Source organism: Pituophis catenifer, unplaced genomic scaffold (assembly GCF_029215685.1).
Source record: "Pituophis catenifer annectens isolate HBS135680 unplaced genomic scaffold, rPitCat1.0.hap2 SCAF_9, whole genome shotgun sequence".
NCBI lineage: Eukaryota > Metazoa > Chordata > Lepidosauria > Squamata > Colubridae > Pituophis > Pituophis catenifer.
The window spans coordinates 7,183,980-7,255,395 of NW_027256889.1; the positions used below are offsets into that span (position 1 = coordinate 7,183,980).

At 43.4% G+C, this 71,416-nt stretch overlaps 4 protein-coding genes across 5 annotated transcripts; 2 read left to right on the top strand and 2 right to left on the bottom strand.

Moving 5' to 3' along the window:
- Positions 1-2,091: 2,091 nt before the first annotated feature.
- On the top strand, positions 2,092-3,156 carry LOC139321162 (chemerin-like receptor 1). The gene has a single exon (XM_070949799.1). The coding sequence runs from the start codon at positions 2,092-2,094 to the stop codon at positions 3,154-3,156; it is 1,065 nt and encodes a 354-aa protein (XP_070805900.1).
- A 20,940-nt stretch (positions 3,157-24,096) lies between these two features.
- Positions 24,097-30,109, top strand: LOC139321056 (chemerin-like receptor 1). Of its 2 annotated transcripts, none has more exons than XM_070949668.1 (2): positions 24,097-24,156; positions 28,853-30,109. In XM_070949668.1, the coding sequence occupies exon 2, from the start codon at positions 28,893-28,895 to the stop codon at positions 29,928-29,930; it is 1,038 nt and encodes a 345-aa protein (XP_070805769.1). In that variant the 5' UTR covers positions 24,097-24,156; positions 28,853-28,892; the 3' UTR covers positions 29,931-30,109. The 2 variants fall into 2 exon arrangements, with proteins under 2 accessions (XP_070805769.1, XP_070805768.1); XM_070949667.1 differs by lacking the exon at positions 24,097-24,156 and adding an exon at positions 25,962-26,002.
- A 4,080-nt stretch (positions 30,110-34,189) lies between these two features.
- On the bottom strand, positions 34,190-35,254 carry LOC139321382 (chemerin-like receptor 1). The gene has a single exon (XM_070950064.1). It carries the CDS (start codon positions 35,252-35,254, stop codon positions 34,190-34,192), a length of 1,065 nt encoding a protein of 354 aa, XP_070806165.1.
- A 14,808-nt stretch (positions 35,255-50,062) lies between these two features.
- LOC139321269 (chemerin-like receptor 1) lies at positions 50,063-56,035 on the bottom strand. Its single transcript, XM_070949936.1, has 2 exons — positions 56,024-56,035; positions 50,063-51,031 (listed from the first exon to the last, which is right to left on the bottom strand). Exons 1-2 carry the CDS (start codon positions 56,033-56,035, stop codon positions 50,063-50,065), a joined length of 981 nt encoding a protein of 326 aa, XP_070806037.1.
- Between the last annotated feature and the right edge of the window lie 15,381 nt (positions 56,036-71,416).

Below are 71,416 nucleotides of genomic sequence, written 5' to 3' on the forward strand. Positions count from 1 at the left end.
TATGAACTCAGTATCATTTATTTAATTGGTCTGGGAAAGGAGTAAGAGGAAGCGTTTTCAGTTCATATGAGATAATAAGCTTCTAGGCGTGAAAGCAGTCCTGCCATTGAGATTTTATTTTATTTTATTTATTTTTATTAAATTTATATGCTGCCCTTCTCCCGTAGGACTCGGGGCGGCGGAGAGAATAAAAACATATAAAAATAACAATCCTAAAAACAGCCAATATAAAACCCCAAACAGAATAAAATCTCATAGCAGATCAGGGAAATTGCTGAAACAGCCACGTCTTCAAGTCGGTGCGGAAAGTACGGAGGTCAGGGACCGTCCGAGATTATTCCAAGAGCAGTCAATCTCTTGGAGATTTAACAATATAAAATGGTTTTTAATTAAATTTTGGGTTGAAAGCCCAAAAAGAAATAACCGTAGTTAATTCCTGGAGTCCTCTTGTTCTGAAAGTGCAACTGGTTGCAAAGCAGAACACCACGTTCAGCGTCAACCGAAGGGCCAAATAGATGCTCCGCAGATGATGAATTATTTCAAGTTTGGAAAAGTTAAAATGCATCACACACACTCCAGCATTACTACTCGATTAAAAAAGATGTTGATCTGCTGCCATCTTGTGGCTGATTATTGCACTGCAAGACTTGTATTACTGTGTTTAAGCATTCATCCACGAAATCTCTATCAAAGAAGACATTTTGGAACGTGGGAAGACTCTCGGGTTTTGATGCAGAAATTTAAGGAATGTTCCACTTTAGAACAAAACATTCCAAGTTCCCTAACAACCCTGGGGGGTGTGGTGGGCTGGGCTGAGAGCAATGGTGGGTTGCTCCTGGTTCGGTCTGGTTCTATAGAACTGGTAGTAAAACTGGCGGGAGATTCCGCCCACCCGCCCCGACATCATCATGGGTGATCTGCGCATGCGCAGAAGCACATGTGTGCGCACATACACGTGAACAAAGCGAATGTGCATGCATGCTCCTGTTGCGAACCAGTAGTAAGGGTAAGTCGAACCCACTCCTGGCTGAGAGAGACTGATTGACCCAGCCATGTCTAAGGTGGGACTAGAACTCACAGTCACCCAGCTTTCTTTCATGCCTCAGGCAGGACTAGAACTCACCATCTCCTGGTGATTGGCTCAAAATCACCCATCTGGCTTTCATGCCTAAAGTGGAACTAGAACTCACAGTCTCCTAGTGATTGGCCTGAAGTCACCCAGCCTTCTTTCATGCCTCAGGCAGGACTAGAATTCACCATCTCCTGGTGATTGGCTCAAAATCACCCATCTGGCTTTCATGCCTAAAGTGGGACTAGAACTCCCAGTCTCCTAGTGATTGGCCTGAAGTCACCCAGCCTTCTTTCATGCCTCAGGCAGGACTAGAACTCACCATCTCCTGGTGATTGGCTCAAAATCACCCATCTGGCTCTCATGCCTAAAGTGGGACTAGAACTCCCAGTTTCCTGGTGATTGGCCCGAAGTCACCCAGTTGGCTTTCATGCCTAAGGTGGGACTAGAACTCAGAGTTTGTTGGTTTCTAGCCTAACAAAATATACAATCTTATTTTATAGCAGGATCCTGGGGTAGTTTCATAGCTTAAAATGTTGGTCAAAGAGCTATAGGTTCATTTTGCCTCATGGTGTGAAGTGATATTTCCATCTTCTACCTTACAGGTGCATGCATTTCTTTCATCAGACATAGAATAGAATAACAGAGTTGGAAGGGACCTTGGAGGTCTTCTAGTCCAACCCTCTGCTAAGCCAGGAAATCCTATACCACTTCAGACAAATGGTTATCCAACATCTTCTTAAAAACTTCCAGTGTTGGAGCATTCACAACCTCTAGAGGCAAGTTGTTCCACTGTTTAATTGTTCTAACTGTCAGAAAATTTCTCCTTAGTTCTAGGTTGCTTCTCTCCTTGATTAGTTTCCACCCATTGCTTCTTGTCCTGCCTTCAGGTGCTTTGGAGAATAGCTTGACTCCCTCTTCTTTGGGGCAGCCCCTGAAATATTGGAACACTGCTGTCATGTCCCGTCCCTAGTCCTTCTTTTCATTTCCTATTTCCTTCCAACAGATTCTTTTCTACCAAAATGGCTGCCAACACCACCTCTCCGGAAAGCCTGTATGAAGATTATGAGGACTATCCTGATTTGCAGGAGAACGCAAGCCTCCGCAACTCGATGCACGTACTCTCCATGGTGATCTACAGCATTGCCTTCTTGTTAGGGGTGGCTGGAAACAGCCTGGTCATTTTTATCACTGGCTTCCATATGAAGAGGACCGTGAACGCTGTCTGGTTCCTCAACTTGGCCATCGCCGATCTGGTTTTTACTTCCTTCCTCCCGTTGAACGTGGCCTACATAGCTCTGGGCTTCCATTGGCCCTTTGGGAAGCTGCTGTGTAAACTCATCAGCACGGTGGCCTTCCTCAATATGTTTTCCAGTGTCTTCCTCCTCACCATCATCAGCATGGACCGCTGCGTCTCTGTAATGTGTCCCGTCTGGGCCCAGAACCATCGGACACCACGACTGGCTTCTCTGGTGGCTCTGGGCATTTGGATAGCCGCTTTGGCCCTCAGTTCTCCCTATTTTGTCTTCCGGGATCTGAAAGATTCTTCTGTGGAAGAGAACGTCACTCATTGTTACAACAATTTTGCCTTATCTGAAAGTTTCCAGTCAGAGGAGATGGTTAAGCTGGGAGAACTCCGGGCTCAAGCCTTGGTGTTGACTCGTTTTGTGGCCGGGTTCTTGGTGCCGTTCATCATCATTCTTTTTTGCTATGGCATTATCACGATCAGGCTGAAGGGGACTCGGCTCACCCGCTCGAATAGGCCCTTCAAGATCATGGTGGCCGTGGTCGTGGCCTTCTTTATCTGCTGGTTCCCTTATCATGTCTTTTCCTTCTTGGAAATGTCGGCTGTCAGGGTGACGCCTGGACTACAGACTTTTCTGGTGGTGGGAATACCCTTGGCTTCAAGCCTGGCTTATCTCAACAGCTGCCTGAACCCTTTCCTGTATGTCTTTGTGGGGCAGGACTTCCGGGAGAAGCTACGGACGTCCATTTTGGCTGCTCTTGAGAGCGCTTTCAGTGAGACCACAGGGCAGGCCTTAACCAAGAGCAAATCCAGTGCGGAGGTAGATTGTCACACCCTTTAAAAAAGAATTGGGGTGTGGGGAGGGGCGCAGTTACAAGCTTGTGGGATCTCTCTGTCTCCCTTGTTGATCTTTGGGATTGTTCTGACCTAGACTTCGTTCAAAAGCATGAAGCAGAGTCTTGGTCCCGGCAAACCCCTTTTATTTACACGACTGTGAATTCCTTTCATTCACAGTCGGCAAGGTTTGGCAAACAGTCTTTCAGAGGAATATTGATCAACACAGACCTTATCTCGCTTGGAAAGCTGCCAGATAACTAGTTGCCAAATGCAGGGCAAGGCAAAACTTGGCACAGAGTCTCTTAGAGTCACGAACAGAACTTTCCACTCTTGAAACGACCGAACGAACAAATTGTTTCCTGAAAAAGCCCCCTCCCCAGTCGCTCCTCTTTTGTTTCCTATGAGAGGGGCCAATCACCTCCAAGGTGTGGCTTTACTCCCAAGTCAACCCTGCTTTCTTAGTTGTTCTTGTCTTCTGGCAGCTCTGCACATGCGCACACTGGGAATAGGCTCCAGCTGCTCCTCTGCCTCCCTGCTGTCTAGCTCCCTCTCTGCCTCTGACACAGAGCCCTCGTCCGAGCTTTCCCCAAATCCCAGGACTGGCCAAACTTCCTCCCCAACCTCCTCACTGTCTGACTCTGCTGCCAGCTCCGCTGGCGGGTCACAACAGAGATCCACTAATCAAAGATAACCAGAGGATAATGGTTTTGGATTGTGGTGCATTTGCAAAATGAAGGAGTTGTGAATATCTTTGTTCTGAATCTTGGAAAGCAGTTATTTTTGATAGTAGTGCCAGTTCTAGATATGTACACATACAGGGTGTATACACGCAACACACAACATTGTATACATGCAACACACAACATTTATGCTTATATCTGCCTATACAGATAGTCCTTGACTTACAACAGTTCATTTAGTGACTCTTTAAAGTTATAACATCACTGAAAAGTATGACCCGTTTTGCACACTTACGACCATCGTAGCATTCCCATAGTCACATGATTTACATTCAGATGCTGGACAAATGACTCACATTTTATGACGGTTGCAGTGTCCCAGAGGCATGTGATCGAACATTTGCAACCTTCTGACAAGCAAGGGGGAAGTCAGATTCACTCAACAACCGTGTTACTAATTTAAAAACTGCAGTGATTCACTTAACAAAAAAGGCAAGAAAAGTTGTAAAATGAGGCAACACTCAGATAACAAATTTCTCACTTAGCAACATAAATTTGGGGCTCCGTTGTGGCTGTAAGTTGGGGACTACCTGTACAAATAACCAACCTTGCTTAAGTGTCCATTTTAAAAGATAGATTTGTACTGTCAAACACCGATGGAATACGAGCCATCAAGTTGGTGTCAACTCCTGGCAACCACATAGATAGATCTTCTTTGTGATGTTCTGTCTCCCATCCTGGACCTTCAGGTCTTCCAACAGTGCACCCACCACCACGGACTCCATCTTCCTCGCTTTTGGACATCTTCTCCTCTTGCCTTCCACGTTGCTCAACATCATGGACTTCTCAAAGGAGTTAGCTCTTCCCATGATGGTTGTAAAACACAATATGTGCATAGATTTCTCATGGGTACAATTAAACATTCTGGAATCCGTTTTCCCAAGGACATTCTGTCCTAGTCAACACAATCAAGGTCCTTTCCTCTCTCTCTCTCTCTCCCTCCCTCCCTCCCTCCCTCCCTCCCTCCCTCCCTCCCCTCCCTCCCCCCCCCCCCCCTCTCTCTCTCTCTCTCTCTCTCTCTCTCTCTCTCTCTCTCTCTCTCTCTCTATATATATATATATATATATATATATATATATATATATATATATATATATATATATAAAACACATACTTGATTGTCTTTAGGCTTTCTCAGTTATTCAGCATGCACCAGCAGTAATGTCTCTGCCTTTTCAAAAATGAGCTTGAACATCTGGTCTCTTCCATTCCATGTAGAGCTTTAATCTACATTAGATGAGCTCGAGCATTATTGTACTAGCGTGTGAAATGAAGGACATTGAAATAATTTGCAGTCCCATCTTTGGTATTGGAATGTAGATGGATGTTTTCCAGTTTGTTGGTCACTGAGTCACGATGACCCCAAATTATTGCATAGTTTTATTATAATGATGATGATTATTTTACTGATTTTCCATATACGTCTTGCATCTTTATCTTCTTTGAATCAGTTACTGTAAGCTCATTGGTATCCTCTGACGTACCAATTTGAGGTCGAAATGTCCTTCTGAGTTGGAAACATTTGGAAGACTTCCCTTGGTTTTCAATGTCGGTTTCTATTTTTGATGCCTTTAATCCTGCTGCTAATTTTTTTTTTTTAAATTTGATTTATATGCCGCCCTTCTCTGGAGACTCAGGGCGGCTTACAAGGCGTTAAGCAATAGCCTTCATATTTTTGTATATTTTATACAAAGTCAGTTTATTGCCCCCACAAACTGGGTCCTCATTTAACCTACCTTAGAAAGGATGGAAGGCTGAGTCAACCTTGAGCCTGGTAAGATTCGAACCTGCAGTAATTGCAGGCAGCTGTGTTAATAACAGGGTGCCTTAGACCACTGTACTACCAAGGCTAATTTAACAGCTATTCCACGTTTAGTCTGGTTTCTTCTGTTTCTTGGTCTTTTGATAACTTGTTTTCACATCTGTCCGGTAGTAGGTTGCCCCTGGTTCGCACCGGTTCTATAGAACCGGTAGTAAAACTGGCAGGAGGCTCCGCCCACCAACCCCAACGTCATCAGAACGCTTCTGCGCATGTGCGCGCAGCCCCGTTGCGAACTGGTAGTAAAGGTAAGTAGAACCCACCCCTGCATTCGTCCTTAATAATTTGAAACAGCTGGTTTCATTCTAAAATTCCTCTAATTCCCTGTCAGTGGCTTCAGGATTTCAAAGTGATTTCTGATGTCCTTCTTGAAAATGTATAATATATATTAGCAATAGCACTTAGACTTACATTTTAGACTTTTGCAGCACTCTCTGAACGGTTTTACAGAATCAGCACATTGCCTTTAACAATCTGGGTCCTCAGTTTACCGACCTCGGAAGGTTGAGTCAACCTTGAGCTGTTTCAAGATCGAACTCCAGGCTGTGGGCAGAGTTAGCCTGCAACGCTGCATTCTCAACACTGCGCCACCAGGCAGGGCTCTCGTTCAAAACGATTTTTGATAGGGTCAAAAATCATATCGTAGAAAAGGTTCTGCTTCAGTTTGACTTGGAATTTGCAGATAAACAATTTTTCATCTAGTCTACAGTTAGCCCCCGATCATATCCCGGCTGTTATAATTGTGTTTCATCTCCTTGTAGCAGTAATAAAATGAGGACTTCTGTGGGTCTGAAGAAGTCCATGTAGATTGGTGACTTTTGGGTTGTGTAAAATATGCTGGTTTATGACTGTAATAAAGATTTGATTTGATTTGATTTTGTTGTGTGAAAAATGTGTTAACAGTGGAAGAATACAGCATCCAGTTTTGGTCACCACATTACAAAAAAGATGTCGAGATTTTGGAAAAAAGTGCAGAGAAGAGCAACTAAGATGATTAAAGGCCTGGAGACCGAAACGTATGAAAAACGGTTGCAAGAATTGGGTGTGGCCAGTCTAGAGAAAAGAAGGACTGGTGGGTGGGGATGGGACGGGACATGATAGCAGTGTTTCAGTATTTGAGGGGCTGCCACAAAGAAGAGGTGGGGTCAACTTATTCTCCAAAGCCACCAGAGGGCAGGACAAGAAAACAATGGATGGAAACTAATCAAGGGAGAGGAAAGCAACCTGGAACTAAGGGAGAAACTTCCTAACAGTGAGGACAATTAACCAGTGGAACAGCTTGACTTCAGAAGTTGTGGGTGCTTCCATCACCCTCCATCACTGGTGGGTTTTTAAAAAGAGACTGGACAGTCACTTGTCTGGAATGGCATAGGCTCTCCTGCTTGAGCAAGGGATTGGACTAGAAGACATTCAAGCAGAGGTGAAATCCAGCAGGTTCTGACAGGTTCTGGGAGAACCGGTAGTGGAAATTTTGAGTAGCTTCGGAGAACTGGCAAATATCACCTCTGGCTGGCCCCCAGAGTGGGGTGGGGAATGGAGATTTTGCAATATTCCTTCCCCCAGAGGAGTGGGGAGGGAATGGGGATTTTGCAATATCCTTCCCCCTGGAGTGGGGGGTGGGAAATGGAGATTTTGCAGTATCCTTCCCCTGCCATGCCCACCAAGCCACGCCCACAGAACCGGTAGTAAAAAAAAAAATTGGATTTCACCACTGCCTTCAAGGTTTCTTTCAGCTCCATTCCGATTGAAATCATTGGAATGGCACAAACAGAAGTCATTCTACTTCATTTCTGTTTCTGAGGACATATAATCCAACTAAGTTTTCTTCCTTACTTTTACCAAAATTGGCACTCCAATTTCTAATGTCAAGCAGCATATCTTGCTTGAAAGTTTACTCAGCATCAGAGTGAACTTAAACGTAAAACTCATGGACAAATTTAAAAAGAAAGATAAAAGCCGACACGTATTAATACAGTGGCACTTCAGTACTCATTGCCTTATTTTTTTTATTTTTTATTTTATTTTTTATAAAAAATATCAAATCAGTTCATGAACAGTGTGGCATCTGGGTGTCATACATTCTGATATAAATCAGAATGTATGATTTATGTAATCAAGTTAATCATAATCCTTACATTCAGTCTGCCTTTATATTTCTAATAATATAATAACATAATTTAATTATATTAAATTTATAGTCTATAATTGTTCAACTATTCCACATTTTCTCTTGTTATTACTTTCATTTTATGATATAAAAATGTATACACTAATATTCCCTCTTTTCCATTTTCTATCACTTGTTCTAGCTTTTAATCATATCACCCCTTTATTGAGAGACTTTTTCTTTCCTTCTTATCTAACTTCTAATCGTGTCACCTACTTAAAAAAAGAAAAAGGAGAAGTGAGAGAGAGAGAGAGAGGAGAGAGAGAGAGAGAGAGAGAGAGAGAAGGGAAAAACAACTCAGAACAACAATAGAAAAAGAAAAATCATTCATCTTTCATCTCTTGTCCACTTCAATACTTTAATTGCTATGCTTTAAAGGAAAGATAGGGAAAAATTTAATTTAATTTAATTTAATTTAATTTAATTTAATTTAATTTAATTTGTATACCGCCCTTCTCCCAAGGGGACTCAAAAAGAAGAGTAAATCAAAACAACAATATAAAAAGAAAAAAGAAATCATCTCTCCATCCTCCATTCAGTACTCATTGTTAATTGGTTCTGAGAGGCATGATGAATATCAAACACATTTCCCCCATGAGGGGGTAATGTAATGAGTCCATATGGCAGCTGACTGACAAGTTCTAGCTTGTGGGTTGGAGTACCAAACAAATGATGAGTATTGGGACAAAATCTTCATGTCAAAATGTCTCGAGTATCAAATTTGATGAGTTTCAAAGCAGTTGAGTACCAAGTACTTTTACTGTATAAAGTAAAAGAAGAAAAGAAAAAGAAATCAGAAAGAAAGCCAGAAATAATTCTTTTCCCAAGATAGGGGGAAAAAGTAGAAGAAAAAATAGAAAATATATTGATATTGAAATTACTGTACCAGAGAGAGAGAGAGAGAGGAGAGAGAGAGAGAGAGAGAGAGAGAGAGAGAGAGAGAGAGAGAGAGAGAGAGAGAGAGAGAGAGAGAGAGAGAGAGAGAGAGAGAGAGAGAGGTACTGTATTAATGGATAAGGTGGCTATATAAAAAGCATTACATCAATATTATTCTAACGTGTATAAAGGAAGTGCCATCGTTCTGGAGAAAATAGATATCTATCTAAAGAAATAAAATTTACTGAGGATCGCAACGGAAGAGAAACATATTGCGAATGGATCTATAACAACAAGGGAAGTTTCTGAAGCCATAAAAAAGATTAATTCATGAAAGATGCCTGGACCAGATGGATTATCGGGTTCTTCTTGTAAGTGTTTTGAGGGTGAACTGTTACAACCTTTGCAAAACGAAACGGATTCTATTTTAGAGGGAGGAAAAAATGCCAGGGAATTAGAAAGAAGCCGATATAGCACTGATACGAAAAGGGGGACAAGATTTGACTTTAATGAGAAACTGTAGGGCAATATCATTACTGAATAAGGACTACAGATTATTGTGTTGGAAGAAATGTCCATCTGGGTTCAGTTCCAAGTGGGGAAGAAAGACACTGGAAACATGGAGACTGCTTGAAAAGATGGTTTAATGGTGGACAGGACCACATGGTTTTGAAGCCCTGGACAAAAAAAGGGAAGAGATGCTGAGAGTGCCTGGGTTTTGTGCCCCTCTCTGGGCTTTGGAATTTGAGCTTGTATTCTGATTGGTTGTTAGATTCCCATGGGGCCATGCAGGGGCAACTCTGTAGGCTGTCGTGAGCTTGGTTGACTCTTGCTGGGTGATGATGTAATGAAAGGGCTTTGGGCAATTCCTACTATGGCTCTGTCTGAAGGAAGTAGAACTTTGTTATATAGAATAGACTGGCCCAGGCCTTAATGGCCCATTGACAAAGGTCCCCACCGTCAATGGGGGGGCTGAGTTTCTGTCTCCCTTTTAGGGGAAATATTCTGCCCTTTTAATATTTCCTAAAATATCTCATTTTCTTAGGAGAGGGGTGGGTGCTAACTTCCTACAGTTGATTATGATTCCAGCAAAGAAACCGAAAAGAATTTGGCAAGAATGTATTCACGAAAGTCAATGCAAAATCAAACAATGTAGAATTCAGGAGAAATTTCTTGTCAGTGAGGACAACTAACCAGCGGAAAGCCTTGCCTTCAGAAGTTGTGGATGCTCCATCACTGGAGGTTTTCAAGGAGAGATTGGACGGCCATTTGTCCATAACGATATAGGGTCTCCTGCTTGGAGAGAAGGTTGGACTAGAAGACCTCTAAGGTCCCTTCCAACTCTATTATTCTGTAATTCTGTAAAAACTGTTGATTGTATTTGACAATCAGATCCAAATGATCATGCTTTCCTCTTACAAATAGTACTTCTGCTTTTCAAATTTCATAAATATCCTAACTTCCTTCTTTGCCTCAGGAAGTGATCTCTATTGAGACTTAATATACAGTTGTGTTGAAAAACAATGGCTTCTTCCAAATACCAGGCTCATATTATCATATGTGGTGGCCGTGTCCCAAAGCAAAAAAAAATACAGGAAGAAAATACGCATGTGGCTGGAAATTATGACAAAACAACACATAGGTTTAAAACCTGAGACATTCTTGTTGGGCATGCTTCCAGGAAACTATAATAAGGGTAACACATATTTAATCTTATATACTCTAACAGCAGCCCAAGATTGTATATGCGCAATACTAGAGAAATCCAGAAACCCTACAGATCAGTGGTGGGTTGCCCCTGGTTCGGACCGGTTCACAAGAACCGGTAGTAAAACCAGTGGGAGGCCCCGCCCACCACCCCGAATGTCATCATCAGCAATCTGCGCATGCACAGAAGGCGAGGCGCGCACGCGAGCAAAGCGAGCACATGTGTGCGATCCCGTTGCGAACCGGTAGTAAAGGTAAGTAGAACCCATACCTGCTACAGAGGGATATTATAATCAAAAAATTCTGGAATGTGCAGAAATGGATAGGTTAACCCTAAAAATCAAAGGAAAAGAAGGCTCGGAATATTTTATAATGTGGGAACTATTCTATAAATGGTTGTGACAGATACTGAGGTTAGAGGAGTGGATTTATGTGAAATATGGACTACATGAGAAAGAAAAACTGATGAGTAAATATTTTGATGGTTATATAATAGATACTATAATGGAAGATAGTATACTTTTCAATAACAATTGATATTATCGCATATATGTTTATGACTATATATGATTATAATGATGATGATGATGATGATGATGATTATATGTTAACACTTTGGACACCTAGAAAACACTCTGTTCAACATAGAAATGGAAAATTTCCCCTAGCGGTTCTGTGGGCGTGGCTTCTTGGGGGGGAGGTCATGTGTCTGGATGGGCGTGGCCAACTCGACATCACTCACATTGAGAGACTCCTCACTGGCCCCTCCCCTCCCAGCCACTCCTTGTCGCGAATGGTAGGAAAATGGGGAGGGGAATATTCCTGCCTATCATCCTTCCCTCAGTCTGTGCTGAGATTGAGGAATGGATGACAGGCAGGAAAATCCCCTTCCCCATTTTCCTGCCTTTCACAAAAAGGGCTCCATTCCAACTGCTCCCCTCTGTCCCCCTCCCTCCTGAGGACTATCTTAAAGGGACAGGCTGCAGGAGCTCCATTGTGAATGGAGGGAAAAAAGTTAGAATTCTCTCTGTTGCATTTAACATTGAATTCTGTGGAATATCGAGTGACTGGAAGAGGAGAGCAGTGACCGGCTGGGCATGGGTGGGGCCAAGGAGGGGTAATTACTACCAGTTCGGCAAATTGATGCCCATAATCCCTAGCAGTTCACCCGAACTGCTCCGAACCGGTAGGATTTCATCCCTGGAATATGTGATATAAAGCAATAAAAAATATTTCACAAAAAATAACAACAACAATGGCTTCTTCCATTAAAAGGCAAATAAATAGCAAATGAATTAACACATTCCCCCAAACTAGTCTTCCTTCCTCAAGATCGCACCTTCCATTCGGTTGGTTGCGCCCCAAAATCTACGGCCAGCAACAAAGAAAACAGCTTTGATTAGTGTTAGTAACTGGAAAGAAAGGGTCTACTTTGAAGTAGTAGGTGTCACCTAATCTATGGGGAATTGAAATATTTAGCCACAGGAAATATTGGGCTGCCAGAAAATTGCCTTCATTTCATTGTAGGGCCAACTCCAAGGTTTATGTGTTGTCTCTTCTTTCTGCTTTGATTGCAGACCCAGAATGAAAGATGTTGTTGGTGAGAAGAGGAATGTAAGAAGAGTTGAATAAAAAAGCTAAACTGACTGCCTTATTTCACCTGTTGGCCCACCGGATTGTTCTAAGAAGCTCACGAGTAAAACTCAAAGACCGCAACTTGTTCCCTGCCGCTGAGACAAAACCTCTGTCCCTTTTTTTTTTTTTATTGCAAAAGTTTTACAATTACATTTTCAACCCTTTTTTTTCACCCCCCCACCTCCCTCCCCAAACTTCCCGTCCTCCCTAACCCTCCCTAATCCTCCCCCCCCCAGACTTCCCTATTATGTACTCATAACTAATAACACTGATATATAAACCTGAACCCATCCTTCCCCCTATATAATTTTTCCTCTTTTTCTCTTTACATTAAGATATTTCTAGTACATTATTTTCAAATAAAAGCTATTTGATACTTTCTAGTTTGGTATTTGTTCTGAACATATTCTATCCACCTTTTCCATTCCCATTCATAAGTCTCTTGTGAACAATCCTTTAAGTATGCTGAAATCTTCGCCATCTCTGCAAAACTAGCCATCTTCAAAGTCCATTCCTCGATAGTAGGCAAAGCGTCATTCTTCCAATATTTACCTATCAACAATCTTGCTGCAGTTATCATATACAATATTAGTTTTGTTTCACCCCGTGTAAAACCCTTAACTATACCCAATAAAAACAATTGTGGAGAGAATTGAATTTTTTTCTTCAAAACATTCTGCATAACCCACCATATTTTTATCCAAAAAGCCTTAACTTTCCTACAGGTCCACCAAACATGATAATACGTAGCATCCAAACATTCGCATCTCCAACATTTTGGCTGAACATTAGGGTACATACATGACAACTTTTTAGGATCTAAATGCCATCTATAAAACATTTTATAAAAGTTTTCCCTCAGGTTCTGCGACTGTGTAAATTTAACATTCTGAACCCAAATTTTTTCCCATGTTTCCAGCATCACTGGTTCTTCAAAATTCTGTGCCCACTTAATCATACAGTCTTTAACTAATTCAGTTTCTGAATCTCTTTCTAGCAAAACATTATAAAGCCTTTTGATATGCATTGGACCTTTCTCTCTTATATGTCTAACCAATTCTTCCTCATGCAACATAATACCAGTTTTTTGGTCCTCTTTCCATCTCAATTGTAATTGATTATATTGTAACCAAGTTAAATTAATCCCTTCATCCAACAGTGTCTGCAATGTCTTCAGCTGCCATCTGCCCGCATCTGTAAAAAGAACCTCTTTATATAAAAACCCCCCGAGTGACATTATATTTGTATTCCACATAGTATGACCAAGATCCAGCCATAACGGTATTTTATAATCCCATTTGAGTCGGTGCTTCTTCCAAACTCTCATCAAAGAATCTCTAAGTATATGACTTTTGAATACTTTATCTACTTTGTTGTCGTAAAATAAATAAGCATGCCATCCAAATTCAAGATCAAAACTTTCTGCATTCAATATTCCAGTCTTTTTACTTCCAAACCAATCACTTGTTAAAGTTAAAGCTGTTGCATCATAATATAGCTGTAGGTTTGGAAGTTTAAGACCTCCTCTTTCTGGAACATCTTGCATAATTTTCAATTTCACTCTCGGCTTCTTCTCGTTCCAGACAAACTTATTCACACCAGACTGCCAAACTTTCAGTTGTTTGTCACTTTTAAGCACCGGAATCATTTGAAACAAAAACAGAAATCTTGGCAAAATGTTCATCTTAACTGCTGCTATTCTTCCAAGTAAAGACAGTTGCAGCTTTTTCCAAGTCTCCATGTCTTTCTGGACCTCTCGCCACAACACCTCATAATTATTTTGGAACAATTTCATGTTTGATTCTGCAACCTGAACTCCAAGATATTTTACCTTAGGTACAATTTCAAAACCTGCCCTCCTTTCAAGCTCATGTTTACGATCTTGTGTCATATTTTTAAGTATCATTTTGGTCTTTTTTGAATTCAGTCTAAAACCTGAAACTCTACCATAGTCTTGTATAATGTCATTCATCAAGATTATTGATTCCATTGGTTGTGATAGGGTAACCACCAGATCATCTGCAAATGCCTTTATTCTATAATCCTCTTGCCTTATCATTATACCTTTCAAAATTTTAGAGTCCCGTATAGTATTTAGCAAGACTTCCAATGTTAAAATAAATAAAAGTGGGGACAACGGACATCCCTGTCTTGTTCCTTTTTCAATTTTAAACTCTGTCGTCAAACTTCCATTAATAATAATCTGTGCTTTTTGCTCTTGATAAATTGCTGAGATCGCCTGTATAAATTGGTCCCCAAAGCCCATCTTTTTTAAAGTCTTTAGTAGAAAATTCCAATCCACTCTATCAAAGGCCTTCTCTGCATCCAGAAAAACCAGCACTGCAGGGATCTGTTTATTCTTATCAAGATATTCCAATAAGTCTATTACTTGCCTTACATTGTCCTTCATATATCTGCCCTCAATAAATCCCGCTTGGTCCTCATGAATCACCTTTTGAATTACTGGCATCAACCTGTTGGCTAATACCTTCGCATAAATTTTATAGTCTGTGTTCAAAAGAGATATTGGTCTGTAATTCTCTGGTTTTTTAGGACCAACTTGTTCTTTTGGTATCAAAGATATATAAGCAGTTGTCCAAGATGGGGGTATTTTACCCCCTTGTTGAATATTGCAAAATAAATCTCTAAGTTGTCCCACCATTTCAGCTTGTAAAGTTTTATAATACACTGCAGTCAAACCATCCGTGCCAGGAGCTTTGGCTGTTTTTAACTGTTTAATTGCTGCTGTTATCTCCTCCTCTGTTATAGGATAATTCATTCTTTCCTTTTGTTGATCAGTAATTTTTGTAACTCTCTTATCATTTAAATATTTTTCTATAAGTCCATTCTGCACCTCTTCTTTGGCATATAGTTTAGTATAATAGTCCACAAAAGCTTCTTTTATTAAATTTTGTTGAAAAATTTCTTTCCCTCCAATATCAATACTATCAATAATCCGTGTACTTTGTTTTTTCCTCAATGTATAAGCCAACCATCTGCCCGGTTTGTTAGCGTTACAAAATGTATTATGCTTCACGTATTGTAAGCTTGTTGCAACTTGTTCCGCCATAAGCATTTGAAATTGGTCTTTCAAAAGTTTTATAGCACTTCGTATTCTTTCATCTGTTGGATTTTTAATAAGTAACTGTTCTTTATTCTTTATTTCCATTTCCAACTCAAATCTCTTCTTTTGTCGGAACAGTCTATGTTTAGAATTCATGTAGATAAGTACCCCTCTCATATAAGCTTTACTTGCGTCCCAAACAATTTCAATTGGGGTACCTTTATTCAAATTTATTTCAAAAAATTCTTTCAAATGCTTTTTAAGTTCTATTGTATTTTTTTCATATCTAAACAAGTTCTCATTTAGTCTCCAAGAACGTCTCTCAACCTTGTCCATCTCAATTTCTATCCATACAGGGCTATGGTCAGTCAAAGTTCTTGGAAAAATCTTTGTTCTTTTTGTTTTAACAAATAGATCATTTGACAACAGGATAAAATCAATCCTAGAAAAGGATCTGTGTCTATCAGAAAAGAAAGTGTAATCCAATTCATTTGGATTATGTATTCTCCAAACATCTTTTAGTTCCATATCTTCTTTCATATCAAAAAAAGTCTGTGGTAGTCTAATTCTAGACTTTGCCAGGCTCTTTTTATCTAGTTTAGAATCAATCACTCCATTCCAGTCTCCCATAATTAAAATAGATCTATAGTCCCATTGCAATATTTTAGTATGTAACATCTTATAAAAATAGTCCTGTTGTTGGTTGGGAGCATAAATTCCAATCAAAAGAATTTGACCATTTGCTGTGAGCAATTCAATTGCTACAAACCTACCATCTTGATCTGCTTCTATAACTTTCGCTGTTAATTTTTTATTTACATAAATAACCACACCATTCTTTTTCTGCGAAGTTGAAGATATATAATGTGCTCCTAGTTTTGAGTTTATCAAATATTTTTGATCTTGAGTTGTAATATGCGTTTCTTGTAAACATATTATATCATTATTAAATTGTTTCAAATATGTAAATAATTTCTTCCTTTTCTGTGCTGAATTCAACCCATTGACATTCCAAGATAGACACTTAAAGGTCATCAGCCTCTTTCTGGAGCGCAGAGCAAAATATTTGAAGTTCATCCGAGAGCTTCGATCTCGCTCCTCCCATAGCGCCACTCTCTTGAACGGTACTCTTAACTGCCTTCTTGTCTTGTCTTTCCTGTTGTTGTTGTTGCTTTTGTTTAAGTAGCTTAGATTGAGCTCTAGTTATACGTTGATCTTTAACTTCAGTCAACTGAATCAAATCCAGAATTGGAGAAGAATCCAACAAGGGCTCACTCAGAAAACCTCCTTCTGCACCTTGCACTACTTCTGGTTCCTGCTTGGACTGTTCTTGCAATTGCCTCTCTTCACTCTCTTTGATCTCCAGAACTGTAGATGTACGTGGAGATGGTGTTCTTTCCTTAAGAATAGTACTATAAAAGTGTTGTGCCTTCTCCACGGTATTCAACCGATATCCTTCTCCCTTATATCTAAAAATTATCCCAGCTGGTGCGTCCCACCGGAAGGGTATCTGTAAATTTTTCAATTCCTTAACAAGAAAACCAAATTCTTTTCTAGCTTTCAGCATTTTAGGAGGTAATTCTTTAAAAATTTCAAGTCGTGAACCCCCCACTTGTACAGAAGTGTGAAAAGATTTTTGCAGGATATCATTTCTAATTTCTCTATCAGTAAAGTATATGACCACATCTCTGGGCAGTTGTCTTTGTCTGGCCACCCAAGAGTTAACTCTGTAAATTTTATCTATTTTATGAAATACCAAATCAGGATTAGCTTGTAAAATCTTAGCCAGGGCTTCAGAGCAAACTTGTCTCAAATCCTGTCTCTCCTCCTCTCGAATTCCCCGAAGCCGTATGGCGAATTCCATCGCCCGGAATTGTATCATAACAATCTCATCTTCAATTCTCTGCATTTTATTGTCAACCTCATCAATTTTATAATCATTGTCTTTCATCTTAACATTAACTTCTGATTTAAATTCTTCAACTTTAAAATCAACTGTCCCAATAAATCCTGCCAGGCCAGACGCCACTTCTGAAATTTTTTTGGTCACCTTATTTTGATTCTGTTTCACCATGTCTTTAACTTCATTAATTTCCTGCATAAATTCCTGATGTGATTTTTGAAGTTTATCATCTATCTCCTGTTGGGATTTTTGAAATTTATCATCCAAAGTTTTAGAAATAAATTCTTTTAAATCTCCCACATCAAATTCTTTTTTCTGAGTTTGTAGCTGTTGAGCAGGGGGAAGTTGCGTTTCATGTTTGTGTGTGGGGGATCCCCCCCCTAATGCCTTCCCTTCCTGCTTCTTTGAAGCCATCCTGGCTCGTGATCTAGTTTTTCTAAAGAGGGAAGTTCCTTTTCCTTTCCCTCCTGCACAAAGACTTCTAAAAAAGTCCCCCAGATTTGATCAAATAGGAGTTAAAATAAAGCAAAGTCCAATATTGAAAAGGAAAAAATTTCCCAGTTGTTTCTCTTACAACAAGCAAGGCAACTTTGTAGCAACTTGGAAACTTTGTAACAAAGCAAAGTAACTTCACCAATCCACACTCGCTGGCTCGTTAACTCTGCGGCTAGGCGCCATGTTTTTTCAAAGCACTTTCACTCACTCGCAATTTCTCAGATTGAAAAGTCAACAAAGTGCTAATACTTGCGTTTCCAAATTTCAGGATTCAGTAGTTTCGCTGTTTATTAAAGCTGGTTCTTTCACTTTAAGTTTCCTGCAGCCGGCTTGTTCTGCAAAAAGCAGAATCGTCCCACGTCGCCCGGAGTTTCAGCAGGTTGGGAGGGAGCCACGCCTGTTCTCTCCCCAGAAACTTCCCTGGGGGGTTACAGGGGCTCAACCTGTGCCCTGCGATCTCTCCTTCTTCAATCCTGTGGATTTAGAAGTTTTCGAGCCGCTTCTTCGTCTCGAAGCGGCTCTACAGGCGGCGGGGCTGGCGGAGCTTCAAAGAGCGCCGCCGTCGCCGAAGACAAGGAAACCGGAAGCCTTTTCAAAACCTCTGTCCCTTGATGGTTTCAACTTCTTCCTTGTATTTCTCGAATCTCCTTCTAAACCGGCAAGGCATTGTCTCATTCGGGCCTTTAGGTTGTGTTGAGAAGTTAGTTCATCCTTTGTCCGGTCTCCAACTTTCTTCTGGCTGCTTTATCCAGCTCCTGATATTTCTCATGGTTGCTAAGGGTTTGCTACCAGTGAAATATATTAGAGAGCATCCAAGCTGGATTTACTGAGATTCACATTTCTGGTCCCCCCACCCCTTTTGAATCACCTATGTTTACGGGAGATTTTATAGAAGCAGCTCTAAACAGATATATATGACTAGAAAAGTATTATACATTTGAACTTACGAATTAAAAAGAACAAAATAAAAATAAATATTTGACCTTTACAGGGAGGAGCCATAAAATAAGGGTGTGGCTGGCCGATGAAGTCTCATAAGACAGAAATAGTACTATCCCAGTCTCCCTTAAGTCTCCCTCTCCCTCTGTCCCTCTCTCCCTCTCCCTCTCTCCCTCTCCCTCTCTCTCTCATCCTTAGTACTCTCTTCTGCTTGGTTGTTTTTTGCAAATGTTTCATTACCCAACTAGGTAACACCACTGCACAGGGCACTGATGAGGTTACCTAGATGGGTAATGAAATGTCTATAAGAAAACAGCCAAGCTTGGAGAAGATCAATGACCCCACAGTTCAACCCTGAGATTCAAATTTTCCTTCCTTCCTTCCTTCCATCCGAAATTTCATACCTGGAAGCATTAGGTCAGACTGTCTGACTACTAATTTCCTCCTAAAACAGCCTTTCCAACCAAGAGTTCCAAATTTTGTCTCCCTAACTTCGAGACCAGAGGGCCAAAGATCGCATTGCAACCAAGTGTGTGAGCTGGGTTAGGCAACCCTAAACTAAATGGGTAGATTACAATTCCACTGTTGCCTATTCTTCTATGGATCCAGAGGTGGTATTCAGCCGGTTCGGACAGATTTGGGTGAACCAATAGCTGAGATCGTGGGTGGCCCTGCCCATCCTCCCCAGCACTAGGCCATCCTATTTAGCCACATATTCGAGGCCGGGCGCATACATGGAAGGTGCAAGTGGGGGGGGGGGCGAACTGGTGGTAACAATCTCTGAAACCCACCTCTGTATGGATCCTTAGGGAGAAAAAAAAGGTTGCTGCTAATAGTGCAGGATCACAATCCCAAACGATGCCAGTTAATCAACAATGGTAAATTCCACTTCACTCTTAACTTCTTCTTCTTCTTCTTTTTTTGCATCCGACATGCGAGAGCACCAGAAAAATAAACTGCTGAGGTCACCTCTTCAAAATAGCCTGCTCTTATTTGTAAAAAGCTGAAATCCAGAGTTTCCTCTTGCCGGCAAATCTGCAAGAGTTGTCATAATTTGGTGTGGATGGGAAATTACGATGACACAAGATGATATGACTAACTTCAGGATGGCGTGCCTCCGTTTGAAAAATTGCACACACCTTTCCAGATTGTAAATAGGGATATATGCAACAACAAGCAACACCTTCCAGGGAAACCATCGCTATTCTACTCGCTTACTCAAAAGTAAGCCACGGGGGGAATTGTGGCACCTTAAACCAGGCTAATTTTGTGTTTGTGTGCACGCAAATACCTGCAAACACACACACACAAAAGCAGTTGTAAGAATTGCAATGTCTGACATGAATAACCTCCCAAAGAGTAAAGACATCAGCCTCACAGAACCAAATTCGTTAAGATTAGATACGAATTAGTTACTAAGATTATTACTAATTAAGTTAACTTGCCTTAACTAATTTAACAAGTTAGTAGTTTTTTTTCCAATGGCTACTTTTGGCTGTGAAACTTGGACTCTGAAAAAGACAGAGAGGAGAAGGGTGGGCGCAGGGGTGAAATGCTCCCAGTTCGGACCGGATCGCCCGATCCGGTAGTGATGGCAGCGGGTGGTTTGGAGAACCGGTAGCAAAAATCCCTGTGGATCCCTGTGGTTTGCCATTGCCTGCTTCCTGGGGTGAAAGAAATTGACTGTCTCAAGATCATCCAGCCAGATTTCATACCTAAAATGGGACTTGAACTCACTGTCTCTTGGTGATTGGCCCAAAGTCCAGGAATTGCCAATAGTGGGAATTGTCTAAGGATGATGGCCAGTGGTGGGTTTCAAATTTTTTTAATACCAGTTCTTGGTGGGTGTGGCATAGTTTGGTGGGCATGGTATGGTGGGTGTAGCAGGGGAAGGATACTGTAAAATCTTCATTCCTTCCCCACTCCAGGGGAAGGACACTGTAAAATCTCCATTCCCACCCCACTCCACAGGAAAGTTACTGCAAAATCCCCATTTCCTTCCGAACAGCTGGGACTTGGGAGGCAGAGAATAGATGGGGGCAGGGCCAGTCAGACGTGGTATTTACCAGTTCTCCGAACGACTCAAAATTTCCACTACCGGTTCTCCAGAACTGGTTAGAACCTGCTGAAACCCACCTCTGATGATGGCCTTTTGGCTATAATGTCTATATCTAACCTTTCTTGTATTCATGATGTACTTTTGAAGAGATTAGAATGATGTTAATCAAATGAAGAATAACATTGATTCATTCAGTGAATTCTAGTGTGGGTATTGTCAAACAGAGCAGATTGGAACAGGTCATTTAGGGAATTTCAAACACTTTACAGACAGTTTATGCAGTAATGTAATAATATTTTTGTCAACCCTGAAGTGGGTTCCAGCCTCAGAGTTCTTATTTCGGGGACTATATTACCTGGAACCTTGACAATTTTCTTCAGCTGTTAACCCCAGTGTTTTCCACCATGCCTTCTAAGCGCCCACCAAATTCCATGTTCTGTAGAAATTTTAGGAGGATATGTACCAGAGTTCAAATATATATCATGCATAGCCATTTCTCTGTGTGGCTTCTGTTTTGGGTTTTTTTTTGGTCTCTTTTACTGGAAGAAGGAAGGAAGAAGAAGCAAAAAGGAGAAGGAAGGAGAAGGAAGAAGAAGGAGAAAGAGAAAGAAAGAACAAAGAAAGAGAAGGAAGGAAGGAAGAAAAGAAAAAAAGAAAAGAGAAAGAGAAAGAGAGAGAAAGGAAGGAAGGAAGGAAGGAAGAAAGAAAGAAAGAAAAATAAAGAAAGAAAGAAAGAAAGAAAGAAAGAAAGAAAGAAAGAAAGAAAGAAAGAGAAAATTTTGTTATAGACCAATTGTCAAGCTTCGTTGTTATCTCCAAATAAATGAATTTCCAAACGCCCGATCTTTGAGGAAATTTTTCTCTTTATTGAGCATAACGAACTGACCCTGACTCAATGCACAGATAGCACTGAACTTTGCCCCCCCCCCCCAAAACCTCTCTTTCCGGTTCCCAATTCTCTGCGTCTCATTGGCCATCTTCCAAGTCACTTTTCTCATCCCATCTCCGTCAGTTCACAGGAATGTCCCCCCGCCCCATCCCATCTCTGTGGAGACAGTTCTTCAGGGGAATTAAGTAGGTGAAAGTTCAAGCCTCTCCTCTCCGTCCTTATGGCAGCTTGGAAGCTGACACCAATATCCTTGGAACTTGATATGGTGGTTCCTGAGCATCGGGTTCATTGACAAGACTTTGGAAAAAAGTTCTACACTCAACTCAACATGTCTTGACTGGATCTAGTCTCATAAAGGTCCCCAACACTTCACAGCATTCTAGAAAGGTTTCTTTGCATACCTGAAAGAAGCCACTAAAATACTTGAACATCAACGTGAAAACAGAATTCCTCTTTAATGTATGTCGATTCTGATGTTTCCATCTCCCACCCTTCCCATGGTTTAATGGACTTTTCGCCTTAATGCTTCTCATCCTTGAAGCTCAGTGGCTGTTGATTGTTGGCATAACTGATATCTCTGTCTTAAGAAACACTGGTTGTTTTTTTAAAAAAGCAGAGTCAAGGGAAATTCCATCTAGTATGATGGATGGACCTGTAATTCTGACCTAACAAGAAGCAACTGCTTGTAGAGAGGAGAAATGTGGAATAAGCCTTTACTGTAAAACGGACCTCCCGTAAAGTAAGTGTAGAAATGACTCCAGGAACCCAAAAAGAGATTCAGAACTTTACTGCGACGATTCCACAATCATCGTTGTGAACTGGCAGGATTTTACTGGGGTTCCAAATAACTGCACCTCACTTTTATAAGAGCCGTGGTGGCGCAGTGGTTACAGTGCAGTACTGCAGGCTACTTTTGCTGACTGCCAGCTGACTGCAATTTGGCAGTTCGAATCTCACCAGGCTCAAGGATGGCTCAGCCTTCCATCCTTCCGAGGTCAGTAAAATGAGGACCCAGATTGTTGAGAGCAATAGGCTGACTCTGTAAACTGCTTAGAGAGGGTTGTAAAGCACCGTGAAGCAGTATTTAACCCTGTGTTTCTGAAAATAAGACCTAACCCAAAAATAAGCCCTAGCATGGTTTTTTATGTGTGTGTATGTGCCTAATATAAGCCCTACCCCCCAAATAAGCCCTACTTAAGAGCCAGCGCAGCCGGCTGCCCACCCATTCCATCTGGTTGCTCATGGTGCTGCCGCCATGAGGTGAGGGGGTGGTGGTGAAGCTGCCACACGTGTCCTGCACTGGCTTTCCTCAGGGCCCAGCTGATCGTCTAGAAGGAAAAAAACTGTTTAAACTCTTGCCGCGGGGCTTCAAAGGGCTGCCCTACAGCTGATCAGTGTTAAAAGGCAGTGTGGTGGTAGACCGGGGCCTCCAAAAACGAATGAGTAGACCGGTACAGCTCTGCAAGCAGTTAAAAGCCTGGTAGACCAATACCTCTGCTAAATCCTAAAGAATTATCACATGACCATCAAGCCACACCCACAAAATAAGCCACGCCCACAGAACCAGTAGTAAAAATTTTTAGAACCCACCCCTGGTGTCAAGGCATGGGTGGCCTACTTGTGGAGGCCCTGAGATAAGCCAGTGTGGGGCGCAAGGGGCAGCTCCACCACCCCCTGCCTCATGGCGGTGGCAAACAAAAGTGGGTGTCCTGTAAAAGGGAAAAAAACAAGACACCCCCAAAAATAAGCCCTAGTGCTTATTCTGGCACCCAAACGAAAATAAGACCTGGTCTTATTTTCAGGGAAACATGGGTAGGTCTAAGGGCTACTGCTAAGTGCTATATATATCCCTAGGTCTCCCTGTTGTTTCTTCGCCTTTTGTTTTCTTAAAAAATCTTTTTAAAAACCCATAATTTTTAAGATGGATAAGCTGCACAATACCTTTAATGGGTAATGCTTGGAACCTTTTAGTTCCCAAAACTTTCACTGCACTGCACTGGCTCCCAGTGGTCTTCTGGGTGCGCTTCAAGGTGTTGGTTATCACCTTCAAAGCGCTCCATGGCATCGGGCCTAGCTATCTTCGAGACCGCCTGCTGCTACCGACGACCTCCCATCGTCCCGTGCGCTCCCACAGAGAGGGCCTCCTCAGGGTGCCATCAGCCAATCAATGTAGGCTGGTGACCCCCAGGGGGAGGGCCTTCTCTGTGGGGACACCTACCCTCTGGAACCAGCTGCCCCCAGAGATAAGGAGAATCCAAGACCTCGGTGCCTTCCGCCGTGCTCTTAAAACCCATTTTTTCAAGCAAGCCAGGCTGGCTTAAGAAGAAATTTTTAATTGTTTTAATTGGTAGTGAGTTTTAATTGGGCCAAATTTATATATCTTTTAATTGTTTTTTTTTTAATATTTGTACTGCATGTTTTTTAATTCTGTCTGTACACCGCCCTGAGTCCTCAGGGAGAAGGGCGGTATAGAAATTCAACAAATAAATGAATAAATGAATAAATAAATAAATAAATAAATAAATAAATAAATAAATAAATAAAGACATCAAAATTTTGCCTGTGATGAAGTAATAGGAAAGGGGTGGGGAAAAATGAACAATTACTTTCAGCTCGCATCCATCTAGCATCAGTTCTGTTTTCTGGCTTGCTATCAGAAGGTCATAGCTCCCAGGAGGAAACGAAGCAACAGGGTACTTCTTTACCTTAAGGTGAGAAATATTTCTTTTTATGTGATTTTTATTAAAGTTCTTTTTTTAAAAGGAAAATAAAAAGTAAGAGGAGCAAATATAAAGGAAGCAAAAGGAAGAATTCAAAGGGAAAGTGCGAGAAAGGAGGGAAAGTACAGGAAAGTGGAAAAGAAAGACCGACAACACAAAAAAAGTTGCTCTTGGTCTTCTTTATAGCTGTTATAATGATAAATTTGCCTTTTACTTTATGGTAAATTTACGGTACATGGCTTTTTATGATTTATCCTATAAACATAAAACGTAAGTTCATTTTTCCCCCTATTTTATGCAAAAAGCCAATAAGGGGTTTTCCAGTCTGCTATCTATGTAGAAGTTGTTTCTTCTCTAATCAAAGAAGTTAATGTAGCCATCTCAGCAAGTGCTATCATTTTCACCCAATCTTTCCATCTTTGTATGGACAATAATCTCGAGGCAGTTAACATGCACAACAACAAAATTCCATGATTGAGGTAACAGAATAAAAGAGTCGGAAGGGACTTTGGAGGTCTTCTAATCCAACTTCCTTCTCATGCAGGAAATCCTACACCACTTCAGACAAATGGTTGTTCAATCTCTTCTTAAAAACCTCCAGTGTTGGAGCACCTACAACTTCTGGAGGAAAGTCGTTCCACTGATTAATTGTTTTCAGTGTCAGGAAATTTCTTCTTGGTTCCAGATTTATTTATTTATTTTATTTTATTGAATTTATATACCGCCCTACTCCTGAAGGACTCAGGACGGTGAACAGCCATAGAATAAAAAGCCATTTAAATACAAAATTTAAAATAAAATAAAAAATGAATTAAATAATTTGGCTGAACAAATTTAAAACCCCAATAATTTAAAAACAAATTTAAAATTTCCATTTAAAAAGGGGAAAGGCTTAGGTCAGGCCAGCTTGATGAAGCAAGAAAGTCTTGAGCGCGCGACGGAAGGTACACAGATCTGGGATCCTCCGTATCTCCGGGGGGAGCTCGTTCCAGATAGTAGGTGCCCCCACAGAGAAGGCTCTCCCCCTGGGGGCCGCCAGACGACATTGCTTGGCCGACGGCACCAGGAGGAGCCCCTCTCTATGGGAGCGTACTGGTCGGTGGGAGGCTATTGGTGGTAGCAGGCGGTCTGGTAGATAACCAGGTCCTAAGCCTGGTTAGATTGGTTAGATTGGTTCTTTCCTTTATGAGTTTCCATCCGTTGCTTCTTGTCCTGCCTAGAGGTTCTTGGAGAATAGCTTGATTGCTTCTTCTTTGTGGAAGCCCCTCATATATAGAAACACTGCTATCATGTCACCCTTAGTCCTTCTTTTCACTACACTGGACATACCCAATTCCTGCAAACTTTCTTTATATATTTTAGACTTCAGTCCCTTTCTGGGGTGAAGGACAGTTAAACGTTTTCCTTTAGAAGTGGGGTCTTAGACGATAACTTGGAGTGCCGTAGCACTAGAGGAAAAAAGAGAGGCCATCAACTTAAATGACTAAATGCAAATGGATTTCACACAGCGCTTTTCAGGAAAGTAGAGAAACCACAGCTCAGTTGCGGTTCCCTACTAACAAGAGGACAATTCTGGACTTTTTGCACATAACACTGTGAACTGGTTATATCAGTTGTATCCACAGGCTATTCTACCCAAGCTGGCATCCCTGATCTAAAGGTAAAGGTAAAGGTTCCCCTCGCACATATGTGCTAGTCGTTCCCGACTCTAGGGGGTGGTGCTCAACTCCGTTTCAAAGCTGAAGAGCCAGTGCTGCCCAAAGACGTCTCCATGGTCATGTGGCCGGCATGACTAAATGCCAAAGGCGCATGGAACGCTGTTACCTTCTCACCAAAGGTGATCCCTATTTCTCTACTTGCATTTTTTTACCTGCTTTCGAACTGCTAGGTTGGCAGAAGCTGGGACAAGTAATGGGAGCTCACCCCATTATGTGGCACTAGGGATTTGAACTGCTGAACTGCTGACTTTTCGATCGACAAGCTCAGCTTCTTAGCTATTGAGCCACCGCGTCCCTTATCCCTGATCTAGAAATGCCTTGAAAGCCAACATCCCACGAGCTAGGAAATATAACCAGTGTTCTGATGGGCCAGGATGCATTTATCAGATTTGTATGGACCCTGGTGGGATGAAGAATAGTTTCCAAGTATGACAAGATTTGGAGAGAAAGAATGAGTAATGTTGGTTTGGCTACACTTGTTCTTTCTCGTGCCTTTAATTTTTTTAATTGGATTAGATTGGGTCTTAATTTGATTGGTCTTTTCTTTGGTCTTTCTTATTCCTCTTTTGTGCTCTGCATGACTAAAACATTAAACAAAATTAAATCTCAGATATAGCAATAGCACTTAGATTTAAACTGTATATTGCTCCATATTTACGAGACCGCCTTCTGCCACTGGTAGCCTCCCACCGACCAGTACGCTCCCACAGAGAGAGGCTCCTCAGGGTGCCGTTGGCCAAACAATGCCGGCTGGTGGCCCCCAGGGGAAGAGCCTTCTCTGTGGGGGGACCTACCCACTGGAACGAGCTGCCCCCGGAGATACGGCGGATCCCGGATCTGCGCACTTTCCGCCGTGCCCTAAAGACGTTTCTGTTTCATCAAGTCGGGCTGACCTGACCTAACTTTTTAAAATTGTTTTAATTTTAAATTGTTTAATTATGGGTTTTAATATAGGGGTGTTTTAACTGTGGGCCAAATTAATTTAATTGGATTTTAATATTGTTTTAAATTTTATATTTTTTGTATTTTATCTGCTGGCAGTTCACCGCCCCGAGTCCTTCGGGAGAAGGGCGGTATACAAATATAATAAACAAACAAACAAATATAGTGCTTTGCAGGGTGGTTTACAAGGTCAGTATATTTTCTCCCCAACAATCTGATCCTCGTTTTACCAAACTCTGAATTAACCTTCATATAAGTTCTCCAAGTTCCAAAATGTTTACTACGTTCCCTGGATGTGTCTTCATCACCTTCTCCTTTTTTCTCTTCGCATCTCTTAGAGAAAGAAACTTAGGAAGGATCTATTCCTGATGGGTCAAACAGTTAAAAGTGACCCCTGGAAATTTATACATTCAGACTTGCAACGATTCTGTCGGGTAGCTTTACGATCAAATATAATTTGTTTGTCAGGTTCCATTTCCTGTCCATTTTACCTGGAGGGCTGATAGGGGATGCTTGTATTTGTTCAGCCTCACGTGATTTTTGGCTTTGTGCTTTTTCTTAGCAGGCAGGAGGGTTTCCCCTCTTCCCCATTTTTGTTTGATGCTTTTCAAAGCAAGTGGTGTTGCAACAAGATGACCAAGTGGTTTCTGGCATTGAAAAGATTTCTCAACTTCCTTCCTGTTCAGCTCTTTCCTGTATGAAGGGAAATGTAGGAGGCGGAAAATCATTATTTCCTGTTTTGGCTAAGATCCCCCCACCCACCCATGTATCCTGCCTTGACTTCATCCTACATCATTTCATTCTATGACCTGCTTTACCTTGGCAAGGTTGCCCTGGTTGACTTTGGATTTAAAGACACTGACTGAAGAAGTGATGTCTTGATGTTGAGAAAGAATCTGAGGAAATCTCTTTGACTAATGGCCGTCATGTTTCCACAAGCAGGAAAGGGGAAGGAAGAAGGAAGAAGAAGATGAGGAGGAGGAGGAGGAGGAGGGAGGGAGGGAGGGAGGAAGAGGGGGGGATTGGACTCAAAGGCCTTTGAGGTCTTCTAGTCCTATCCCCTGCTCAAGCAGGAGACCCTACACCATGAAAGGTATAGAAATGTCTCCTGCTTGTAGCACATATCTGGTGAAAACCGACTCTGAAATCTCTCGCAGTTTTCACCTAATTAAAAGTAAATGTTTTTCTACTTTCTCAAAACGGTCAGTCACGTGGTCCAATCATGGTGCAGGCTGGCATCTGGGCAGCATTGCTCTGCCTTCCTCCAACCAAGTGTTAGAATGTCCTTGGTTCCCAAGAGAAAATATTTTGTTTTGGCTACAGATTCCCCTCTATCTCAACTCCCCCCTCCCTATGTGGTACCTCGCTCAATAGTAGCAACTGTGAGAGGGATCTTGGAGTCTTAGTGGACAACCATTTAGATATGAGCCAGCAGTGTGCAGCAGCTGCCAGAAAAGCCAACACAATTCTGGGCTGCATAAATAGAGGTATAGAATCAAGATCATGTGAAGTGTTAATACCACTTTATAAGGCCTTGGTAAGGCCGCACTTGGAATATTGCATTCAGTTTTGGTCACCACGATGTAAAAAAAGATGTTGAGGCTTTAGAAAGAGTGCAGAGAAGAGCAACAAAGATGATTAGGGGACTGGAGGCTAAAACATATGCAGAACGGTTGCAGGAACTGGGTATGTCTAGTTTAATGAAAAGAAGGACTAGGGGTGACATGATAGCAGTCTTCCAATATCTCAGGGGCTGCCACAAAGAAGAGGGAGTCAAGCTATTCTCCAAAGCACCTGAGGGCAGGACAAGAAGCAATGGGTGGAAACTAATCAAGGAGAGAAGCAGCTTAGAACTAAAGAGTAATTTCCTGACAGTGAGAACAATTAATCAGTGGAACAACTTGCCTGCAGAAGTTGTGAATGCTCCAACACTGGAAATTTTCAAGAAGATGTTAGATAACCATTTGCCAGGTCAGCTTCAGGGTTGACACACATCAGCTCACCCATTTCTGTGTTTTTGCTTTTAGGAAAAGGAGCAACGTTCATCGGTCTCTATCAGAAGAAGAAATGAGCAACGCTGCTCTGGAAGATTCAGTCTCCAATAATGCTACTATTATAGCGTATGAGTATTACGATGATGACGATCCAATCTATAAACTGGAAAAAGCCATGCACATCATCTCCATGGTGATCTACAGCCTTGCGTTTGTGCTGGGGGTCCTTGGCAACGGGCTGGTCATCTTCATCACCGGCTTCCGAATGAAGAAGACGGTCAACACGGTCTGGTTTCTCAACTTGGCCATTGCGGACTTCGCCTTCACTTTCTTCCTTCCCCTGAGCATCGCTTATTTAGCCCTGAGATTCCACTGGCCCTTTGGAGGGTTCTTGTGCAAGTTGAACAGCACCGTGGCCTTCCTCAACCTCTATGCCAGCGTTTATCTCCTCATGGTCATCAGCATTGACCGTTTCTTTTCTGTCTGGTATCCAGTCTGGGCTCAGAATCACCGAACACCTCGGTTGGCTTCTTTTGTGGCTTTGGGTGTGTGGATTCTGGCCTTGGTGTTGTGTTCTCCAGTTATGTATTTCAGGCAAACAGCACCACTTGAAGGAAGCGAGGATCATATTAACTGCTACACCAATTATGGTAACCCGGAGATGCGAAAAATCAGACATCATGCAACAATCATCAGCCGGTTCGTCTTTGCCTTCGTCATTCCTTTCACTGTCATTCTTGTCTGCTACGGGGCGATCGTCTTGAAACTGAGACGCAATCAGTTGTCTCAGTCTAACAAACCCTTTCAGGTCATCACCGCAGTGATTGTTGCCTTTTTTGTCTGCTGGTTACCTTATCACATTTTTAGTTTCCTTGAGTTAAAAGGACATTTCGAGGTGGTGAGGATCGGTGTTCCCCTGGTAACAAGCTTGGCTTTCGTCAACAGTTGCCTCAACCCCATTTTGTACGTCTTCATGGGCCAGGATTTCAAAAAGAGACTGAGACAGTCCCTCTTTTCTGTATTTGAGAATGCCTTTACTGAAGAGAACAGCCAGACTGTATCAACTAATAAGACTAAATCTTCAATGGAGACCCTGTCCCACATGCTCTGAGTCCTGCTGAGATCTTGGTTCTCAAAACCCCTCCCCATGCTAGGTTGACAAACAAATCCCTTCTGAATCTGCCTTGCATTGCTCAATTGCCCCATCAGCTGAAGAGGTTCCTTGCTTTGAGGTTTGAAGAACCCATCACAAAACCAACTGGCCGGATGTACCTTTGCAATAGTGACAAATATCTGTAGCTCAGGTGTAGGATGAGGGTGAAAGGTTTGTTTGTTGTTTTTTTAATTTGATTTATATGCCGCCCTTCTCCGGAGACTCAGGGCGGCTTACAATGCGTTAAGCAATAGCCTTCATACATTTGTATATATTTTATACAAAGTCAGCTTATTGCCCCCACAAACTGGGTCCTCATTTCACCTACCTTAGAAAGGATAGAAGGCTGAGTCAACCTTGAGCCTTGGAGAGATTCGAACCAGCAGAAATTGCAGGCAGCTGTGTTAATAACAGGGTGCACTAAACCCCTGTACTATCAAGGCTCTTGATAGTTCATTCTCCAAGCTTGTGGATTGGTTTCTGAACATTTCATTACCAAACTAGTTAACATCTCCAGCGAAGTTTAGGGAATGGTACCTTAGCATGTAGCTAATACAGATGTTCTGTTAATACATTTCTGTAATCCTCATCTGGTTCCCAATGAAAATAGGTACCATATTTTTCAGAGTATAAGACGCACGTTCCCCTCCCCCCTAAAAAAGGGTGAAAATTTGGGTGTGTTTTATACACCGAATGTAGCCAAAAATGTGAGGCACGGAGGAGGCGATGGTCTATGGCAATCCGTGCAGCCTGGAACAGTTGATTGGGGGTATTTCGGGAGACCGATCCACCCACCGATCAGCTACTCATGCTGAATCAGGCTGCAATAATGTGCTGAAGCTGACCTGGCTGTTTGCTATTTGCTGCAAGGACTGTCAGAATTTGCAGCAGCAAGCAAAACACAAGCAGAAGAGAGGAGTTTCAGTTTTAGTTTCAGAGATCAGCACAGCATGCAGCTTTAGAACAATCAACCTAAGCCACACCCAGGCTCCTTGCTGTCTCCTTCCTTGTTGCTCACACAGCAAATACTGTTTCCGTTTCCAAACAGTTTCACACACTGACAGGACGCTAGCCAGATGAATACTGATGGATGCCGGTAGATAGAGGCAGAACATTTTTTTTTCTTATTTTCCTCCCCCAAAACTAAGGTGCATCTTATACTCCAGAGCGTCTTATACTCCAAAAAATACGGTATATGCATTTTCATGAAAACCCACAGATCACAGTGGATTTCAGTTAAAACCCTTTGCAATCTGATCATCAACATAAATACAATTACTATGTTGTAAAATAACTTAGGAAGCATGAAATGAGCGGCTTGCTTGCTCTCCCACATCCACGTATTTCTCATGTTCAAAAATATCCTTTCATCTAATTGTAGAGTTGGAAGCCTTATCAGCATATGTCCCTATCCCTCTTCATACATTCCCAGATTCTGCTTGAGAGACTTCTAGGACTTATTTTCTACCGATAATGACTTTTGCTCGCTTTTGCTATAGATAATTGCTTTCATTGCTGTAACTTTGAACAATTGCTAAACAAATGATTGTATGTTAAGGGCTACTTGTAGTGCTCCTCCGAAGGAGTTTTGGATAAACATGTTCTTTATAGAATAATAATAAAAAAAATAAAGCACTTCTGCCTCAGCTGTTTATCAATAGCACCTCAAATGTGAGGTGGTACCCTCACAATTCTTCAAGATGACGGATCAGTTGAGTACAAAAGTAAGGGGGGCTTCCGATGTGGGAGATGTCCACAGACTCTTAAGTATCATGCTTTCTCCTGATCTTACCCTGTTTTGGCTCAATAGAAGATTTGTTGCATGTGAGGATGGATTTTCAGTGGCAAATTGAGGTGGGCTTGTTGTTTGGGAGGGACTGTACTTGGGTCAGATACTCATCAGATACTCTACTTAGTATTTGAACAGGTAATGGAGGACATGGACACTTGGAAACTGTCCATGTAATAAACACACACGCACACCAGTAGTGAGTTTCAAATCCCGGTGCTACCAGTTTGCTATCAGTAGCGTGCGGACGTGTGGGCTCGCTTTGTGAGTGGCACTTCTGTGCATGCACAGAAGCTTTTGTGCATGCACAGAGCATTTTTGATGATATCTGGGCAGGTGGGCGGAGCCTCCTGCCACCACCACTACCGGTTTGCTCAAACTAGGGTGAACCGGGAGCAACCCAACACTGACACACACACACAAACACACATACTGTACAGTATCAGTGGTAGAATTTAAATTTTTTTACTGCCGGTTCTGTGGGCGTGGCTTGGTGGGCGTGGTGTGGCTTGGTGGGTGTGATAGAGAAAGGATACTGCAAAATCTCCATTCCTACCCCACTCCAGGGGAAGGATATTGTAAAATCTCCATTCCCACTCCACTCTGGGGCCAGCCAGGGGTGGTATTTGCCGGTTCTCTGAACTACTCAAAATTTCCACTGCCGGTTCTCCAGAACCATAGAAAGTAGAACTCCGAGGCAGGTGTATTCTTCAAGGAATACACTCCAATTACTCCAATTTATTGGACACATCATATTAGTACAACTGGTGAAAATTGACTCTGAAAGTTCTCGCAGTTTTAAAAAGTGAACGTTTCCCCTTTCCCCGAATTGCTGGTCACGCTGTCCAATCAAGGTGCTGGCTGTTTGTTTACTTCACTCCTCCTCTGATCAGCCATTTGTGAGAATGTCCTTGGTTCCCACAGGAAAACTTTTTGTTTTGACTACAATCCCCCAACTATCTGGTTCCCCCCCTCCCTGTCCCTTCTTCTTGCTTATGGCGACTCTGAAGCCTCCAAGATGGCCTCCGCCAGGTTCACTTCAGGGTTGACATTGTATGTGTGTATACACCCCCCCCCCCCCACACACACATACAGAGGCCTACATGTATATGGAATTACTTTTTCCGGCATCAGAAAAACTGGCTTTCCCATCTCTATATTTTTCCAACAAATCTTTATTTTCAAGAACATATGCTAGTGATAATATAGAATCAATGATGTCCGTCTTTTCAGATTTCCATTTGGTCCAGGTGTACACCATGTTCATTTTAGTTAGTAATAGCTAAATGTTTTCTGACCCAGCTCTCAAACATGACAAACCCTTATTAAACAAATATTCCCTTTATTAGGAGCGCCAGCAGCCCTGGCAAAAAGTCTCTCTCTCTCTCTCTCTCTCTCTCTCTCTCTCTCTCTCTCTCTCTCTCTCTCTCTCTCTCTCTCTCTCTCTCTCTCTCATCTCTGCCCTCTGCTTTTTATCCCCAGAGCTAGAATGGGGCTTCACTAGCAGTGGTGGCTCTTCTGTCCCAAGGATCGGCCCATAGATTTCCACTGCTCTCCTCTTCTCTGCTTTCTGCGCATCCACGTGTCAGGCACTGGGCCCAGCTGTTCCTCCTCTTCCTCATCAGCCACCTCCAGATCTGGGGGCTGTTGACTCTCCATCTGAGAAGCTCAAGGTTGACTCAGCCTTCCATCCTTCTGAGATTGGAAAAACGAGGACCCAGATTGTTGAGGGGAATAGGCTGACTCTGTAAACTGAAGTGGTATATAAGTCTAAGTGTTATTGCTACTGCTATTAAACGCAAGATGGAAAGGTCCTTTGAAATATGGAAACAAAATTATTTTGCCATCAGAGCACCCTGTCTCTTGAAAGTCCATGAAACCCACAGCTGCACATAACATAAATTTAGCTAATTACAAATTACTTTGATGAAAACAAGCAAACACATAGAATTATATTACATAAAATTTATCAGGGGGGAAAAAGTAACCGACCTTTAAATAGTCTTAAACTTCCTAATAGACTAGAAGTCGGACCAACCCTAAATAAGGAAGCAGGAAAGCAATTATAAAAGGTAATCATTATCCTATTTTTACAATTCTTTTTCATAGCTGGTGAATAAGATTATCAACAGAAATTAGAATACACATGATACGTATTATACAATACATGTTACAAAAATAGCGATATGAATAATAGAAAAACCAACTCTATCCCAATGAATTCATCTCCTAGAATTTAATGCTTTAATCGCCGAAGAGGTTGTAGAAAAAATGGTTTTAAAAGTAAAAAAAAAAAAAATTGCCCACGCCCACCCAGTCACATTACCCCCCCCCCAACAAGCCACGCCCACAGAACCGGTAGTAACAAATTTTAGATTTCACCACTGGACTACAGCTATAGGCCTGTTCTCAGTAGAAGAAGAATAACTCACACTATACTGGATTCCCCTATTCCTGAAGTGGAACCAGAATTCCTATTACTTGAAAAAGAGGACGTGGTCCAGTTTTCACTAAAAGCACTTTTGAAGGCTGAGAGGAAGGAACGCCAGCTAATTTTTCTACAATCTGGACCCACGAAAGCATATAGGAATGGATTGAGGCAGCTGTTGAGGCACACCAGACCATTAGCCAATGGCATCCCAATATCAATGACAACTCTCATTTCAAAGCTCTCATCAACCAAGTTCTCTAGAATGGAGAAGAAGTGGTGAGGGAACCAACAGCAGAAGAATGCTACCACTACCATCACGATGATCTTGAAGGATCTACCAAACTGACCAAAGAGCTTCCTTCTGAGCTTAAAGACAATGATGAAGTAGCAAGCCAAGATGATGTTGAAGGGGATGAAGAACCCAATTACAAACTCAGTCACCACCATAGAAAGATGGGACTTGTGGCTACTGGCTTCTTCCAAGCCAAAACTATAGGAGCACTTTATAGAGTCGTCCGTATCATATTCCATGTCCCGGAAGTAGAAATAGGGCGTACTGAGTCCCAAGGCCATCATCCAGATAAGGACAGCTATTATGGAAGCCAGCCGAAGGGTACGATGGTTCAAGGACCAAATGGGACACCCTACAGAAACACAACGGTCAACACTGATGGCTGTCAAGAAGAAGACGCTGGCAAACATGTTTAGGAAAGACACCATAGTGTCCAGTTTGCAGAGTAGCCGCCCAAGAATCCATTCATCGAGGGCAAAATAGAGCAACTCTGAGAACAGAGAAAGGTCATAGATGAAATCAGCCAGAGCCAAGTTGAGATACCACATGGTGGTTACGGTCTTCTTCATTTGGAAACCAGTGAGGAAGATGACAAGGCCATTGCCGATGGTCCCGAAGAGTAAAGTGGTGCTGTAAATCACCATGGAAACCACATGCATTATGCTTGAGGTTTCAATATCACCATACAAAATCTCAGAATCATTCCCGCTGAAATTATAGGTGTCAGTCTCAAAGTAATCATTATATGGAGCAGAAATGAAGGGATCCATCCTTCTGAGGTTCAGTCTTTATTCTTCTTCTGACCCTAAAAGATAAAAAAAAAGATATTTCTTTTGTGTGAGAAGTGAGCAGAGAGGAAGAAGAAAATGGCAGTGGAGTTCTGATGGCAATCTTTCAGAGTTCCATGGCCGAAACCTAATTTCATATTTCAAAAAGAAACTTTTGGGAATCTATGTATTTATTTATTGAATTTCTATAGCCAAGCCTCTTAATGAGTGACTCATAGGCAGTATTCATCCTAAAAACATAAAACAATAAAGTAATTAAAACAATACAGAATCAAAATATACGGTTGCCAAGTAAAACTATTGCCATAAATGTTAATATAGCCAAGAAACGGGGCCCTTAACACATTCAGGGCCCAGAACAGAGCATATTTAATTTCTTGGATACTTCTGACATGTAAGTCATTCATGCACAGACTAATATTTAGCGTAGAACTCAGTGACTGTGAATTTAAAGCATTTAGACCTGAGGTTCTGTATCCAGACCCAGGAACTTCCTTCTGGGGAGTCCAAGCAATAGATCTTTTTTCCAATGTTCCTGATGTTCAAGATATTAGTTCCAAATTTGAACCTTGGTAAAGCTTTGAGAAGGGGAAGGCATCTTTCCAGGGCAATCAGAAAAAAATATATATTCAAGAGTGAAATGAATATTCTCAAGTTTTTCAAAAGAGCCAACTCATCAGTCTTTCGCTGCCCAAATAGAAAGATCCTGGGGCACCTTAAAACTGATCGTATTTATTATCTCATAAGGTTTTGTGGAACACAGCAATCACTGTGATCCAAGAAAACTGCAAATAGAGTTATCCTGGGACCATCAGTTCTGTCTGATAAAAGTGGCACAGATAAGCTCAGAACTTCAACAGCTCTCATTAGGACTTTGCCTGCATGATTTATTGCTATTATACAGCACCATCGGTGTCTACCCAGGATCTGTAAATCTGCATTTCTTCACTACATCAGAATCAGAATAGAGCTGGATAGGACCTTGGAGGTCTTTTAGTCCAGCCTTCTCTGCTCAAGCAGGAGATCCTATATTATTTCAGACAAGGGACTGTCCAGTCTCTTCTTAAAAGCCTCCAGTGATGAAACATCCACAACTTCTGAAGGCAAGCTGTTCCATTGGTTAATTGTCCTCACTGTTAAGAAGTTTCTCCTCAATTCCAAGTTGCTTCTCTCCTTGATTAGTTTCCAACCAGTTTCTTGTCCTGTCCTCTGGTGCTTTGGAAAATAATTTGACCCCCCACTTCTTTGTGGCAACCTCTCAAACACTGGAATCTGCTATCACGCCCCCTCTAGTCCTTCTTTTCTCTTGACTAGCCAAACTCAAATCCTGCAACCATTCTTCATATGTTTTAGTCTCCAGGGTTTTGTCCTATTTCTATCACCACTTAGCCTGGTCCTTCAATCTCATTCAAAACTCCTAACTATTCTCTATTTCTATTTCCTAATACAACGCTTAAATTCCAGGGCGGAGTACAATAACTTCTACATTCCAATTTGATGCCAGCTGGTTTAGATGTTTTGGTGCTACACATCCAAAAACTTTGGGGAGAGGCAGATGTAGCTGGGGTGGGGGGGTGTCAGTATGAAGCACAGTATGAAGTCATGGCTTCATGAATAACAGAACGTTGCGTAGATGACAATTTGGCAGATCTTCTCTCTCTCTTTTTTTTAAATCAAGTTTTATTGGTCCCTCCCCCCCCCCACATTCACCCACAGAGTATTGGCCATAACATATCTTATACAATTTATCAAATTCAAATACATTTTACTCAATTACAATTTTTGCCACAATTTTCTTGTTTTCCCTTTTTTTAAATCACACCTCAATATTTCTTTGCTTACTTATATAAACAACATCTTCATTCGCCCTCAAATTCTAATTTTTGCTGCTTATTTATATTTATTCTCTTTGATTCTTTAACAATTCATTCTTTATCTTCTCCATTTCTGCAAACACGGGATCTTTAATAGATGGAAAAACTGCAGCCCCCAAAGAACAGCATTAAACTCAGACAGCGTGCAATCAGAATAACAGAGTTGGAAGGGACTTTGGAGGTCTTCTAGTCCAACCCCCTGCTTAGGCAGGAAACCTTACACCACTTCAGACAAGTGGCTATCCAGTCTCTCCTTAAAAGCCTCCAGTGATGGAGCACCCACAAATTCTGAAGGTTGATTGTTCTCACTTTAAAAAAAAATTCTCCTTGGTTCTAAGTTGCTTCTCTCCTTGATTAGTTTCCATCCATCGTGTCTTGTCTTGCCTTCGGGTGCTTTGGAAAACAGGTTGACCCACCCCCTCTTCTTTATGGCAGCCCCTCAAATATTGGAACACAGCTATCATGTCACCTCTAGTCCTTCTTTTCTCTAGACTAGCCAATACCCAATTCCTGCAACCGTTCTTCATTTCTTTTAGCCTCCAGACCTCTAATCACCTTTGTGGCTTTTTTCTGCACTCTTTCCAGAGTCTCAACACCTTTTTTTAAATAATACGGTGATCAAAACTGTCTTTGTGGATTACATCACTTGCTGAGTCATAAACCATGGTTCAGTAACAACTTCAACGCCATTCCCATAAAGCACAAGGGTTCCAACTGAACTAATCGCCTCAGGCATGGTGCGTGAATCAGTTTTTACATTTTTAAAAAATCATGATTGAGATTACTCACCCTGTTTTCAGGTTCTAAGAAGCTTGGCACCCCCTGGTTTACAGTGCATAGCATGAGACTTGCGAAAAGTTTCCATCTAGTTACTGCCAGTCTTGGTTATCAATCTTATCGGTCTTGTCTACCACAGAGAGGCTTGCTTGGCCCTATCAAATAACGGCTCTGAAGAACACAGTCCTTCTCAGTCTGGTGAGAACTGGATTTTCTGTTATTCTGCCAGCTGCCAAAAAAGCCAACACAGTTCTAGGCTGCATAAACAGAGGAATGGAAACAGGGGTGGTAATCACTTACTTTCCTTACCAGTTCGCAAATCTGAGTGTACGCGCCCCGTCCATGCATACTCTCGGCCTTCTGTGCATGAGCTTTGGTGGCACGCATGCCTTCCACGCATGTACCCGGCCTCAAAAACATGCCTAAATAGGATGGCATAGAGCCGCTCAGGTGGGCGGGCCACCTGTGATTTCTGCTACCGGTTTGGGTGAACTGGTCCGAACCGGCTGAATACCATCTCTGGATAGAATCAAGATCACGTGAAGTGTTAATACCACTTTATAAGGCCTTGGTAAGGCCACACTTGGAATACTGCATTCAGTTTTGGTCACCACGATGTAAAAAAGATGTTGAGACTCTAGAAAGAGTGCAGAGAAGAGCAACCAAGATGATTAGGGGTAAAGGTAAAGGTTCCCCTCACACATGTGTGCTAGTCGTTCCTGACTCTAGGGAGTAGTGCTCATCTCCATTTCAAAGCCAAAGAGCCAGCGCTGTCCGAAGACGTCTCCGTGGTCATGTGGCCAGCATGACTCAACACCAAAGGCGCACAGAACGCTGTTCCGTTCCCACCAAAGGTGGTCCCTATTTTTCTACTTGCATTTTTTACGTGCTTTCGAACTGCTAGGTTGGCAGAAGCTGGGACAAGTAACGGAAGCTCACCCCGTTATGCAGCACTAGGGACTCGAACTGCTGAACTGCCAACCTTTCAATTGACAAGCTCGGCGTCTTAGCCACTGAGCCATCGCGTCCCTCTATGATTAGGGGACTGGAGGCTAAAACATACGAACAGCTGCAGGAACTGGGTATATCTAGAAGGACATGAAAAGAAGGACTAGGGGAGACATGATAGCAGTGTTCCGATATCTCAGGGGCTGCCACAAAGAAGAGGGAGTCAATCTAGTCTCCAAAGCACCTGAGGGTAGAACAAGAAGCAATGGGTGGAAACTAATCAAGGAGAGAAGCAACTTAGAACTAAGGAGGAATTTCCTGACAGTTAGAACAATTAATCAGTGGAACAACTTGTCTCCAGAAGTTGTAAATGCTGCATCACTGGAGGTTTTTAAGAAGAGGTTGGATAACCATTTGTCTGAAGTGGTGTAGGGTTTCCTGCCTAAGCAGGGGGTTGGACTAGAAGACCTCCAAAGTCCCTTCCAACTCTGTTATTCTATTCTATTCTATTATTTTATTCTAGAGCTAATAGTTGTGTAGTTAGTTGTGTATCTTGTTTGGACTGTCTTGAAGAGCCAACAGCGATCTAAGGAAAAGGCCTCTAACACTCAAAGAGATGCAACATGGGGTATCAAACGGTATAGCAATGGGATATAAATTCCATAAATCTATATACCATTGTTGCAAGAGAGCAGGAGGCCTCCAGTCCTGAGAGATGATGATTGTGTCATCTACGTTTCCTGCCATCGTGAGTCATGTCAGCACCACATCTTCCCCCCTGCCTGCCGTGATATTTTGATGCACAGTTTGCCCTCTTTCCATCTGTCCAACACATCAGGATCCTCAATCTTTCTAGCCACTGAAGTGGCACATGAAATGAGACCGTTGAAAATTATCTCGATCTCCTATAGGTCTCCCCGCCCCCCCTCTCTCTCCCTCCTTCCCTCTCTGTCTCTGCCTCACTCTGTCTCTCTCTCTGTGTTTCTCTCTGCCTCTCTTTCTCTCTCTGTGTGTCTTTGTTTATCTGTCTGCCCCTCTCTGTCTCTGTCTGTCTGTCTGTCTGTCTGTCTGTCTGTCTGTCTGTCTCTTTCTCTCTGCCTCTCTCTCTGTGTCTCTGTCTCTCTCTGTCTCTCTGTGTCTCTCTCTTTCTGTCTCTCTCTCTCTCTCTCTGGCTTTTCTGCCCAGTTCTGTGGTTGAGATTGAGAAGAATGATGAAGGTCTTGGACCAGGAGTGGAGAGATCCAGATTCAAGTCCATCATTGGCCACCAAAACTATATGGCTGATTTTAGGCCAGTCATTCAACCGGTCACTTAATGACCATTCAAAGTTACAATACACTTTCCCCAGGCTACGTACGATCTAGATTTGAAGTTATTTTGACCATTCCCTCACCGAATCACATGACTGAATATGGGGTGCCCGCATGTACAGCTTTTTGCCGCATCTCGTGGTCATGTGACCATTATTTACAATGGGGGTTTTTTTTTGCCAGAAAATGTTGTTGCTTCCAGTTTTCAGCAAAAAAAAAAAAAATCCACTTTTTGCAGGTAATGAATCTGCTTAAGGACCTTGACCTTGCTTTTATGACCATTGTGTTCACTTAACAACCATTGCCAAAAAGGTCATAAAAATCAGGTGCGGTCATGGGATGTCATGTAATGATGACTTGATTTACAGCCATCACCCCAGACTTGATTATGATCATAAGCCAAGGTTTACCTGTAAGGCAGGGGTGAAATCTACTTACCTGCCTTACCAGTTCGGAAGCGCATGTGCCGTGCACGTCACATGCGCATGTAGACCTTCTGCGCATGTACAAAACCTTCTGTGCATGCACAGAAGGTAAAATACACATTACTTCATGGTTAAAACCGGGTGCCGAACCACCGGTCAAGATTGCTACCGGATCAGGCGATCCGGTCCGATCCGGGAACATTTCACCCCTGCTGTAAGAGGCACCTTCATGCCACGCCCTCTGATCTGGGGGGGGGGAGGCACCCAGCCAGGGAGGACATGTCCCCCAGTCCCCCTTCCTTTGCACATTAGCAAAAATCAAAAGGCACCCTTAGAAATCCGAAAAGCCTCCCCTCCTCTGAATCCATTTTCATCCTCTTTGCTTGAGGCTCAAGGTTCTTGCAGATCAATCCATCTGGAACTGGAGGGGACTCAGGAAGAAGTAACCTGCCCCCCCCCACAAAAAGATGAGAATGGCACGCCTCATTTGCCTCCCATCCCTAAAGCAGCTAAACTCAGCAGGAAATGATAGCAAACGTCAGCGTAATGGCCTCGCTGATTGTGAAAGAGCACCGTCACAGCCTTATTCCGAGAAAATACAGCCGACAAAGAGAAGTCGTATGTTCTGAAAATCTTTTTGCAAGCGTTGTGGAAGCTAGAAGCCCGAGAAGCTGTGACTTCCACATCACCAGCTTGACTGATGGGGCGCTGGCGTCATTTCTGCTGCCGTGGACGTGATGGTCCCTGATCAGCTGCAAAATCAGCCCATCCTGGCTGAAATTTGTTATGCGGTTTGATTCCTAATTGGACAGATTAACAAACTCCTGTGTCTCTTTCCAAAGGCCACTGACAGTCCAGTGTCTGGACATCACTCCTTTGACGTCTGCTTGAGGACAGAAATGTCTCCTGGGTTGTTTGTCTGCAGCGAAGTAGTTTTTCAGAAGCGGCAATTTTCTTCGTACCATAATAGGCAATAATACGTGTGCGCTAACCAACGCTTTACACTCAATCTAAATCATTCTAAACCTGACTGTAAAAAAAATATGATTTCTGTAATAGAGTTGTCAACGTCTGGAATGTTCTACCCAATTCAGGTGTTTCAGCTACAATTTTTCACAGTTTCAGTCACAAATTGACTTCCGTGGACAGAACAGAACAGATTAACAGAGTTGGAAGGGACCTTGTAGGTCATCTAGTCCAACCCTCCCATCCCCGCCCAAGCAGGAGACCCTACACCAGGGGTGAAATGCTCCTGGTTCAGACCGGATTGCCCGATCCAGTAGTGATGGCGGCAGTTGTTTGGAGAACCGGTAGCAAAAATCCCTGCCCCCCTCCCATGCCCAGCTGAGCCGCGTGATCATCAGAGGCTTTTTTTTTTTCTTTTAAAAGCATTTTTTCTACAATCTCTTCGGCTGAAAAAATGCTTTTAAAAGTAAAAAAAAGCCTCTGATGATCGTGTGGCTCAGCTGGGATCATCAGAGGCTTTTAAAGGCATTTTTTTCTGCAACCTCTTCAGCCAAAGAGGCTGTAGAAAAAAATACTTTTAAAAGCCTCTGACAATCCCAGCTGAGTTGCCTGATCGTCAGAGGCTTTTAAAGGCATTTTTTTCTGCAACTTCTTCAGCCGAAGAAGCTGTAGAAAAAAATGCTTTTAAAAGCCTCTTACGATCCCAGCTGAGCCACACGATCATCAGAGGCTTTTAAAAGCATTTTTTCTGCAACCTCTTCGGCTGAAGAGGTTGTAGAAAAAATGCTTTTAAAAGAAAAAAAGCCTCTGACGATCAGGCAACATAGCTGGGATCATCAGAGGCGTTTAAAAGCATTTTTTTCTACAACCTCTTCAGCCGAACGGGTTGTAGAAAAAAAATGCTTTTAAAAGTAAAAAACAAAAGAAAGAAAGAAAGTTGGCCACGCCCACCCAGTCACATTACCCACCCCCCTCCACCAAGCCACGCTCACAGAACCGGTAATAACAAATTTTACATTTCATCCTTGCCCTACACCATTTCTGACATATGGCAGTCCACTCTCTTTTTGAAAGCTTCCAGTGATGAAGCTCCCACAACTTCCGAAGGCAACTTCTGTCCCATGGGTTGATTGCTCTCACTGTCAGAAAAATTCTCCTCATTTCCAGGTTGAGTCTCTCCTTGATCAGTTTCCATCATACCTTACATCATACTTAAGTGGTCAGTAGAGGGGGCATGCAAAAATGTACTAACGTCCCTATCGTTCCTGTCATTGTATTTTTATTCTTTTATTCTTGTTCTCGTTTTTGCTTGACAAATTCTACTAAATAAATAAAGAAATAAACAGATTTTTTTTATCTGTGACTTGCACAACTGAGATATCACTCTCTTGGTCTCCTTTTTGTGCACCGGGGTCTGAAATGATTGCATTCTTTTATAATCATCTGAAGTTGGGGGAAGAAATCCTATCTCCCAAAAGTTCCTGACTCCCATCATCGGGGAGAAATGTATATTTTTATGCTCCAGTCTCATCAGCATGGGGAAACGTCTATTTTTGCATACATACATGCAACATTTTACACTTCAGGGATAAGCAGCATAATGCCAAATGCAGAAGGGAGACAGTCAGCTAAAGAAATGAAAAGCGTGAGATAAGGAGAAGAAACGGAAACAGGGCTTTGTCTAGAAATCTATCAGCTTGTGTTTTCTTTTTTCTGAAAGCAAAATATTATCATTAAATCGTTATCTGCTTTGTGTTGGCCACTGACTGAAGGAGGAAAAAAAAAAAAGAATTAAAAACCCAGTGGCTGGCTCTCAAAATTAGACCCACGGAAATCAATGGACATGAGGTTAATTCTTCAACTGAAGACTTGTGCAACTGCCCGCAAAAGTCTCATGGTAGAAAGTTTTGTCCCAGCGGTGGTCATAAACTGAGGACCACCTGTAAATGTTAATGGTCTAGGACAGGGGTCTCCAACCTTGGCAACTTTTAAGACTTGTGGACTTCAACTCCCAGAATTCTTCAGCCAGCAAAGTCTTAAAGTTACCAAGGTTGGAGAATCCTGACCCAAACCTTACCGTTTTCTTCAGCTAATTTGCTGACTTGGCCACCTGAAATTCAAACCCGCATTCCCTTATGGCAGGAAGTGGTTCTTGCAGAGACTCCTTGGAGCCGGAGTGGTGTCGTGCTTCACCGCAAAAGCCAGATTGTCTGCTTTTTGCATGTGAGTCCCCTGCAGGGAAAATTTCCAGCAACTTAAGCAACTTGTACTTTCAACTTTTGTACCCTAGAAGGGGGTACAAAAAGGTAGAGCTAGAGGGATTAGGTGAGCAATCCTTCTGAGGTGTCAAGAGCCTTTCCAAGAATGGGCATAGTGAAAATAATAATAATAATAATAGCAGTAGCAATAGCACTTAGACTTATATGCCGCTTTACAGTGCTTTTACAGCCCTCTCTAAGCGGTGTTAGAAGAATTATCCTTCTGGGTTCAGCTCCAAGTGGGGAAAAAGACACTGGAAACATGGAGACTGTTTGGAAAGATGGTTTAATGGTGGATAGGATCACGTGGTTTGAGTTCCTGAACAGAAAAGGGGGGGGAGATCCTGCGAGTCCCCGGGTTTTATGCCCTCTCTGGCTTTGAACTCTGGGGCCCAGAAGGAGTATCCTGATTGGTTGTCAGACTCCCAGGGGGTGGGGGTCTTAGCTAGATTTGCTGGCTGATGTCATCTTCCCAGGTGCCATATGGGGAGTTTCTATTTCTGGATGAGTCCTATTGTGTTAGTTTCTGTTGCTAGATGGGTCCTATTGTGTTGCAGATGATGGTCCATTGACAAAGATGGGAGGGAATTGAGTTTCTGCCTCTGGCCCATTGACAAAGGGTGGGAGGGCAAGAAGATGGGAGCTGCTTCGTCTTTAAAACATGCTTATCCATTTCTCAGCCAGGGAAACATAATATTCTGCCTTTTTAATATTTCCTAAAATATTTCATTCTTCTAAGAAAGGGGCAGGTGCTAACTTCCTACAATGGTTTACAGAGTCAGCCTCTTTTCCCCAACAATCTGGGTCCTCGTTTTACCCACCTCGGAAGGATGGAAGGCTTGAGCCTCATAAGATTTGAACTGCCAAACTGCAGGCAGCCGGCAGGCAGCAGAAGTAGCCTGCAATACTTAGAGACTTTCTTTTAGTGGACTGACTAAAATAAACAACAGCTAGCATTTTGGTGTATTTATTTTCCAAGATTTGATATACCGGGAGTAACTCCTTACCTTCTTAAAAATAAACCTAACCGTGGGACTCATCATAAATCCTTTTTGCTGGGCTGCATTGTGTGATTGGGGGGAGTGTCGAGAACCCCTCTTAAATGTGATTTTGGAAATGTATGTTTATTTGTTTATAACATTTCAGACGGCGCCCAACTCTAATTTTAAGTTCCAATGATGTTTTCCTTTGACCCGTGCTGAAATAAGATTCAAGGGCTACCCTAAATTAAACATACATTAGGCAGGGGGCTAGGCAGCAAAACAGATTGCGTCCCCCAGTCCTTTGTTTAGAAATGTTGGGTAGATTTTCACACGTTCAAAAGATGACAATTTGACAGATCTTTTCCACTTCTGCAGACACAGGATCTTTAATAGATTTAAGAACTACAGCCACCAAAGAACAGCATTAAGCTCAGACAGCATGCAATCAGAATAACAGAGTTGGAAGGGACCTTGGAGGTCTTCTAGTCCAACCCCCTGCTTAGGCAGGAAACCCTACACCACTTCAGACAAATGGCTATCCAACATCTTCTTAGAAACTTCCAGGGTTGGAGCATTTACAACTTCTGGAGGCAAGTTGTTCCACTGGTTAATTGTTCTCACTGTCAGGAAATTTCTCCTCAGTTCCAAGTTGGTTCTCTTCTTCATTAGCTTCCATCCGTTGCTTCTTGTTTTGTCTTCTGGTGCTTTGGAGGATAGGTTGACCCCCTCTTCTTGGCGGCAGCCCCTCAAAATGTTGGAACACTGCTATCATATTAGGCAAAGAGACGGCGTGCAAGTTTATTAACCATTTTAGAGAAAAACAGATTACAGGTAGTCCTTGGTTTAGGGCCACAAATTGAGCCCAACATTTCTGTTCTTAAGTGAGACATTCGTTAAGTGAGTTTTGCCCCACTTTCTTCCCTCCGTTGCTAAGTGAATCACTGCAGTTGATTTTTTTATTATTATTATTATTTTTATATGCCGCCCTTCTCCGGAGACTCAGGGCGGCTTACAATGCATTAAGCAATAGCCTTCATACTTTTGTATATTTTATACAAAGTCAGCTTATTGCCCCCACAAACCGGGTCCTCATTTTACCCACCTTAGAAAGGATGGAAGGCTGAGTCGACCTTAAGCCTGGTGAGTATTGAACTCGCAGTAATTGCAGGCAGCTGGATGTTAAATGCTGCCTTAGTAGGAGGCATTAGCCTCCTACGCCACTCAGGCTCAGTTGATAAGTGAGTAACCAGGTTGTTAAGTGAATCACTGTCCGTGATAAGTTAGTAACACAGTTGTTGAATGAATTTGGCTTCCCCGTTGACCTTGCTTGTCAGAACGTCTCAAAAAAGACACAGCAACAGTCATAAATATGAACCAATTGCCGAGCCTCTGAATTTTGATCATATGATCATGGGGATGCTGGTTTAAGTGAACAGATTCATTTAACAACCGTGTTACTGATTTAGCAAGTGCAGCAGTGGTGGGTTTCAAACATTTTTACTACTGGTTCTGTGGGCGTGACTTGGTGGGTGTGGCATGGCTTGGTGGGCGTGGCATGGCTTGGTGGGCATGGCAGGAGAAGAATATTGTAAAATTTCCATTCCCACCCTACTCCAGGGGAAGGTTACTGCAAAATCCCCATTCCCTCCCGATCAGCTGGGACTTGGGAGGCAGAGAATAGATGGGGGCAGGGCCAGTCAGAATTTTTACTACCGGTTCTCCAAACTACTCAAAATTTCTGCTACCGGTTCTTCAGAACTGGTCAGAACCTGCTGAAACCCACCTCTGAAGTGCAGTGATTCACTTAACAACTGTGGCAAGGAAGGTGCATCAGGATGCTCAGATACAATGGCAAACAGTAGCCTGGCACAGTAGCCAGATGCTTGGGATGATTGCATAGAGCAAGTACAGTCGTGGCCAAAATTGTGAAAACCTTTTGGGGGGAAAAGTATATTTTTGAGGTTTGATGCTAATAACATCACTTTTTTTTTTTTTTTTGGAGTTTCAAGATAATCCTATTCCACTGCTGGAATGGCCTGGGAATAGCCCAAACCTTCACCCAATTGAAAATCTATGGAGCCGACTAAAAAAACTTGTTAGTCAGAAGCGACCCAGCAATAAATCCCAGTTAATAGAAGCAATCCTTCAATCTTGGTTTCACATTATAACAGCTGCAGAACTCAAAGACTTGGTTCACTCCATGGGAAGACATTGTAAGGCCATCATTCATGCTGAAGGTTACCCAACGAAGTATTAACTGACATAGTGATCATTTTTGTATATCTCATTTTTTTCTACCTGTTTCTCTTTTCTTCTTTATACTGTAACTGCTATTCTGGTAGCAAATCCTTCATAAAAGTGATTGCATTACACTCTTGATTAAATGATCTTTCCATTGATATATAATTTTATGGTACTACTCCCCCCCCAAAAAAGTGGTGTTATTAGCTAGTTTTAGAAAATACACTTTTCCCAAAAGGTTTCCACAGTTTTGGCCATTACTGTAACGTTTTTAAACAGAATCATAGAAGTGCAACGATCCATTATAATGTTTTCAGCCATAAGATGGCGTTATACACCCAGTCCTGAGAATAGTCCATCTACATCACTGTTTTTCAAACTTGGCAATTTGAAGAACTGTGGACTTCAACTCCCAGAATTCCCCCCCCCCCTTTTTTTTACACCATCATGAATTTGAATGGTTGCTAAACAAGGCAGTCGGTAAGCAAGGACCAGCTACAGATGAAGGAATTTGCTAGGCTTGCTGTACTAGAGAGTATCCGAAAACTTCATAATAACTAAGATTAATAAGATACCCTTGAATTAAAGAATGAAAAAAAAACCCTTACCTATTCAGACTGGTTGTTGTCTAGTATAGGTAGTCCTCGAATTATGACCATAACTGAGCCCAAAATTTATGCTGCTAAGCGAAACATTGGTTAACTCAGTTTTGCCCCATTTTATGACTTTTCTTGCCATAGTTGTTAAACGAATCATTGTGTTTGTTAAATTAGTTAGAGTTAAGTGAATCTGGATTCCCCATTGATTTTGCTTCAGTGGTGGGTTCCTCCCAGTTCCGCTGAGCCGGTAGCAGTGACAATATGACATCACCGAACCGGTTCTGCCCCCCCCCCCAATCTATTGCTATTCTTACCTTTTATTTGGCCCCACCCCCAATCTATTGCTGCCTCCTGAGTCCCAGCTGATGGCTAGAGGGGAAAAAACTGTTTAAACTCTTACTGAGGGGCTTCAAAGGGCCACCCTACAGCTGATCAGTGGTAAAAGAAAACAAATGAGTAGACTGGTGCCTGCAAAAATACATGAGTAGACGGATGCCTGCAAAAATAAATGGGTAGACCGATACAGCTCTGCAAGCAGTTAAAAGCCTGGTAGACCAGTACCTCTGCTAAATCCTAAATAATTGTCACATGACCATCAAGCCACGCCCACAAAATAAGCCACGCCCACAGAGCCGGTAGTAAAAAAAATTAGAACCCACCCCTGCCTTTCTTGTCAGAAGGTAGCAGAAGTCACATGACCCCAGGACATTGCAACCGTCATAAATATGAACCGGTTTGCCAAGTGTCTGGAGTGTGTAACACCAGACTTGACACTAGAAGGCAAAATCATGAAAATGCCTCTCACTTACTTTGGCCATGTCATGCGGAGGGGATTCACTTTGGCAAATGTGCAAAGAAGAGCAACTAAGATGATTAAAGACCCGGAGACAAAAATCTACAAAGAATAGTTGCAGGAATTGGGTACGGCTAGTTTAGAGAAAAGAAAAACCAGGGGGGACATGATAGCAGTGTCCAGTATCTCAGGAGCCATGGTGGCGCAGTGGTTAGAGTGCAGAACTGCAGGCTACTTCTGCTGTCTGCTGGCTGCCTGCAATTTGGCAGTTCAAATCTCACCGGGCTCAAGGTTGACTCAGCTTTCCATCCTTCCGAGGTGGGTAAAATGAGGACCCAGATTGTTGGGGGGCGATAGGCTGACTCTGTAACCCGCTTAGGGAGGGCTGTAAAGCACCGTGAAGTGGTATATAACCCCCTGTTTTCCCAAAAATAAGACCTAACCCAAAAATAAGCCGTAGCATGGGATTTTTGTGTGCCTAATATAAGCCCTATCTCCAAAATAAGCCCTACTTAAGAGCCTGCGCAGCTGCCCGCTCACCCATTCCATCTGGCTGACTCTGAAACCACTTAGAGATGGCTGTAAAAGCACTGTAAAGCGGTATATAAGTCTAAGTGCTATTGCTATTTGAGAGGCTGCCACAAAGAAGAGCGGGTCGAGCTATTTTCCAAAGCACCTGAAGGCCAGACAAGGAATAATGGATGGAAACTGAAAAAGGAGAGATTCAAATTTTCTGACAGTGAGAACAATCAACCCACGGAACCTTGCCTTCAGAAGTTGTGGGAGCTTCATCACCGGAAGCTTTAAGAAGAGATTGGACTTCCATCTGTCGGAAATGGTGCAGGGTCTCCTGCTTGGGCAGGGGGTTGGACTAGATGACCTACAAGGTCCCTTCCATCTCTGTCATTCTGTTATAAGGCAGTTATGTTTGGAAAAGTTAGCAGTAAAAAAAAAAACCAGGCCAGGAACCAGTGTCCAGCCACCAGAACAGAGTGGGTGGACCATGGGTGGGTTCTAAATTTTTTTACTACCGGTTCTGTGGATGTGGCTTATTTTGTGGGTGTGGCTTGGAGGTCATGTGACTAGGTGGGTGTGGCTAGCTGGTCAGAGTCATTTCTGGAAGGTCCTCACACTTACGACCAGTCCTCGTACTTACGACCCAACTCATTTGTTTGCTTTTAACACTGATCAGCTGTAGGACGGCCCTTTGAAGCCCCGCGGCAAGAGTTTAAACAGGTTTTTTTCCCTCTAGTCATCAGCTGGGACTCAGGAGGCAGCAATAGATTGGAGGTGGGACCAAATAAAAGGTAAGAATAACGTGGGTGGGGGATGGGAGGGCGGGGGGGAGAACCGGTTCGGTGACGTCATATCGTCACCGCTACTGGCTCGGCCGAACCGGACCGAACCGGGAGGAACCCACCACTGGGCTGGACACTATCAAAACTAACAGAGAATAGAAAAAACTCACAGACATAGTGCAAGACTAGAAGATGAGGAGAGACCTACTCTACAGAATCACCAAGAGTTGAACTCCACTGAACGCAAAGCAACATCATCATCATCATCATCACATTCTTGGAGGAAGACACAGAAAACACCCAACCTTCCTTGGGTCCTTAAGTGTTCTGATTAAGGTTCTCCGATGCTTCTGTCGCAAATGACGTGTCCTCTTCGATGAGGGCCTTACGGAAAAGTCCCAAGAAGGAAGCTCGGCGGCGGAGGCCTCTGCTACGGATGTAGCCCACAAAGCCGTAGAGCACTGGGTTGATGCAGCTGTGCAAGTACGCCAACGCGTTGGAGACTTTGAGCGCGATTCCCCAAAGGGCATTTTTGCTCCAGATGGTGTTCAGCAGGACGAAGACGTGGTGGGGAAGCCAGCAGATGAAGAAAAGGGCGACGATGGTGGCCACCAGGCTGATGGTGCGGTGACAACCCTTCCAACGCCGTTCGCGAAGCTTGCAAAGCAGAACAGAGTAAGCCGTGGAGATAACAACAAAAGGCAGGAGGAACCCGCCGAAGAACCTGCTCATTCTCAGGGGCAGTTCGGTCGAGGTTCTGAGACCCTTGTGATAGATGCAACAGGAGGCACCGTTTCTGACTTCGATAGTGCGGACCACCAGGTAAGGGATGCTGAAGAACAAAGCCAGGGTCCATGCTCCAATGCACATTAGGGTTTGAAAACGAGGACTTTGGTGGTTTCGGGCCCACACGGGCCTTACTACCATCAGACAACGATAAAGGCTGATAACAGTGAGGACGAAGACGCTAGTAAAGGTGGTGAGATAGCGGACGAAGCTATGGACCTTGCAAAGCATGAGGCCGAAAGGCCATTGCTGGTACATGATCTCTTGCACAAGGGCAGGGACGCGGCCCACAGAGAAGAGGAAGTCGGCCACAGCCAGGTTGAAATAGCAGATGGAGGTGAAGGTTTTGTGTTTCTTTCGGGTAACTATGATCCACATGACCAGCCCATTGCCGGAAACACCCAAAACCAAGATGATCACATTGGTGACGATAGCGATATGGCGCATGACTTCTTCCACTGTGGTAACATTACGGAGGCAATAAGAGACGTTCACGGTTGCCTAAAAAAGAATAAGACGGTAAGATTCAATGTTGGTTCCTATTTTTCTAAATCTTTCTTCTTGATGGGAGGGGGGAAATGGGAGAGGGGGGAGGCAACATACAGCAGTCACAAAGAACCCCCAAAGTTTTTCCTGCAGCCAATTTCCAACTCTGTTACTAAATTTTGGCCTACTATAAAGGTAAAGGTTCCCCCGCACATGTGTGCTAGTCGTTCCTGACTCTAGAGGGCAGTGCTCATCTCCGTTTCAAAGCCGAAGAGCCAGCGCTGTCCGAAGATGTCTCCGTGGTCATGTGGCCGGCATGACACAACACCAAAGGCGCATGGAACACTGTTACCTTCTCACCAAAGGTGGTCCCTATTTTTCTACTTGCATTTTTTACCTGCTTTCGAACTGCTAGGTTGGCAGAAGCTGGGACAAGGAACGGGAGTTCACTCCGTTACGCGGCACTAGGGATTCGAACCGCTGAACTGCCGACGTTCTAATCGACAAGCTTACCCACTGAGCCGTTGCATCCCTCCTCAATGTATAACCATCGGTTTAAGCAATTGAAGTTACAGTGGCACGGAAAAAATTTGGTCCTCGCAGCTGCAACATCTTCATGGTTGTATGATCAAAATTTGGATGCTAGGCAGCCGGTGTGGGTTTACAACGGTGCAGCGTCCCGGGGTCATGTCATTGCCATTTATGACTTTCCCGGACAACATCCAACAAGCAAAGTCAAGGGGTGGGGTGGGGAGCCAAATTCACGTCACCATGTGATTCATTTAACAACTGCAGTGTTTCACTTAATAACCTTGATTTTTTAAAAAAAAAAAAGTCGTAAAATCGTTTGCAAACGCATTTAACAGCCGCCTTGCTTAATAATGAAAATTCTGGTTCCAACTGTGATTGTAAGTTGAGGATTACCTATAAATTAGACTTTTCATGGACTCAGTACAGTTCAGATCATATATTTGTAGAAAATAGAGAAAGTGCCCATAGGGCAGAAACTGTGGTTTTTTTTCTTCTTTTTTCCTGTGTTACAATTATTGTGGTTTAGCAACCAGTCTGCAAGCACGTCAATAGGATGTGGATTCACAAAGAGGTATGAAAGAGTAATCGGGAATCTAACCTGAAGAGAACTCTCAGTAAGAGTTAGGGGAACAAAAAATAAATAAAGACCAGTTGAAATTTTTGGGGTGTCACGCCTGGGAAGAGAGAAATATACAATTAAGTTCTCGCTAATCTCTTCTCTAAGGAATACATCAGGATGTATCAAATAGTTCTTTCTAATTCAATTGTTCTAGGGCAGGGGTGTCAAACTTGATTTCATTGAGGGCCGCATCAGGGTTGTGTTTGAACTTGGTGGGGGGGGCAGAGTGGGGGGTGGCATGGCCAGCTCAACGTCCCTTGTGTCAGGGGGCGCCTGTGATGGCCCGTGCACTCTGCCAGAGAAAACAGGCTCCTGAGCTCCGTTTTCGGCTGCGACAGCCTCCTGCAACCCTCTGCCAGTGAAAACGGAGCTCGGGAGGGCTGCCTGTGGCCCTCACGAGCTCTGTTTTCCGCTGTGATGGCCTCCTGCCTCTGCCGTTTTAGCTGGCAGAGACACAGTGGGTCAATCCGTTGCTATTTCCAGGGTGGCCCTGTGGGCCAGATCTAAGCACCCCACTGGGCGGATCCAGCCCCCGGGCCTTGAGTTTGACAAGTGGTGTGATATCTACAGACATGGTAGATTTGTGTGGTTGTCCGGACAAGCACACCCAGAAGTACTAGTTCTAACTTCATAGTCAAATTACATTAACAGAATTTTGCAAGTCTGAAAGGAGACCTCTCTCTCCTCCCTTGCCTTTATAGTCCAAGTCAATGCCTTCTGAAACATTTGCTATGTCCTTCTTCCTTCTGCAGGCTCAGCTGCCATTTGTCCAGGGGTGGGCTGCTGGGGGTTTGCAGGGGTTCGGGAAAACCTCTAGCTAAGATTCTGGGCAGTTTGGAAAACCCCCAAATCCCACTCCTGGCTGGCCACCCCATGCCGCCCCTCCCAGGAGTCCCCACGTAGCCCATTCTGGATGCAGGTAAATGCAGGGCATGCACGGAGGCTTGGAGAGGGTGAAAAACAGGCCTACTGAAAGTTCAGGAAGGCCAGAAATAGGGCCATTTCTGGCCTCCAGAGAGCCTCTGGAGCCTAGGGAGGCAATTTTTGCCATCCCGGAGGCTCAAGAAAAGCCTCCGGAGCCTGGGGAGGGCAAAAACACCTCACACACACACACCATGGTGCAGGAGGCTGACTAGGCCACGCCCACCATGGCCACACCCATCCGGCAACCGGGCAGAGAACCCCTTGCTAAAGTTTTTGAAGCCCACTCCTGCATTTGCCCCACCATTTTCTAATAGTGCAGCTCTTCGTCCGTATCCCAAGGTTCTTCCCACATGCCACTACAAGGGTTTCTTGGATGTCCTGTGCGTTGCAATCCACACTTTTGAAGCTTATTGAGGTTGAGAAACACTGGTAGGGATATCAGGTGTTTTTTTGGGTGAGCTGTCCCAGTCAACAAACTGGTTGCAAAGGCAGATCAAAGCTTTCAAAACGTCGCCCCGTGGAGGCCTCGAGCTCGGCAGTCACAAAACATTCAGGAGTGTAGGAAGGGGCTTCTGGTTGCATGTCTATGGTGCGTGGATCAAAACTTCTTCCAGGCTTTTCTAGAACACCAAAGAGGCCTCAGGAATGAAGCAATGCAGTCGCTTGATTTGTAGAACCGTCACGATTTCACCACATAGCTGTGATGGGAAATCCTCCAAGCTTGAAATGCTCTGTGCAAGATACCGGATCTAACTAAAATCAGGTGTTGCTTTTCACATAGTGGGACTATTATTAGAATAGAATAACAGAGTTGGAAGGGACCTTGGAGGTCTTCTAGTCCAACCCCCTGCTTAGGCAGGAAACCCTACACCACTTCAGACAAATGGTTATCCAACATCTTCTTAAAAACTTCCAATGTTGGAGCATTCACAGCTTCTGGAGGCAGGTTGTTCCACTGATTAATTGTTCTAACTGTCAGGAAATTTCTCCTTAGTTCTAAGTTGCTTCTCTCCTTGATTAGTTTTCACCCATTGCTTCTTGTCCTGCCCTCAGGTGCTTTGGAGGATAGCTTGACTCCCTCTTCTTTGGGGCAGCTCCTGAGATATTGGAATACTGCTATCATGTCTCCCCTAGTCCTTCTTTTCATCAGACTAAACATACCAGTTCCTACAACCTTCATAAAAGCAGACTATTTCTTATAGCAGCATTTTCCTAATCCTGCAAGAGTGGAGGTGCTCTAAAATGTTAGCCATCCCCTCCGCTTTTTTAAAAAAAAAAAATCCCTTCATTTTTGGGATGAAAGGCAATTAAGGAATTGAAGGCACCCACTTACTAGAAGAACAACTGGTGAAGTCGATCTCCGCTATCACCCTCATCTTACCCTTTCTTCTGAGAGTAGGGATGCCACAAGATGTAACTTAAGGACTGCAAAGTTTCAATACTGAAGATTGCATCAGAGGAGTGCTTTGAAAAGTGGTTTTTAAGATTGCTTTGCTTTCTCTGGGCTTGGAGAGATGTTTTAACAAGAGAGACACAGACTTCAGAGAATTAGAACTCTAGAAAAAACAATGGCTACCTACCTGCCTTCCATTGAGGACCTGTATACTGCACGAGTCAAAAAGAGGGCTGTGAAAATATCTACAGACGCTTCATATCCTGGACATAAATTGTTTTAACTCCTACTCTCAAAACGACGCTATAGAGCACTGCACACCAGAACAACTAGACACAAGGACAGTTTTTCCCCGAACACCATCACTCTGCTAAACAAGTAATTCCCACAACACTGTCAAACTATTCACTAAGTCTCCACTACTATTAATCTTCTCATCGTTCCTATCACCCATCTCCTCCCACTTATGACTGTATGACTGTAACCTGTTGCTGTATCCTTACAATTTATATTGATTGTTTCCTAGTATGATTCAATTGCTTATTTGTAACTATGACTATCATTAAGTGTTGTACCTTATGATTCTTGACAAATGTATCTTTTCTTTTTATGTACACTGAGAGCCTATGCACCAAAGACAAATTCCTTGTGTGTCCAGTCACACTTGGCCAATAAAGAATTCTATCTTCTATCTTCTATCTATCTTAAAGGGCAAAAGGGGATGCTTTAAACCTTGCGAATATGCAAAGCATCCATCTGATCCTTAAAAACCTTGAATCTCTCCCTCCCAAGGAATCTCGTTGGTCCCCATTTGGAGCCAACAAAGCCACCTGCTCCTGGTTTGTAATCAGATCGGTTTCCTTCACTAACTTCTGGGAAAACCTAAGAACTTCTGCTTCAAAAATTTTAGCAAGGGGTTCTCTGCCTGGTCACTGGGTGGGCATGGCCATGGTGGGCCACGCCCACCCAGTCGGCCTTCTGCACCATGGGTGTGTGTGTGTGTGTGGCATTTTTGCCCTCCCTGGGCTCCAGAGACTTTCCTTGAGCCTCCAGGAGGGCGAAAACAGCCTCCCCAGGCTCTGGAGGCCCTCCAGAGGCTAAAAACAGGCCCATTTCCAGCCTTCCCGATCTTTCAATAGGTCCGTTTTTTGCCCTCCCCGAGCCTCCATGCATCCTGCACTTACCTGCATCCAAAACGGGCCGCGTGGGGACTCCTGGGAGAGGAAAGGCAGGTTGGACGGGGCCAGCCAGGAATAGGTTTTGGGGGTTCTCCAAACTGCACAGAATCTTAGCTAGAGGTTCTCCCGAACCCCCGCGAACCCCCAGCAGTCCACCCCTGTATCCACAGCATTAGCAACAATACCAGTTTCAGGCTACCCTCCAGTTATTTAAAAAAAAAAAAAAAACCCTCTGGGAGGAATGCATCTCACTGTTTAGTCTAAGCTCAACGAGTGTGCAATACAGCGGTTCCCAAGGCCTCCAGTCTGAGACTCTGTGGCCACCTCTCTGCCCCTGCCTGGCTCACCATTTGAAGACTCACCGTGCCTTCCATGGGGACCTTGTGTGGTGGTTTCACCTAAGGAGGTCTTGACGTTCTGCTTCTCGGATGCATTCTAAAAGGAAAGGCAGGAAGTCACTGAAGAACCTGATTGCAAGAGACAATAGACCGGCCTTTTCCTTTGCAAAATCACAGGGTGCAACGACCAAGGAAGCACTGAACATCAGAGGGCTCGTTTTGCAAGAAAGCACTTGCAGGGCAAATGCCCAGGAAACATCCAAGGAAAGAAAGGCACTTTTTGTGACTTTCAGATGTTGGAAGGGGAGCCTGATGAAATAGGAGCAACTTGGGTGATCGGTGGTGCTGGTGGGGAAAACCATAGGAGCCGATGCTGTGGTGGGTAGACGCCAGAGGTTCCGGATGAAAGTTGCTACTAAACGTTGCAGCTGGTTTTGGACCAGATGCTATTTAAGAGGGGAATCAATTAACCCAACAGTCTTATGAGGATAAAAGGGAGGGAGGGAGGGAGGGAGGAAGGAAGGAAGATGAAAAAGGGGAGTGGGGAGAGGGGGTGGGGAGAGGAAGGAGAGAGGAGGAAGGAAGGAGGGAGGGAGAAAAGAATGGAGAGGAAGGAAAAAGAGAGGAGGGGAGGGGAGGGGAGAGGGAGAAGGAGGAGAGAGAAAGGAAGGAAGGAAGGAGAAAAGAATGGAGATGAGAGGAGAGGAGAGGAAGAAAGAGGAGGGGAGGGGAGAGGGGAGGAGAGGAGAGAGGAGAGGAGAGGAGAGGAGAGGAGGAAGGGAGGGAGGAAGAAAGAAAGGGAAAGGAGAGGAGGGGAGAGGGGTGGGGAGAGGGAGGAGAGAGGAAGGAGTGAGGGAGAAAAGAATGGAGAGGAGAGGAAGGAAAAAGAAAGGAGAGGAGGGGAGGGGAGAGGGAGGAGACAGAGAGAAAGGAAGGAGAAAAGAATGGAGAGGAGAGGAGGAAGAGAGAGAAGAGGAAAGGAGGGGGCGGGAGAGGGGACGGAGGGGAGGGGAGGAGAGGAGAGGGAAGGAAGGAAGGAAGGAAGGAAGGAAGGAAGGAAGGAAGGAAGGAAGGAAGGAAGGAAGGAAGGAAGGAAGGAAGGAAGGAAGAAGGAGGGATCCTTAATCAGGCACGCTTACTGACATGATACAACTATAAGGTGTATGACAGGCCCAGCTCACTTTTGGGGAGCTCTTTGTGCCCTGGGAGGAAAGGTGGCCATTAGAAGAGACCACAGAATAGTTCTCCTGTTCTTATCCTTTAAACAATTGCGTAGAAAAGGCTACTTCAACCGGGGCTGCTGGTCCGAAGAGCGAGCTCTGCTGCAACCACATTAGGAACAAGCTGCAGGGCTGCCCGAACGACACAGGTGAAATGACGCCATCCGATAATAAGGGCTGCAATGACATCCTTGTCTCCATCTATGCAAGTCACCATCTTTGGGTGTCGATGACGTGGATGTGCTATCGTTGCCCAGCCTCGCCCCTCTGCTGATGCCCCTGGAAGCCTCTTAAAACCCCTTTTCTTTTTCTGCCAGGTTTGTACGGTGCTTTGTGCAAAGGTCTAGCAACATATTGCATCTCTGTGCGGTCCCCGGGATTTGCAATCATCTATCAATGCCACTCCAAAGCATCATTGTCAGTGACAGGCGGAGACCTTTCTATTTCCCCCCCAGGATTTTTTTATTTTAATGTTTATTTTTAAATTGAATCCGAATGGTCTCTGGGTCTCTAGATTTCAAAGGGCTGACCCTGATGGCTGCCTTGCTTGTAGGGTATCTTTATTTTTGTCATTTATTTGATTTTATGGCATCTAGTTTGAATTTCAATTATATTATACTAGCTGAATACCCGCACTCCGCTACGAAGCTATGTGATCGGGCTTGATAAATCGACACTTACAGCTTGAAAATTAATGAGTAGTTACGATGGGCCTCTCCTCTCCCCTTCTCTCCCTCAGCCTTGCCCCACAGAAGCCTCCCCTATCCTCTCCCCTTCTCTCCCTCAGGTTTCCTAGCCCCTTCTCTCCATGAGGCTTGCCCCACAGAAGTCTGTCTTATGCTATCCTGTTCTCTCCAGAGTTATTTTCAAGTTGGGAGAGGGAGTACAACGTGTAACTAATTAGCATCAGAGCATGTTATAATAATACAGGAAATACTAATGCTCTGAAAGTCATTTCAAAAAATCCTTTCTTAGCGAGCACCTAGAAGCCGAGAGGAACATACGTGGCAAATTTCAAGTCTGTAGCAGGGGTGAAATCCAGCAGGTTCTAACAGGTTCTGGAGAACCGGTAGCGGAAATTTTGAGTAGTTCAGAGAACCGGCAAATACCACCTCTGGCTGGCCCAGGAGTGGGGTGGGAATGGAGATTTTGCAATATCCTTCCCCCAAGAGTGGGGAGGGAATGGGGATTTTGAAGTATCCTTCCCCTGCCACACCCACCAAGCCACACCACACCCACCAAGCCACACCCACAGAACAGGGAGTAAAAAAAATTGGATTCCACCACTGTTTTGTAGGCTTTACAGTTCTGGAGATTTTATGATTACGGCGTGAGTGGTTTTCGGATATATATATTCAAATGAAATTATAGTCACAGGCCAGAAAGCTTGAGATATCAAACAAATACCTTTACCAAATATATATATGTGTGTGTGTGTGTGTGTGTATGTAAAAAAAGAAGCAGACATTCTGCGATCTCCGGAACTTAAAATTTTAAAATAATTTTAACAATTTATTCTACAAAGCTTTCATCAGCCATTTGCTGACATCGTCAGAGTATTAAACTACCATTACAGAGATCTCTGCCTTTATATGCCATTAATCAATTTGGCCATTGTGTGTGTAATAGATCCTTCCAATCATTACAGATCTCTGTAATGGTAGTTTAATACTCTGACTATGTCAGCAGATGGCTGACGAAAGCTTAGTAGAATAAAATTTTTAATTATTTAAAAATTTTAAGTTCTGGAGCTCGCAGAATGTCTGCTTCTTTTTTTACTAATATACCTGGAACTCGTGGTTTTGGACAAAGGGATTTTGAGCAAAGTAGATATTGGGGTTTTTATTAAATAAAAGAAAAAAGATGATTGTACACAGACACGCAGGAAAGAATCGTAAGAAGTGCAGGATGTAACAAGGTGATGCATTTATCCTGGGATTTATCCTACTGGCTGTGTGGCCTGGTTCATTTTTCAATCTGTGGAGCCTGAAATGAGAGAGAGAGAGAGAGAGAAGAGAAACATCTGAAGGAAATCCTAAAAGGAATCCTTGAAAAAGCCCCTTCCTCATCCCCCCACCTAAAAATACACACCAACCAGAGGTAGTATTCAGCAGGTTCTGACCAGTTCTGGAGAACTGGTAGCAGAAATTTTGAGTAGTTCGGAGAACTGGTAAACCTATGACTGGTCCCGCCCCCATCTATTCTCTGCCTCCCAAGTCCCAGCTGATCGGGAGGAAATGGGGATTTTGCAGTACCTTTTCCCTGCCACGCCCACCAAGCCACGCCCACCAAGCCATGCCACACCCACCAAGCCACGCCCACAGAACCTGTAGTAAAAATTTTTGAATCCCACCACTGCACCCAACCTTGTTCTCATGTCATCTTGCTTTGAAGGCAGAAATAACCTTTTTTATACATTTTCATAGCATTAGAAGGGAATGGGAGCACTGAGAAGACAGCAGAATTATAGAGGTAGTCCTTGTTTAGTGACCGTTTACCTTATGACAGTGATGAAAATTGATACCAATCCTTGTATTTACAACCTTCACTAACCTGTAAAGCAAAGAAAATAGAATAGAATAAAATTCTTTTTTGGCCAAGTGTGATCGGGCACACAAGGAATTTGTCTTCGGTGCATAAGCTCTCAGTGTACATTAAAAAAAAATACCTTCATCAAGAATCATAAGATACAACACTTAGTGATAGTCATAGGATACTAAATAAGCAATCAAATCATACCAGGAAACTAAATAAAACAATATAAATCATACAAGCAACAAGGTTATAGTGATAAGTGGGAGGAGATAGTTAATAGGAAGGATAAGAAGAATAATAGTAATACAGTCTTAGTAAACAGTTTGACAGTGTTGTGGGAATTAGTTGTTTAGCAGAGTGATGGCATGTGGGAAAACACTGTCCTTGTGTCTAGTCGTTCTGGTGTGCAGTGCTCTATAGCGTCATTTTGAGGGTAGGAGTTGAAACAATTTATGTCCAGGAGGCGAGGGGTCTGTAGATATTTTCACAGTCCTCTGTTTGACCCGTGCAGTATACAGGTCCTCAATGGAAGGCAGGTTGGTAGTAATTGTTTTTTCTGCAGTTCTATTTATCCTCTGAAGTCTTGGTCTGTCTTGTTGGGTTGCAGAGCCAAACCAGACAATTATGGAGGTGCAGATGACAAACTCAATAATTCCTCTGTAGAACTGAATCAACAGCTATTTGGGCAGTTTGAGATTAAGGACAGTTGTAGGTTTGTTAGCGACCATAGGGCTTAATGGCCATGTTGCTGGTCCCAGTTACAGTTGCTAAACGAGGACTACTTGTATAGCCAAGGGCCTCATACCAACTTATAAAAATAATAAAGGCGGGATTCTAATAAATAAATAAACATATAAATGATTGAAGACATGTGGACGTCAACTCCCAGAATTCCCTGCCAGCCGCGGGGAATTCTGGGAGTTGAAGGATTCTAATAAACAAACATATAAATGATTGAAGATCCGTGGACCCACAGCTGGCAGGGAATTCTGGGAGTGGACGTCCACACGTCTTCAAGCGTGCCAAGCTCGAAAAACACTGTAGAAAGACACCAAGAGATAAAAAGGCGCCTCTCACTACAATTTCTATAACAGTAGAAACAATAATAGAGCCAAGATGGCACAGTGGTTAGAGTGCAGTACTGCAGGCTACTTCAGCTGACTGCTAGCTGAAGTTCAGCAGATCGAATTTCACTGGCTCAAGGTTGACTCAGCCTTCCATCCTTCCAAGGTGGGTAAAATGAGGACCCAGATTGTTGGGGGCAATATGCTATATGCTAACTCTGTAAACTGCTCAGAGAAGGCTGTAAAGCACTATGAAGCGGTATATAAATCTAACTTTTAAAAAAAAATCTGGACTTTTGCCTTTTCTATTTCAATCAAACTTCACGCAGAACAAGGCAATCTGGAGGAAAGGAAAGAAAGCAGAATCGGTTCCGAAACCCTCCCTTGCCCATCGTCACCCCAGTTTTTACAAGGATTTTTATTTGGCATCCTGATTCCTGTCCTGTTGGGGAAACGGGAAGCAATGGTAGCTGAACCCTGTTTCTGCCAATGCTGGAAAGTGGCATTGACTGTACAATACAACCCACCTGAACAACAGGGCCAATGTCGGCCAAGAAGCTGTTGGGAAACAAGATGGAGAATGCATGACTGTGAAGCTCCAATGCACGACTTACCAGAGAAGAAGTAAAGACAGGCGATCAAGATTAAAATGGATACAAACGTTCCTAGAAGAATGGTCGCAACCTGGACATTTTCCTGTTTTTTCACTGTGCAGAGAAGAGCAACAAAGATAATTAGGGGACCGGAGGCTTAAAATGTATAAAGAACGGTTGCTGGAATTGGGTAAGTCTAGTTTAATGAGAAAAAAGGACTGGGGTGTGTGTGTGTGTGTGTGTGACATGATAGCGGGGTTCCAATATCTCAGGGGCTGCCACAAAGAAGAGGGAGTCAAGCTTTTCTCCGAAGCACTGAAGGCAGGACAAGAAGCAATGGATGTAAACTAATCAAGGAGAGAAGCAACTTAGCACTAAGGAGTCATTTCCTGACAGTGAAAACAATTAATCGGTGGAACAACTTGCCTCCAGAAGTTGTGGATGCTTCATCACTGGAGGTTTTTAAGAAAAGATTGGACATTTAATGATTTTGGATGAGCATGAATTCTAGTCCCACCTTAGGCATCAAAGCCAGCTGGGTGATCCTGGGCCAATCACCAGGAGACGGTTAGTACTAGTCCCGCCTTATGTGTCAAAGCTGACTGAGTGACCTTGGGCCAATCACCAGGAGACGGTGAGTTCTAGTCCCGCCTTATGTGTCAAAGCTGGCTGAGTGACCTTGGGCCAATCACCAGGAGACAGTGAGTTCTAGTCCTGCCTTATGTGTCAAAGCTGACTGAGTGACCTTGGGCCAATCACCAGGAGACGGTGAGTTCTAGTCCTGCCTTATGTGTCAAAGCTGGCTGAGTGACCTTGGGCCAATCACCAGGAGACGGTGAGTTCTAGTCCTGCCTTATGTGTCAAAGCTGACTGAGTGACCTTGGGCCAATCACCAGGAGACGGTGAGTTCTCATCCCGATTTAGGCATGAAAGCCGGGTTAAGGACTTTAAGCCAGTTATTCTGTCAGCCCAACACAGCGTTGTGGTGGTGGGGAAAATTGGAGGAAAAAAGAGAATTATGTATATTGACTGCCTTGAGTTACTTATGGAGTAATAAAGGTGGGATTAAATGAAATAAGTAAATAAATTCAATCAACCTGTGCAGTTCTTGCGAAACGACTTGTGATAAATGAATAATATAATAACGCTAACAATGGAAATAACAGCACATGATAACCACAATGAATTCCAACACTGATTCCAATGACCTTTCCTATTTGCAGCTTGCTCTGAATGCGATCCCAGTAAATAATAGTAATAATGACGAACGAATGAATAACGCAATAGCAAATTAAAGTTCCTCTTTGTACGTGGGCACCTTGTGCATTTCCAAAGCACCAAAACGCAAGACAACAAACAATGGATGGATGTAAACTAATCAAGGAGAGAAGCAACTTAGCACTAAGGAGTCATTTCCTGACAGTGAAAACAATTAATCGGTGGAACAACTTGCCTCCAGAAGTTGTGGATGCTTCATCACTGGAGGTTTTTAAGAAAAGATTGGACATTTAATGATTTTGGATGAGCATGAATTCTAGTCCCACCTTAGGCATCAAAGCCAGCTGGGTGATCCTGGGCCAATCACCAGGAGACGGTTAGTACTAGTCCCGCCTTATGTGTCAAAGCTGACTGAGTGACCTTGGGCCAATCACCAGGAGACGGTGAGTTCTAGTCCCGCCTTATGTGTCAAAGCTGGCTGAGTGACCTTGGGCCAATCACCAGGAGACAGTGAGTTCTAGTCCTGCCTTATGTGTCAAAGCTGACTGAGTGACCTTGGGCCAATCACCAGGAGACGGTGAGTTCTCATCCCGATTTAGGCATGAAAGCCGGGTTAAGGACTTTAAGCCAGTTATTCTGTCAGCCCAACACAGCGTTGTGGTGGTGGGGAAAATTGGAGGAAAAAAGAGAATTATGTATATTGACTGCCTTGAGTTACTTATGGAGTAATAAAGGTGGGATTAAATGAAATAAGTAAATAAATTCAATCAACCTGTGCAGTTCTTGCGAAACGACTTGTGATAAATGAATAATATAATAACGCTAACAATGGAAATAACAGCACATGATAACCACAATGAATTCCAACACTGATTCCAATGACCTTTCCTATTTGCAGCTTGCTCTGAATGCGATCCCAGTAAATAATAGTAATAATGACGAACGAATGAATAACGCAATAGCAAATTAAAGTTCCTCTTTGTACGTGGGCACCTTGTGCATTTCCAAAGCACCAAAACGCAAGACAACAAACAATGGATGGATGTAAACTAATCAAGGAGAGAAGCAACTTAGCACTAAGGAGTCATTTCCTGACAGTGAAAACAATTAATCGGTGGAACAACTTGCCTCCAGAAGTTGTGGATGCTTCATCACTGGAGGTTTTTAAGAAAAGATTGGACATTTAATGATTTTGGATGAGCATGAATTCTAGTCCCACCTTAGGCATCAAAGCCAGCTGGGTGATCCTGGGCCAATCACCAGGAGACGGTTAGTACTAGTCCCGCCTTATGTGTCAAAGCTGACTGAGTGACCTTGGGCCAATCACCAGGAGACGGTGAGTTCTAGTCCCGCCTTATGTGTCAAAGCTGGCTGAGTGACCTTGGGCCAATCACCAGGAGACAGTGAGTTCTAGTCCTGCCTTATGTGTCAAAGCTGACTGAGTGACCTTGGGCCAATCACCAGGAGACGGTGAGTTCTCATCCCGATTTAGGCATGAAAGCCGGGTTAAGGACTTTAAGCCAGTTATTCTGTCAGCCCAACACAGCGTTGTGGTGGTGGGGAAAATTGGAGGAAAAAAGAGAATTATGTATATTGACTGCCTTGAGTTACTTATGGAGTAATAAAGGTGGGATTAAATGAAATAAGTAAATAAATTCAATCAACCTGTGCAGTTCTTGCGAAACGACTTGTGATAAATGAATAATATAATAACGCTAACAATGGAAATAACAGCACATGATAACCACAATGAATTCCAACACTGATTCCAATGACCTTTCCTATTTGCAGCTTGCTCTGAATGCGATCCCAGTAAATAATAGTAATAATAACGAACGAATGAATAACGCAATAGCAAATTAAAGTTCCTCTTTGTACGTGGGCACCTTGTGCATTTCCAAAGCACCAAAATGCAAGACAACAAACAATGGATGGATGTAAACTAATCAAGGAGAGAAGCAACTTAGCACTAAGGAGTCATTTCCTGACAGTGAAAACAATTAATCGGTGGAACAACTTGCCTCCAGAAGTTGTGGGTGCTTCATCACTGGAAGTTTTTGAGAAGAGACTGGACAGCCACTTAATTCACATTGTATAGGGGGTTGGGCTAGAAGACCTCCAAGGTCCCTTCTGACTCTATCCTGATGGAAGGAGTGCAATCGGACAATTAACTCTGCCCCTTGAACTCGGGTAAGACGAGTGGAACTTGCATCATAACACATCATCTTGACTCCCTTGTGATAGCAGGGTTCTTCCCAGTGGTGAAATCCCAATTTTTTTTTACTACCGGTTCTGTGGGGTGTGGCTTTGTGAGCATGGTGTGGCTCGGTGGGTGTGGCTTGGTGGGCGTGGCAGGGGAAGGATATTGCAAAATCTCCATTCCCACCCCATTCTGGGGCCAGCCGGAGGTGGTATTTGCTGGTTCTCTGAACTACTCAAAATTTCCGCTACTGGTTCTTCAGAACCTGTCGGAACCTGCTGGATTTTTTTTTTTTTTTAATTTGATTTATATGCCGCCCTTCTCCGGAGACTCAGGGCGGCTTACAATGTGTTAAGCAATAGCCTTCATTCTTTTGTATATTTTATACAAAGTCAGCTTATTGCCCCCACAAACTGGGTCCTCATTTCACCTACCTTAGAAAGGATGGAAGGCTGAGTCAACCTTGAGCCTTGGAGAGATTCGAACCAGCAGAAATTGCAGGCAGCTGTGTTAATAACAGGGTGCACTAAACCCCTGTACTATCAAGGCTCTGTTTTATCATGGTTCTTCCCATGAAGCCCTGGGTTGTCCCAAGATCTCCTACCAAGTCCAACCTCCGTTCCTTGCTAAGTCAAGAAGCATCACGATAGTGCAGCGTGGATTAGTAAATTCAGGATAGGGCATACATATTCACCTTTCGTGGCTGGAATAGACAGAGTCTTCAAATTGGAGAATCCAATAGGGTTTATTGCTCTGCAACTGATCATAGCAGAATTTAATGTATTTCCTAAGAGATATAAGGAACTGGTGCAGGTATTGCCTTGAGTTGAGGCTTTGATCCTTATATCGTCAGAGATGTTTTTCTCGGTTAAATGTTGATGGTTCATGTACCACTGGATCTCTGGTGGGGGCCAAGAATGGAAGGCACAAGAACAAGTGGTGGTGCTGTTTTGGTCGTACTTACAAACTTGGATGACCTTGATCTGAGGGCTATCTGGAAGAGAGCAAAACAAAGACACAGTTTCTCTGGGTAAAAGAAGTAAGGTCCTTAATCAGCTGGGTATCCATTGCCTCAAAAAGAAGGAAGCGAAGTCATCTTATATAGCAGTGATGGGTTGCTACCGGTTCGCCCCGGTTCGGGTGAACCAGTAGTAGTGGCGATGGGAGGCTTTGTCCACCTGCCCGGACATCATCAAATACAATCTGCATGTGAGCAAACTGGTAGCAAAGGTAAGTGAAACCCACCCCTGTTATATAGTAAGATCTGATAATGGCACAAAGTACCACTTCTAAAGGTAAAGGTAAAGATTCCTCTTGCACATATGTACTAGTCATTCCTGACTCTAGGGGGCAGCGCTCATCTCCATTTCAAAGCCGAAGAGCCAGCGCTGTCCGAAGACGTCTCTGTGGTCATGTGGCTGGCATGACTAAACGCCAAAGGCACACGGAACGCTGTTACCTTCCCACCAAAGGTGGTCCCTATTTTTCTACTCACATTTTTTTACGTGCTTTTGAACTGCTAGGTTGGCAGAAGCTGGGACAAGGAATGGGAGCTCACTCCGTTACGTGACACTAGGGATCCGAACCGCTGAACTGCCAACCTTTCGATGGACAAGTTCAGCGTCTTAGCCACTGAGCCACCGTGTCCCTCTGTATCACCTCTAGTGTAATAGTACAGAATGTCCTATTCTAGAATGTCCTGGATATTATAAAACACCGAAAGCAACCTGTTCTGAAAGATCTGACAACAATTGGGCATTTTCTCCCAACGACAAGATATTTGGCATTCTCAACTCATTGCTGGTCAGAATACCAAAAACATTAGCCTTTTAAAAACTGTTGGCTTGCTCGTGTGCTGCCTTGACTGTTGGCTCTTGGTGGCCTGGAACACATAGATGCTGTTTGGCCAATCTCTATTATTTCATCAGTGTTTCTCAACTGTGTCCACTTTAAGATGTGTGGACTTCAACTCCCAGAATTCCGCAGCCAACCATGTTCAACTTGACTTATGATGGCAATGACCTACGATGTCCAATTGTGGTCATAAGTTTAGGTCTGCCTACAAGACAGATCTCATCTCCTCTCTCTCCTCGTGCTTGGAGGAGTAGGAGGGACTGGGAATACAGGTAATCCTCAACATACGACCACAACGGAGCCCAACATTTAATGTGTTATGACCCAGGCCCAAGTAAGTAGTAGGAAAATCAGTCAGTGAAAAAACAAACAAACTTTATTTGAACAGCTGAGAATTACTTCATTCCCAGCGTCGTTCAACCAAATTAAAGCAAATTCCTCCCAACACAAATTCCTCAGTCCTATCACAAACCTTGGTCCAATTAGGCAAACTGCCAAAGGCCTTTCTTGGCAAATGTTCAGAAGTCACAGATACAAAAATAAATACAAGACGAAGACTAAGAAGAAGACAAAGCTACCAACGTTGTTTTCCAGCAAAGCCCAAACGCTGTTGCTGGTCTGTTTGAAGCCTTATGGGAGGGGCCAATCATCTCTTGGCCCTACTCCCAAATTGTCTTCTTTGCCTGAGCTGCTCTTGCTCTTCTCATGCATGCATTAGGAACAGGAGGAGCCTGTTCCTGTGCCTCACTCCTATCAGTCTCTGGAGGCTCTGGAGTCCGTACCTCACTCCCACATGGCCCTGGCCCCATCTCTGCCTCTGATGCAGAGCCCTCATCCAGGCCTTCCCCAGTCTCCAGGACTGGCCCATGTTCTTCCTCAGCCTCATCGCTGTCCGACTCCGCTGCCAGCTCCGCGGGCTGCTGGCGGACCACAACATAATGTGAGACATGCGGTAAGTGTGCTTGTTCCCTTTTAACAAACGTTCCTGCCACCACTGTTACGTGAATCATTGGAGTTAGTTACGTTAGTGGATTCCCCATTGACTTGGCTTGTCAGAAGGTCGCCAAAAGTGATCATGGGACAATGCAACCATCATAAATATGAATCAGTTGCCAGGCATCTGAATTTTGATCACATGACAGTGGGGATGCAATGGTGGTAAGGGTGAAAAAAAAACGGTCATTGGTCACTTTTTTCAGGGAATAGAATAAAATAGAATTTTTTTATTGGCCAAGTGTGATTGGACACAGAAGGAATTTGTCTTTGGTGCATAGGCTCTCAGTGTACATAAAAAGACAAGATACATTCATCAAGAATCATAAGGTACAACACTTAATGATAGTCATAGGGTACAAATAAGCAATCAAATCCTATTAGGAAACTGTCAATATAAATCTTAAGGATACCAGCAACAAGGTTACTGTTGTAAGTGCTGTTGTAACTTTGAACGGTCACTAAATGAGCTGCCGTAAGGTTGCATCTCTTAACCAAGATCAGAGAGCTTCCTTGGCAAAGCCTGAAGCAAAAAGTTCAATAAGAGACCTACTCACATGCCATGTGAAGTTGGACGGTGTTTTGTATGAGTTTCTTTGAGGCAGGGTACTTTAAGTGACAAGTGAGGATTAAGCCTTCGTTAGCCAACGAGGGTACGAAGCTGAGGTTGGTTCCATAAGTCCAGGTCCAATTACTCTTCTGGGTGGCCCAATCAGATATATTCCAATGGTTTGATTTGATGGACCAGAGGATTTTAGGCTTGGGATTCAAGCAGGAATTTGACGCCACACAGCTGAAGTGGATGGTTTCCCCCCAGATGATGGAAGGTGGCTTCCAAATCATTGGCTTCTTCACATCTAAGCAAGGAAAAGGTGAATGGGAGGCATTTTGGTGGTACCTTCCTGCCTCCAGCTGCCTTTATCAACCCAGCCCATTCTGTAATTGGGTATGTCTAGTTCAGGGGTCAGCAACCTGCGGCTCTGGAGCCGCATGTGGCTCTTTCACCCCTCTGCTCCGGCTCTCTGTCATTCAAAATATGTGTCACAACTGCCAATGTGTGACCCCTGTAGGCACGTGATTTATTGAGCTTTTTCAACCCCTGGTAGGCCAACCATGGATAAATCCAAGAAAAGTTTCAGAAGAAAACAGAATGTTTAATTCAACTACATTGCTAGTTTTGTGACCGCTCAAGAAATAGTCAGGCATGGGAAGGGTTTTGTGGCTCCCGGTGTTTTCTTTTCTGTGGGAAACGGGTCCAAATGGCTCTTTGAGTGTTTAAGGTTGCAGACCCCTGGTCTAATTTAATGAAAAGAAGGACTGGGGAGGGGGAAACAGCAATGGTGGAATTCAGTGGTGGGATTCGGGTGAACCATAGTTAAATTGTTGGCTGTTCCCACCCCTCCCTGCCCCACGTGTTCCATTTTCGCTCCCAGGGGGCTTCAGGGAGGTCTCCTAGGCCCAAAACAGGGTGCAGGGGAGTGTCACCCCCACAGCCCATTTTTGCTCCCAGGGTGGTGCAGGAGTTCGAGTGCTGCCTGTCACACACCCCTGGCCACGCCCACCATGGCCACGCCCTCCCAGCAGGTTTCCTCCGGGCAGAAAACCGGTTGTTAAATTATTTGAATCCCACCACTGGGTGACAGGGTAGCAGCTTTCCAACATCTAAGGAGCTGCCACAAAGAAGAGGGAGGTCAACCTAGTCTCCAAAGCATCAGAAGGTCAAAGAAGAAGCAACGGTTGGAAGCTAATCAAGGAGAGAAGCTCCAAGAGGGAAGGGGAATGGAGCTGTCAGAGAGAGAGAGACAGAGGCAGAGCCTGGGCCATCTGTCAGACCTCAGATGGAGAGCCCACAGCCCCCAGGTCTCGAGGTGACTGATAAGAAAGAGGAGGAACAGCTGGATCCAGTGCCTGAGATGCGGATGTGCAGAAGGCAGAGGAGAGGAGAGCAGTGGAAATCCATGGGCTGATCCTTGGGACAGAAGAGCCATCGCTGCTAACGGAGCCCCACCCTAGCTCTGGGGATAAAAGGCAGACGGCAGAGATGAATAGATGTAGCAAGCAACTATTCATCTTCTGGCTGGACTTGTTAGCCTGCAGTGAGAGGAAAACTTTTTGCCAGGGCTGCCGGAGCTGCTAATAAAGGAATTTTTGAGTTCACTTCAGAAGGTTTGTCGTGTTTGGGGAGATGGGTCAGAACACTTACCGTACTGGGCAACAAGGATCCAGGCTTGTCCGTGGCTCCCCAACATTTTCCCACCCTGTTCTAAAGTGAAGGAATCAAAAATGTCAAGGAAGAAGGGGGGGGGAGTTCAAGAACTTACCTACCTATCACCACAATTTGGGGATTTATGTGATGTTGTGGAGCAGAAGATTCAAACGCATACCTAAATCCTGATCCTTTATCAATTCTCATGTAGTACTTTCCCGAGTCCACAGGCTGGGCATTTGCAATGCTGAAGGAGCAGTCGCCATTTTTGGGATCCCCGATCAGTTTAAAATTGGTAATCTCAGCTTTCTGCCTTAAATCATTGGTGACCATCAGATATCCTGGTACCCACATGTTGATCCACAGCAAATAGTAACGTTTTCTTATACTCTTAAACCAATAGATGTAAAACGGTGCTGAGCTTTTTGAGTACCGTTCCGGAGTGGTGAACATACAGGGTACGTCGGTGCAATGGTTTATTTCCACAAGGACTTTCTTAGGCATGGAAATCGAATAGCCGGGAGGGATGGTCAGAGTACCTGGTGGGAGGAGAGAAGGATGTAACTGGCAAGGCCCTGCTACCACTACCTTATTACCTTATTACCACTACCACCCCAAGGCTTTTAACTGTCTGGTTCAGTTCTGCAACCCAACAAGACAGACACAGACTTCAGAGAATAATTAGAACTCCAGAAAAAACAATGGCTACCTACCTGCCTTCCATTGAGGACCTGTATACTGCACGAGTCAAAAAGAGGGCTGTGAAAATATTTACAGACCCCTCGCCTCCTGGACATAAACTGTTTCAACTCCTACCCTCAAAACGACGCTATAGAGCACTGCACACCAGAACAACTAAACACAAGGACAGTTTTTTTCCTGTATGCCATCACTCTGCTTAACAAATAATTCCCTCAACACTGTCAAACTATTCACTAAGTCTGCATTACTATTACTATTAATCTTCTCATCGTTCCTATCACCCATCTCCTCCCACTTAATGACTGCATGACTGTAACTTTGTTGCTTGTACCTTATGATTTATATTGATATTGTTTCCTGATTGCTTATTTGTACCCTATGACTATCATTAAGTGTTGTACCTTATGATTCTTGATGAATGTATCTTTTCTTTTTATGTACAATGAGAGCATATGCACCAAAGACAAATTCCTTCTATGTCCAATCACACTTGGCCAATAAAAAAATTCTATTATTCTATTCTATTCTATTCTATTCTATTCTATTCTATTCTATTCTATTCTATTCTATTCTATTCTATTCTATTCTATTCTATTCTATTCTATTCTAGTCTAGTCTAGTCTAGTCTAGTCTAGTCTAGTCTAGTCTAGTCTTCAAGAGATGGTCTGTTCATCCAATCAATTCAGTGCAACAACAATGCAAACAACAATTAAGGAGAAACTTCCTAACAGTGAGGACAATTAACCAGTGGAATAACTTGCCTCAGTGGTTGGAATGATCAGATCAACTGGATGAAAGCAATAAATGTATTTTTAAAAGTTATTTTCCATCT

Excerpts from the sequence above, each read along its gene's own strand:
- LOC139321162 (XM_070949799.1), top strand. The coding sequence starts at position 2,092 with ATGGCTGCCAACACCACCTCTCCGGAAAGCCTGTATGAAGATTATGAG.
- LOC139321056 (XM_070949667.1), top strand. The coding sequence starts at position 25,962 with ATGCCAAAGGCGCATGGAACGCTGTTACCTTCTCACCAAAG. Across the intron at positions 26,003-28,852 it reads CTGTTACCTTCTCACCAAAG|GAAAAGGAGCAACGTTCATC; the intron begins GTGATCCCTATT and ends TTTTGCTTTTAG.
- LOC139321382 (XM_070950064.1), bottom strand. The coding sequence starts at position 35,254 with ATGGATCCCTTCATTTCTGCTCCATATAATGATTACTTTGAGACTGAC.